The sequence below is a fragment of the Primulina tabacum genome, chromosome 15, assembly GCF_025594145.1.
Source record: "Primulina tabacum isolate GXHZ01 chromosome 15, ASM2559414v2, whole genome shotgun sequence".
NCBI lineage: Eukaryota > Viridiplantae > Streptophyta > Magnoliopsida > Lamiales > Gesneriaceae > Primulina > Primulina tabacum.
In genome coordinates, this window is record NC_134564.1 from 22,056,649 (window position 1) to 22,128,737 (window position 72,089).

The 72,089-nt window shown below is 36.9% G+C and overlaps 2 protein-coding genes and 1 long non-coding RNA gene across 3 annotated transcripts; 1 reads left to right on the plus strand and 2 right to left on the minus strand.

The window, feature by feature from the left end:
• The first annotated feature begins 17,271 nt into the window (after positions 1 to 17,271).
• Positions 17,272 to 18,858, plus strand: LOC142528030 (uncharacterized). The gene is made up of 3 exons (XR_012815588.1): positions 17,272 to 17,589; positions 18,340 to 18,594; positions 18,725 to 18,858. It is a non-coding gene; the product is annotated as an uncharacterized LOC142528030 (long non-coding RNA).
• Positions 18,365 to 22,428, minus strand: LOC142528029 (nuclear poly(A) polymerase 3). Its single transcript, XM_075633064.1, has 10 exons — positions 21,982 to 22,428; positions 21,675 to 21,752; positions 20,894 to 21,001; positions 20,592 to 20,654; positions 20,353 to 20,514; positions 20,137 to 20,250; positions 19,657 to 19,719; positions 19,216 to 19,518; positions 18,943 to 19,107; positions 18,365 to 18,814 (listed from the first exon to the last, which is right to left on the minus strand). The coding sequence occupies exons 1-10, from the start codon at positions 22,012 to 22,014 to the stop codon at positions 18,488 to 18,490; spliced, it is 1,416 nt and encodes a 471-aa protein (XP_075489179.1). The 5' UTR covers positions 22,015 to 22,428; the 3' UTR covers positions 18,365 to 18,487.
• Positions 22,429 to 63,401: 40,973 nt separating this feature from the next.
• On the minus strand, positions 63,402 to 69,919 carry LOC142527575 (uncharacterized). Its single transcript, XM_075632419.1, has 12 exons — positions 69,687 to 69,919; positions 69,132 to 69,275; positions 68,909 to 69,024; positions 68,274 to 68,428; positions 67,770 to 67,858; positions 67,129 to 67,669; positions 66,621 to 66,725; positions 65,665 to 65,813; positions 65,503 to 65,582; positions 65,182 to 65,287; positions 63,878 to 63,952; positions 63,402 to 63,790 (listed from the first exon to the last, which is right to left on the minus strand). The coding sequence occupies exons 1-12, from the start codon at positions 69,774 to 69,776 to the stop codon at positions 63,653 to 63,655; spliced, it is 1,788 nt and encodes a 595-aa protein (XP_075488534.1). The 5' UTR covers positions 69,777 to 69,919; the 3' UTR covers positions 63,402 to 63,652.
• Positions 69,920 to 72,089: the final 2,170 nt, after the last annotated feature.

Here is a 72,089-nt window from a genome sequence, read left to right on the forward strand (position 1 = left end):
GCTGATCCTGCTCTGCGGCTAGGGCTTTGGAGACAGCGACCTTATAAGAACTAGGGTCAGACACCCTAACATCACGGCGCAAGATCGGCCATAGACCCACCAGAAAATGCATCATCTTGGCTCTAGCATCGTTTGCGATCAGGGGTACAAAATGACAACCCCTCTCGAACTTACGGATGAACTCCGTAACAGTCATATCTCCTTGCCTCAAGCTCATAAACTCAGTGGTCAACCTGGTGCGCACTTCCTCAGCAAAGTATTTGGAGTAGAACACCTCCGTGAAACGTGCCCAAGTCAGGGTAGCCAAGTCAAGGGCTACTGAAGCTCCTTCCCACCATAAGCGGGCGTCTCCTCCGAAAAGATAAGAGGCACAACGAACTCGATCCGGATCGCAAAGCTCCATGAAATCAAAAATAACCTCGAGGGACTTGATCCAGCCCTCGGAAATCATGGGGTCAGATGTCCCAGAAAACTCTTTCGGACGCATCTTCATGAATCTTTCATAGACAGCCTCGGGCCCTGTCGGCCTGGTCGCCACAGCATTGTTCCCCGCAAACTGTGCGAAGAACTGAGTCATCCCAGCTAACATCTGGGCATTCATGTCCGGTGGAGGTGGACGTGGTAAGTCTCTCTCTTGCCTCGGCTCCTCTCTGTCCTGTCGGCGAGGCTCCTCCCCAGTAGGGCGCTCAAGGATGCGTCTAGGGGGTATACTATTCCATACATAACCCATACGTAACTAACATGCATAATTTCATAATTTATTTAAATTTAAATACTGAACAAATAAAATGAATCTGGACATACAATGCTTCACGAAATCATGCCGTTAAGAAAATAATTCATGCTTTAAAGAAAATGCGTAAATATAAACTTACAGACCGAAGACGTGACTTCGTCAGCTTCTCTTGGTCAGTAGTAGTACAACCCTATACAGAACCACCGCTCTGATACCATCTGTAAAGGGCCTAGAATCCTTACTTGAAACCGCTCTGATACCATCTGTAAAGGGCCTAGAATCCTTACTTGAAAATTTGCGAAAAATTTAAAATTTTTCTTTTTTAAATAATTAAAATTGTCTCATTCATAAATGAACTTATAAATAAAGTTTGATGTTCAATGTGGCAGCGGAAAAATTAACATTTTTGAAATAACAATAAAAAGTTTTTCCAACAATAATTAAAACGTTTGAGCCATCAATTAAAAATAAATGCTGAACTGAGGTCCTCGGGTCCTACTACTGCCGACTCGAGCCTGCTCACTGGTCCCCGCCCTCAGCCCTGGCATCATCAGAACCTACAACAATCAAGTCTAGTGAGTCTAAAGACTCAACATGCATATATCGTAAATAACGAGTAAATACTATAGTAAAATTTCATGGAATAAAAATGTCGTGTCATGAGGCATAATGAAAAAGTGTCGTGTCATGATTAATTATAATACGTGCATAACTGAACTGAAAATATCATGGTAAAAATGTTTGCTCCTTGGAGCCCTGTACTGAAAATAGCCTGTAATAATTTTCCTGGTGAGATTATGCTATACGCAAGTGGCCCCTGCACTGAAACTGACCGGTAACTGGCGACCGGATAATAATATGCTCCCATGACCGGAAACTGGCGACCGGATAAAATAGTAAACGTTTGATCAGACTGTAGCCACAGTATACTAGGTGAAACAAACTCAACTGACCGGTAACTGACGACCGGATTTAGCAATAATCCTATGATAGTGTAATGGCCACAAGCAATATCGCATAATCTCAAAAATGAACATTTTAAATATTTATGCACGTAATATAATTAAATGGCACAATTAAATATCCTGTAATGATTTACTGCATGGATTGGATCGCTCCCAGGCTCGCTGTAACCTAAATATGTCATGAAAAATATGCAATAGATTTATGGGACCAAACTATGCAATAACATTCTAAAATGTGACAATTACGCCTACCGACTTCGTATTTAATCATGACTCCGAACCAACCCGAACCAACACTGAACCGTCATGTAGTCATGATTAAAATATGCCTAAAAATGATAAAATAATGCTCCTAAAATGGTGAGGGCCGAAATCTAGATGAATGGAGGCCAAAACAAGAAACGCTCTTTCGAGAGTCAATTTGGCACATTGCACCGTAAATTCTCGTACGACCTCAAAAATGAACCGAATGACAAACGGTCAAAAACATGACCTTCCTAACTCAATGAGACACTGTCCAGTCCAAGGCCATAGGCTAAAAGCCGACCGAGAACTCGAACGAGCCACTGAACCGTCACAGCAAGTTGCTGTCCAAAAATACAGCAGCTGTGCTTGGTTTGCTTGCGTCGTTTGCGAGGCTAATGGCCATTGGGGCTTGAACCACCGACCAAAACCTCTTACCAACATCCCAAGGAATGATTTGAACCATGGCTAAGGGCCCTAGGCCAGCCACAATTCGAACCACACCAGCAAACAACCGAACGTTCCAACCGAGAACAAATTCTGCACGTAGGATGCATTGCTTTTGTTTGGATGTCACTAATCGTTCCAATGGCCATTTGATTGACCATGACACGATCTAGACATCTATGGGCATGGTATCAACCGTGGCTACAGGCCATAGGCCAACCAAGATACACACCAACCCACCAAAACCGAACCACACATGCTGCACAAAGGGAGAAGCCGAAGGGGGTGCTGGGCTGTTCTAGTGTTTTAATAAAAAACCGATTCACCATGGACCAAGCCACCAAAAGGGCAACTTAGTCACGTCATAGACATGCTAGGGAAGTGATCTGACCATGGCTATAGGCCCTTAGGGCAGCCAAGATCAGATCCTTTCCCCTTGACAGCAAAACCGAATTTTTGAAGCACAAAATGGCACCGATGGAAAGCTGCTGTCATTTTTCGGATTTCATCATGCATGGGGTTTGTTTGAATGGACCAACGTGGTCCTAATGCCTCCTAATACATGTCTAGATGTCGCCTTTGGAGCCTGGAGTCGAGCCAGCCACCTGAATATACAAAAACAAGCAAAACCGTGAAGGCACAAGAGGGACCGAAAATCTGCATGTTTAATTTTTCTGAAAACTGTTGGTATATTTCGGTTTTAGCATGAAAGTGATGATCATGAAATGTAAAAATAATGATAATAGGACTTGATTGAAGAGTCAAGGAAGAATATATGCATGCCTGGTTTCGTTTTGAAAGAAAACGAAAGAACGAGACGATCCGGCGCGGAGGAGGTGGAGCGCTTTCTATTCTACCTTGCTTCTTACTCGATTTTCTCCTATCTTCCTAGCTATGGAACCCACGGTTTTTCTTCTCAATTTCACTCTGAATTTCGAGATTAGGGAGAGGATAATGATGGTTGGAAAGGTGAGGGGGAAGATCCACTAATAAAGGGATTTAAAATGCAAGACCAAGTCTACCTCTCATTCAAATTTTAAATTTGTTTGAACAAGTCTTCTTGGAGTTGCATGGCCGATTCTCTCATGCAAATCTAGACTAGGATAAAGCTTAATAATTAATTAATTAAGGTTGATTGATAATTAAAAGGTTAGCATGCTAAAATAACAAAGAATGGGTCAAATGGTGAGTTGGCATATCAATGCTTAATCAATTAAGGGTGGCCGAATTTAAAAATGAAGGGAAAATGTTGTTTAGTTGATAAATTATAATACCTTAAGAGCCTTACCTATCCCTTAATTAATTTAGTGAACTAACCCCTTAATTAAGGAACTTAAATAAATTTATTTTCTACTCACCTCAAGTAATTAAATTAAATCCTCAAACCTCCTTTTTAACTTAAATGAACTTATTTGCTAGCTAAAATAAATTCTGGAAATGATTTCTAAATCTTAAATTTTATCTCTAAACTCCAACTCCAGTCCGGCCTCACTGAAATAACTGAAAGAATAAAATTAAAACTATTGAAATGAAATAATTAACTTTAAAGAAAGGCACTTTAAATACTCATGCAACAAAAATCATTTTAAATTTAAAATACTAGAATTATGCATGGTTTATACGTAGTCTAAGTTACGGGTTCTACATGCATGCTCTACCTTAGTTGGATTTAAGAGACGACATTGAGAACTATAGAAATTGGGCACAAAACATAAGCCTTAATAATTCAAATGAATGAATTAAACCAAAATAAAAATTTTAAGTCTTAAAATGGAGAAATTGAGAATTATGGGTCAAATGGTGCATAATGTGAAAGTATAGGGGCAAAAATGCACAACTGAAAGTTTAAGGGCTTATTTTCACTAGGCCGAGAACTTAAGGACCACCCAGCGGAAAATCTTTTGTCTTTGAGGCAGCAAGGAACAAGCAAATGCCGCTCATTATCTCCTGCATCTGTGCGAGGAATCTTATGAAATATGGTTGCCAAGCTTTTCTAGCATGTGTTACTTTAGCACTTGTTCCTGTCAGTTAGAAGCTAGAGGATGTTAAGGTTGTCAGAGACTTTTCTAGTGTCTTTCCTCATGACGTTTCTGGCATTCCACCAAACCAAGAGGTGGAATTCTCTATTGATTTGATGATAGCCAGTCAAGAGGCAATTTACGGGACCTCCGAAAGCCCAAGGGCAACAAAATCCTCAAGGACAATGGAAGAAGTCGGGGCAACAGAAGCCACCACAGCTTGGAGCACCGAAACCGGAAGATAGTCCATTTTGCAAAGAATGCAATCGATTACACTCTGGAAAGTGCATTAGAGGATCATATAGGTGCTTCATATGCAAGGAACAAGGATATAAAGCTACTGGCTGTCCGAGGAAGAGAGGACCAACTATGGGCAGAGCTTATGTGATGCATGCCGAAGAAGCTGAGGAGGATCCAGACACGACTCTAATCACTGGAAAGGTATTCATTCTACGTGTAGCTACCTACGCATTGCTGGATTTGGGAGCTACACACTCTTTCATATCCGAGACATTCGTCATGCGACTAAATATTATACCCTAGGATATGGGATTGTGTTTCAAAGTTTCTATTCATTCAGGTGATCAAATGGTCATTTCGAGCATTGTGAAGAATATGGGGCTTCGTTTGCAAAAAGATGTGGTTTGGGCAGACCTTATCGTACTCCCAATGCTTGAATTCGACATCATACTTTGCATTGGATTGGCTATTTTTGCATGGAGTTTCGATAGATTTTCGGCATAGGTCAGTGTCTATTTGACCACCCAGCGACAAATCATTTATCTTTGTGGCAGCGAGAAACAATAAAATGACGTACATCATCTCCTGCATTTGTGTGAGGAAACTTATGAAGCAAGGCTGCCCAGCTTTTCTAGCATGTGTTGCTTCAACACATGTTCCTGTCAGTCAGAATCTAGAGGATGTTGAGGTCGTCAGAGATTATCCTAGCGTCTTTCCTAAGGATGTTTCTGGCATTCCACCATAACGAGAAGTGGAATTTGCTATTGAGTTGATGCCGCGCACCCGTGCTAATTTCTAAGGCACCTTATCGTCTAGCACCCGCCGAGATGAAAGAGCTAAAGTATCAAATTCAAGAATTGCTAGATAAGGGTTTTACTTCGCCCTAGTTGTTCTCCATGGGGCGCACGGGTATAATTTGTGAATAAAAAAGATGGTAGTATACGACTCTGCATTGATAATCGAGAGCTGAATAGAGTCACCATCAAGAATAAGTATATTGACAAAATCGATTAAGGGATAAATCGTTGAGCTACAATAGCTCGGTTCTTGAATTATTGAACACCGATGAATTAAATCGAGTTTGGTGTTCAAACAAAGCGGAAAATATTCGAAATAATCCTTACGTAGGAACCGATTAAATATTTTGTAAAGCATTTAAAATATATGCAAGTTGAATGAGTAAAAATATTTTAGTTGAAGCATTTTATCAAACATTTGGTATGTAATATTTTTGTATTTGAAGAACACATAAAATGCTTCAACAATGCATCTTTAAAACTATGAAAATGATAAGTAAATGCAATAAACAAATAGACACGAATTTGTTTATAGATGTTCGGAGACTTCAAATGCTCCTATGTCACCTCTTCTTCCCCTTGGAAAGGATTCACTAGAAGACTTTGATTTATACAAACCCACTCAGCTAGGACTTACCCACTGCCTAAACTGAACTCCTAGCACTCAAGATTGTAGGCAGCACCTCAAAATCAGCATATTGTTTAATGTCTCATATGCAAAGACTACAAACACATTGTTTTACGTCTTTGTGTGAAGACTCACTCAACTAAACTTTGAAGTTCAACTCTCTTGTATATATGTGAGTGATTGTGTGTAAGTAAATTTTCTTTTACAATGTACATCTCAAATGTATCCTCACACAAGGGCTTGTGCTCTCAACTAGCTGATTTCTTCATGATAACTGCCCATGCTTTGAATCCTATTCCAAACCTCTTGTTTGATCTTCAAGATGTTGTATTTCCCAACAATGATATAGACATTAGACACAAGAATATGACCGTTTGGAAAGTTTATGTACTGTTTCTGAGGTTGCAACGGTCAAATTTGTCTTGCTGGACTTTTTCCCGACTGGTCAACTATGGTCAACTCAGCTGGTTAGCAGCTGGTTCGGTTCCGTTCAGTTCAGTTCAGTTGGTCAGCTGCTGGTTCGATTCAGTTCAACTGGTTCAGTTGGTCTGGTTCAGTTCAGCTGGTCTGGATCAACTGGTCTTCAGTTGGTCAGCAAGCTAGTTCAGTTCAGTTGGTTGGTCAGCTGGTCAGCAGTTGGTTCAGTTTCAGCTGGTGTGCTGAAATCAGCCTAGATGATTTCATTTTGTGCAGAACCAGTAGCTTCATCGTCTTTTATCAGCACCTTAATCTTCGATTCAGACTTTGACTTCAGTAGATGATTTTTAGATCATCGTCTTATCTTTCCAACGCATAATGAATCGTTTCATTTCGATAATCGAGCTAGGAGATATGACCAAAATATCACAGCTGCTCAAACCCAACTGATTGCTATTTTTGTGTGATCGGTTTGGTAATTCAGCGATCAGTTAAACCATGATAACATCCGATTTTGCCCAACTGACGTGAAATACGACTTGTTCCAAATTGAGTTTTCTGATCGGTTTAGTTGACGGATTGTCATTTGGATCATCCAGCTGAGAGATATCTACAAAAGACCGAAGCTTGCCAGAAAATCAGTTTGTGCAGAATTCAGTTTCGGTTTGCTTCTTGTGTTTGCAACTTCACACATGAGTAAATATGTTAGAAACACAATAACAAGTTTTGTTAACATCAAAATCAAGATTGCAAATATGAAATGCTCCAACATATATGTTGCCTAGAACTGAAGACTTATTTGATCAATTTCAAGGAGAATAGATTTTCTCGAAGATATATCTTCGTTTGGGATACCACTAGTTGAAAGTAAAAGAGTTCGATATAAATGAGACAGCTTTTAGGACTCGATATGGGCACTACGAGTTTATGGTCATGCCATTTGGGTTGACCAATGTGCCGGCGATCTTCATGGATCTCATGAATTGCGTATTTCTGCCGTATCTGGATCAATTCATCATAGTCTTCATTGATGACATTTTGATTTACTCAAAGAGCCGAGAGGATCATAGTCAGCACTTGAGAACGATCCTACAATTGTTACAATATAGAAAGTTATACGCTAAGTTCAGCAAGTGCGAGTTTTGGCTCGAGAGAGTGATGTAATTAGGCCACATTATTTCTAGAGAAGGTAGTTGAAGTTGATTCAAGCAAAGTCGAGGAAGTTAGAGAGGAGCCCGTACGGAATAGCGTAATAGAGATCCGTAGTTTCTTGGGTCTAGCTGGCTACTATCGGAAGCATATTCAAAGATTCTCATCTATTGTGGTACCCTCGACCATTTTTACTAAGAAGAATGCAAAATTTATTTGGGGATCCGAATGCCAAGAGGGTTTCGAGAAGCCTTGAATTTGACACTAGTTCTGTCGATGTCATCTGGGTAAGGAGAATATTTTCTTTATACGGAAGCTTCGAAACTTGGTTTGGGCGTAGTTTTGATGCAAAATGACCGATTTATAGCTTATGCGTCTAGACAATTGAAGTTTCATGAGAAAAATTACCCGACTCATGACCTTGAGCTTGCAGCGGTAGTATTTGTATTGAAGATTTGGAGACATTACTTATATGGGGATAAGTGCAAGATTTTCACCGACCATAAAAGCTTGAAGTACTTCTTCACCCAAAAAGAGTTTAATGTGAGGCAAAGAAGATGCTTAGAGTGGGTAAAGGACTACGACTGCGATATAAGCTACCATCCGGGAAAAGCTAATGTAGTAGCGGACGCATTGAGTCGAAAGACAATAGTCATTACTCATTTATCACTTCAAAGACCACAGTAGTACGAGATTTAGCGATTCAAGCTTGCAGTATATGCTAGGGGCGAGGCCCCCAATCTTGCCATTATGAAAGTTCAGTCGACTCTGAGGGATAAAATTCGAGAATGTCAGTCTTCTGATGAACAATTACAAAAATGAAGACTGAGAGATGAAGATAAGGGTCGGAAGTTGTATTCTGAGGAGGATTACATAGTTCGATATCGAGATCGACTTTGGGTTCCTAATGGCGATTCTTTGAAAGAAATCGTTATGTCAGAAGCTCATAATACTTCATAATCCATTCATCCTGGGACCACGAAGATGTACAAGGATCTGCAGTTATTGTATCGATGGTCGGGCATGAAGCGAGACATCTTACGTTTTGTGTCTGAGTGTTTGACATGCCAACAAGTTAAAGCAGAGCATCAGAGGCCAATCGGAAAGCTTAAGCCACTTCTTTTTCCCGAGTGGAAATGGAAAAATATTACCATGGATTTTGTGGTGGGATAGCCAAAGACTATTAAGGGATTCAATGTCATTTGGGTGATAGTTGATCGTCTTACGAAATCTGCTCACTTTATACCTATCAAGACGACATTCACAATGACATAGTATGCAGGGCTATATATTCGAGAGATAGTCCGACTGCAAGGGATTCCATTGTCTATTGTTTCTGACATAGATCTGAGGTTCACATCATCTTTCTGGAAGAGTCTACATTCAGCGATGGGGATGAAGTGTTATTCAGTACAACATTCCATCCTGAAACCGATGGTCAGTCTGAAATGATGATTCAAATCTTGGATGATCTACTCCGAGCTTATTGATTGACTTCCAAGGAAGTTGGGAACCGAAGTTACATCTAGTGGAGTTCACCTATAACAATAGCTACCAAGTATCTATAGGAATGGTTCCTTACTGAGGCACTTTATGGGAGGAAGGGTAGATCGCATATACATTGGGACGAGGTTTGTGAAAGAGAGGAATTTGGTCCGAACTTGATCAAGAAAACACCAGAGCTAGTAGTCAAAATCCGAGATAGGATGAAGACTGCACAAAGCAGACAAAAGAGCTACGCCGACAAGCGACGAAGTGAGTTAGAGTTTTCCATAGGCGACCACGTATTTGTGAAAATAGCACCGATGAAGGGTGTTATGAGATTTGGTAAGAAAGACAAGCTCAGTCTGAGGCTCATAGGACCATTTGAGTGTTTGGATAAGATTGGAACACTATCCTATAGAGTGGCGTTGGCACCGATGCTAACTGGAGTACAAAATGTGTTTCATATCTCGATGCTGCAAAAGTAAATGTCGAACCCTTCATATGTACTAAATTATGAGCTTCTAAAATTGACTCCAAACATGTCATATGAGGAAAGAGCCTACACAAATTTTGGGTAGGCAAGAAAGAAGACTCCGAAACAAGATTATTCAAATGGTCGAAGTTAAGTGGCTTTCATTTAAGGGAGGGAGGAATTGTGAGGTCCAAAAAATACGATAACGTAACACAACTGCATGCAAATCTATGGAAAATAGAAAATAAATAATTAAATTGTTTTAATGTGTTGAAGCAACACATGCTAGAAAAGCTGGCATTCCACAAGAACGAGAAGTGGAATTTGCTATTGAGTTGATGCCGCTGCACCATGCCAATTTCTAAGGCACCTTATCATCTAGCACCCGCCGAGATGAAAGTGCTAAAGGAATCAAATTCAAGAATTGCTAGTTAAGGATTTTATTCGCCCTAGTTGTTATCCATTGGACGCACATGTATTATTTGTGAAGAAAAATGATGGTAGTATACGACTCTGCATTGATTATCGAGAGCTGAATAGAGTCACCATCAAAAATAAGTATATGTTGCCTAGAATTGAAGACTTATTTGATCAATTTCACGGAGCATCAATTTTCTCGAAGATATATCTTCGTTTAGGATACCACTAGTTGAAAGTGAAAGAGTCTGATGTTCATAAGACAGCTTTTAGGACTCGATATGGACACTACGAGTTTATGGTCATGCCATTTGGTTTGACCAATGTGCCGGCAATCTTCATGGATCTTATGAATCGCGTATTTCTGTTGTATCTGGATCAATTTATCACAGTCTTCATTGATGACATTTTGATTTACTCAAAGAGTCGAGATGAGCATAGTCAGCACTTGAGAACGATCCTACAATTGTTACAATATAGAAAGTTATACGATAAGTTCAGCAAGTGCGAGTTTTGGCTCGAGAGAAGAGGTGTTCTTAGCCCACATTATTTCTAGAGAGGGAGTTGAAGTTGATCCAAGCAAAGTCGAGGCACTTAGAGAGTGGCCAGTACGAAATAGCGTAACCGAGATTCCTAGTTTCTTGGGTCTAGTTGGATACTATCGGAAGCATATTCAAAGATTCTCATCTATTGTGGTAACCTCGACCACTTTGACTAAGAAGAATGCAAAATTTATTTTGGGATCTGAATGCCAAGAGGGTTTCGAGAAGCCTTGAATTTGACGCTAGTTCTGTCGATGTCATCTGGGTAAGGAGAATATTTTCTTTATACGGAAGCTTCAAAACTTGGTTTGGGCGTAGTTTTGATGCAAAATGACCGATTTATAGCTTATGCGTCTAGACAATTGAAGTTTCATGAGAAAAATTACCCGACTCATGACCTTGAGCTTGCAGCGATAGTATTTGTATTGAAGATTTGGAGACAATACTTATATGGGGAGAAGTGCAAGATTTTCACCGACCATAAAAGCTTGAAGTACTTCTTCACCCAAAAAGAGTTTAATATGAGGCAAAGAAGATGCTTAGAGTCGGTAAAGGACTACGAATTCGATATAAGCTACCATCCGGGAAAAGATAATGAAATAGCGGACGCAATGAGTCGAAAGACGACAGTCATTACTCATTTAATCACTTCAAAGACCACTGTAGTACGAGATTTAGTGATTCAAGCTTGCAGTATATGCTAGGGTCGAGGCCCCCAATCTTGCCACTATGAAAGTTCAGTCGACCCCGAGGGATAAAATTCAAGAATGTCAGTCTTCTGATGAACAATTACAAAAATGAAGACTGAGAGATGAAGCTAAGGGTCGGAAGTTATATTCTGAGGAGGATTACATAGTTCAATATCGAGATCGACTTTGGGTTCCTAATGGCGATTCTTTAAGAGAAATCGTTATGTCAGAAGCTCATAATACTTCATACTCCATTCATCCTAGGAGCACGAAGATATACAAGGATCTGCAGTTATTGTATCGATGGTCGGGCATGAAGCGAGACATCTTACGTTTTGTGTCTGAGTGTTTGACATGCCAACAAGTTAAAGCAGAGCATCAGAGGCCAACCGAAAGCTTAAGCCACTTCTTTTTCCCGAGTGGAAATGGGAAAATATTACCATGGATTTTGTGGTGGGATAGCCAAAGACTATTAAGGGATTCAATATCATTTGGGTGATAGATGATCGTCTTACGAAATCTGCTCACTTTATACCTATCAAGACGACATTCACCATGACATAGTATGCAGAGCTATATATTCGAGAGATAGTCCGACTGCATGGGATTCCATTGTCTATTGTTTCTGACATAGATTCTGAGGTTCACATCATCTTTCTAGAAGAGTCTACATGCAGCGATGGGGATGAAGTTGTTAGTCAGTACAACATTCCATCCTGAAACCGATGGTCAGTCTGAAATGATGATTCAAATCTTGGATGATCTACTCCGAGCTTATTGATTGATTTCCAAGGAAGTTGGGAACCGAAGTTACCTCTAGTGGAGTTCACCTATAACAATAGCTACCAAGCATCTATAGGAATGGTTTCTTACGAGGCACTTTATGGGAGGAAGGGTAGATCGCATATACATTGGGACGAGGTTTGTGAAAGAGAAGAATTTGGTCCGAACTTGATCAAGAAAACACCAGAGCTAGTAGTCAAAATCAGAGACAGGATGAAGACTGCGCAAAGCCGACAAAAGAGTTACGCCGACAAGCGACGAAGTGATTTAGATTTTTCCATAGGCGACCACGTATTTGTGAAAATAGCACCGATGAAGGGTGTTATGAGATTTGGTAAGAAAGACAAGCTCAGTCTGAGGCTCATAGGAACATTTGAGATTTTGGATAAGATTATAACACTATCCTATAGAATGGCGTTGGCACCGATGCTAGCTGGAGTACAAAATGTGTTTCATATCTCAATACTGCGAAAGTACATGTCGAACCCTTCATACTGTACTAAATTATGAGCCTCTAAAATTGACTCCAAACATGTCATATGAGGAAGACCTACACAAATTTTTGGTAGGCAAGAAAGAAGACTCCGAAACAAGGTTATTCAAATGGTCGAAGTTAAGTGGCTAAATCACTTGGAGGAAGAGTCTACTTGGGAAACGAAATTTCATTTAAGGGAGGGAGGAATTGTGAGGTCCAAAAATACGATAACGTAACACAACTGCATGCAATTCTATGGAAAATAGAAAATAAATAATTAAATTGTTTTAATGTCATAAATTAATTATGATGTGCATGATTACATGTTTAAAATAGAATTTTCTTTTAGAATGCATAAAACTGTATTTTAAAGGTTACTCGAGACGCGATTGAGAAACGAAGATCGGGGACCATAAAAGGGAAAATATTTTTATTAAATAATTATTTTTAAATTATTTAATGTGTGGTGTATTTTAAATGCAATTTTCGAAAATGAGGTGTTTTTATGCACTGAGTCGTCTTTTTAAACGATATTTGATTTTCGACGAAAATATGAACTTTTCGAGAACTCGATTAATATTTTCACAATCTTTCCTAATCAAAATATTTTAAAAATTAACTAATGAGCCTAATGGGTATATTATACTAGGTTAATGGGCCTAAGAGCTTGTACCATGTAATATATATTAAATTTTGTATTATATATTAAAATTTTAAGCTAATAAACCTACCCATAAACCCCAAAACTCACGTCCCAAACCCTCTAAACACAAGGACTCTCCATCAGCCACACAACATGGCACACACCACATGTTTTCAAGGGAAAATCATGTGAAGTTGAAGAAAATTCAGCACGGTCCTCCCTATGGCGACGTTCTTTGCATCTCAACTAGTTTTTCGTGAATAAAATACGTAAATGCAAGCCTTAATCTTATTTCAAACATCTTTCACACCATATTATGTATAATTAATTATGTTTGCATGAGGAATATGATGCACTACTTTTATTTTCGTTTTATGTCTACACATGCACAAAACTAGAGTTTTCTTTTTTTAAATTCTTCCTAATGATGCACAAAGGGGTTGCCATGGTAGAAGAACTTGAATGGATATTTTTCCACATGTTTAAAGACCCTTAGGAGCATGGTTGAAGGCTGGACAAGGAGGGCAACTAGCTTGAACGAAAATTATATGTTTTGAGGACTAGGGTTTTCGGCTAGGAGTCATTGAGGGCCACGAATTCCAGCAGCTATTAGGGAAAGACTAGGAGACCTAAGGGGGCTATTTGATGGTCCTAGGGTGGCTGCACGAAGGTTGGGACAATGGCTAGGGTGATCACGTGAGCTTGGGTCCGTGTATGGCTTGGAGGGTAACGGGTTTGGGGCTGTGGGTTCTAGGTCTTTTAAGCTCGGTCCAGTAGGTTGCCTAGGGTTCGATTATGGTCCTATGAGGGTCAACTAGGGTCTGGTTGGGCTGGTTGGTTGCTAGGGCCGAAGGGTGCATGGTTAGGGAGTCTAGGGTTTTCAAGTTGGGTAAGAAAAGTTCAGTAGTTGTTCTAGGCTGGATCGAGGTTCTTGATGGGATTGAATTGTGTTGTATATGGTTTGGTTGAGTTTCGAGTCCGTACAAGTCAAAACCGGGATGTACGTGTAACTTTAAATATGAATTGGGAAATTAGTCGAGAAGCTTAAGTTTACGTCTGAGAAATATTTATGGGTGTATTTTATGGTGTCATGTTAAGTTTAGAATGATTTGGGCCGTTGTTTTAAGGTCTAAGGATAGATTGAGAAAGTTCGAGTTTCAGGGGTAAAACGATCATTTTACACCTGAAAAATGTTAGACGTCCTAGTAGTGCCCTGAATGCTATAATATATGTTAAAATGTGTATTTTAAATTTTAATGGAATTTTATGATGAAACGTTAATGCTAAAAGACATGTTGTATGTTTGGTTTAAAAGAAAAATGATTTATACGTGCATTGATTTTTATAAGTGATGAAAATATGAAAAGTTGAAGGAGGTGAATTGATTGTGACTAATCCGATGATATGTAAGGCCAATGCTCAGTTAACGGTTGAGAGTGTCGCTGATGTCTCCGTCGCCCGGTATCGTGGTAATACATAGATGGATCCATCGACTTTTAGCTAATATGAAAGTCACAATTGAGAATATGAATTCAATAAAAAGGGAAACATATACGTATATGATGAAATGAAATATGATATAATACAATGAAAGGAAAATGTTTAAGTTTATGCTCACGAAAAGCTATTTTAAGTAAAAGTATTTTCATTGTTGCTTGAGGATGTATATGTATTATTTGTTATCATGATTAAGGTTTGCTGAGTCAATAGACTTACTGGGTATGATCGATGCAGGTGAACATGAGATTGATGTTAATGGAGGTCTTGATGGTTGATCTTGCTGTACTGAAGGTGCACACAACCCGAGGTCTGTCGCTAGTTTTCAGCAAATAAAATAAGTTTATGATTTTTGATTACTTGAAGATTTTATGATTATGATACTTTTGAGACATTTTTAAGAGGATGTTAGAGTAAATTTTATTTTTGAAATAATGTTAGTTTAGGTTGGTTGATGTTTTACGACTTTGTGCTTTTAATTACTTTCTTTTGGATTTTCAAATAATAGTTAGGTTGTTTATTTTCAATGGTGCAAAAGTACTTTAAACCATAATTATGTATATTTCGGCCAAATGAATTGGAAAAAAATTCTAGTATTTTTTAAGAAAAATGGGTAGTGGACGTTTCTAAAATATCTAACATACTTCTATCTTCCATAGGTATCTAGAGATAAATTTTAGAGCAATTGAGGCCTTTGATCAAACAATACTCCAACAACGAAAAACATATAAGCCTCTTACAATGCACCATCCAAAATTCATCACTCTCACTTTCATAGGTTTATCTACTCATCAAAAACACAAAATCTGATTTTAATTTATATAGTATTTCGCAAATCTAATTAAATTACTGAATTGAGTTTGTTGAACCAACTGCTCCAACTCATTTTCATTAAAAAAAATGAAGTATTTTATCAGACACCTCAGTGTAGTGAAACCCAATGTCACATTGCACTCATAAAACTAATTTCTTTCAAGTTTGATTCGGAAATAAATCTACACAAAACAAGAGGAAATTGTTATTTCACACGAAAAAAAGAAAATTTTGGATCGATTTTCTCAATCTAGGCCGTTTGGGTCGAGCTTGACCCAAACACAAACATGACTCAACTAAAATTGATATTAAAAATTGGGTCGTCTGGGTCGAGTTTATTGTCGAGTTCCACCCAAACACATAAACTCGAACTCGACCCAACTATATTAAAAACTGAGCGTCTGGACATCCAGGCGCTCAGTTTTTAATATAGTTGGGTTGAGTTTGTGTATGGTTCGAGCTCGACCTAGATTCATCAAAACACAACCCAAAATGCTAGGGCTTGATCAATTTTTGATTATCTGAGAGTCTAGTTTTAGAACACGATCGATTTCAAAATATAACTTTACTGTAATAAGATCAACAAGTTAAAAAGTTTTAGGTTGTGCCAATACATGATCTCTCACTGTCTTTTCTTCCAACTCAATCTCGAAAAGTTTTCTCTTCATTTTTCTCGCCATAAATAGTTCTAATTGGGGTTCCCTTCACATTCGACTCGGAAATGGAGCTTCGTGGTAGAGAAGAACAACCACAAATGATGCTTTTTTCTGGAATGTGATGGATTTCAAGAATGGAAAGAAATCTAGAAGACTGAAATACTACCTAAAAAACTAACTATTGATTCATGTAATTTTTTTAATGGTTAAATTGTATTTTTATTAAATTTTATTTTATTCATTTTGTTATCGTAAACTGATTTTTAATATTTACGAACAAAATTAGGGGTGAGCATAAAACCCGAAAAATCGAAAAAACCGACCGAACCGAATAATTCGGTTTAAATGGTTCGTTTTTCGGTTTTTCGGTCGTTTATGGTTTTAAGATTTATGAAATTTGATTTTTCGGTTCGGATTTTTGGTTTTAATACCCCAAAAAATCGAATAACCGAACCTGCCATATTATTGTTAAGTATAAGGTTTTTATGTATAATGGGCCATATTATTGTTAAGTATAAGGTTTTTTATGTATAATGGGCCTATTAAAATTTAGGAACTTAATATCATTAACCCTCAATTTTCAATCCGATCGTTTTCTCTTCTTTCTCACCAATCACCAGTCGAAATTTCTTTTCTTTTTGTATATATTTCTTTAATTTTTTCGTTAGATGATTGATGTTCCATTCGAACTGGTTGACACCTTGTTATCATTCCTATTACTCGATATTCCGTTGTATTCATTCATTTCCCGTGTTTACATGGTTAATTAGTTATATATTGTTATTATATTCGTATGACATGTTTGTACACAAAACAGTTTACACATACACACATATATATAAAAGATTAAGTCTCACAAATTAAATATTTAAAAATACTATGATTTAGATTTTAAATGCATAAAGTGATGTATAATTTTATTTTTTAACAAATTTAGCTAACAGTATATAACCGACCGTATAAACCAAGCCGAATTAAAAAAAAGCCGAACCTAACCGGTAATAAAATGGTTTTATTTTGGACTAGAGATATTCATAACCGAAAAACGAAAAATCGAACCGTTGTAGAGTAAAATCGGACCAAACCGACCGTTGCCCACCCCGTGAACAAAATAGTAAAATATCACGCTTTTTTAAAAAAAAATTAATATGTATAGAGACCCAATTTCCTCATTTCCCCCACAATGAGCCAATCGATAATTCAATCTTCGCATTAGAAATAAACAAAGAAAAAGATATCGATCACGATTTTGTATTATTTAACAGTTAATTTGAAGGATGAACTTAGAATTGAGGCGTTACTGGTCAGCTTTACGGTGGCCGGAGTTCGACTTCTCCTACCTGACCACCGCCTGAACCTCCCTCAGCTTCCAGTGGTTCGATTCATCCCCCGTCGTCGAAAACGTTGTGTGGACGCTGATCACTGTGTGTGAGTCCATATTTCTTCATATTTTCTGGTTGTACTTTGTGAATCAAAGGTAGTTCCTTTAGATGGTTTCACACTTCCACTGTAAAATATATTTGATCTGCCAAATATTGCACAGAAATTTGTATTTGTTCTGTCTTTATAATTTATATGACAATTGATAATGTTATCCAAACTTCTCAGCTTTTTGTTTGGGGTTATTTTATAGTCGCTTTTGGAATTCCAAATCCATTGTTAAAATTTCGTCCTTTGTAAATTTCGTGTAACTATGGATTTGACGATTTTAAATCATTCATTGACATTTTGTATTAATTTTTTTTTATCATTTCTGGTTTCAGAATCTGGATTCTCTCTTTAAATTTGAATCAAAACGAATTTTACACTACGGTAATTTCAAATATGATGGATTTTAGTTTTAAATGTATCTGAGATTCTTGTCCTTCGGGATTCGAACTCCAAATTTCCACACCTAAATCAAATTCTATATTCAAATGCAACTCACGTTGGGATCATTGGTTGTTTAGTTCGAAGCTTCTAAATTTAGATAATTAAGTTAACGTTCAATCTAAAAAAAGGATTACAAATGCTTCCCATTCTTCCAAATTCATTTCTCTAATAAAATAAGCAATTAATTAAGAGGTCGAAACTTGATTTTTTAATGTTTTTATTTAATTGGATAAGGCTGTGTTTTGATTGTTCAACCAACCAATTTGTGTTTTCCTTTTTTTCTTGTATATATTTCCGTTTTCCGAAGAAAATACAATTAGCTGAGTTCCATTACTTGGCCTTTTTCTTCATTCAGGACACAATATATTCGAAGTGTGAAAGAAACCTTTCTTGATTGCTCCTTGTTTTCCAAGAAAACTAGATAAGAAGAATGTAAACATCAGGCTGTCTTTACCAAGACAAATGTAAGTTGTCTCAACGAAACTGCACACTCCCTCGTCTATTCAGCACCTCCACTCTTGAGCCATATAGTTTGAGGCAACTGGAATTCTTTGTCCATTGCCATCTGAAACCCATCGGCATGCTTCGGTTCGCTCGGGGTTCATATCAGGTAATTCTGAAACTTTAACTACCGATAATTCGATCTTTCCCAGAGGGCGTTCACTGCCGGAGTTGATGTTCTTTACGAACTCTTTCTTGATTGCATCAATGTCGATCTTATGACTTCTACTAATCTTCAGTCCCCAGAAAAACACCGTATTTGGAGCGTGTAGCGTAGCATCAACGTATTCTGTAGGGTTGGGATCACAAAATCCCAGCAAGTCCTCCAACTGTCAAGGCATGAAATTTTGTATTTCAAGAGAGAGATAGGACATGCTGGCATTTTCAGATAGTAACCAATACGAGAAGTAGTAGAGTATATCAGAATAGACAAACTGAAGAGCAATCAGTATCATACCTTTACTAGAAGGCAGCGCAATCGACACTTGACCCAACCAACCCAGTCTCGTAACTCATCTCTATCAGACGATGAAAGACGGATTTTAAAATATCGGGCATAGTGGTATGCATAAGAAAATGGCTCGAATAAAATTTTCCAATCGAAGTTTGGGCTCAGGACATCCTGTATCACCAAAAAAATTGTAAAAACAGTAGCAAAGATAGAACACAAAAGGGCTGATGTTCAACTTAATAGCATGTTGCATGTATCAGCCAAGAAGTTATTTCGAACCTTTGTCATGTAGTGTCCGCGTAGAAACTCTTCTCTGATTCGGCCGAATGTACTCGTAGTTATGTAAGAACGACAATATTCGTTTAGGCTACATGGTAGCTGAATTGGCATTAGAGACTTTTCCGTATGAAGGTAACGTGTCGGCACTATATCATGAAACAAGATAACTGGTGTTGGCCAGGGCCAGAAGGCAAATGTCTTGAAGAAAATTGAAACCAGAGCACTTAGCCAGGTATACGGATGTCTTTGACAGATTACAGCAACAAGGACTGCCAAGTGAACGCCTCCGAAAAATCCAAATAACTGTGTTAAATTATCAGATCATAAAATTAACATGATCATAAGTGATGAAACAAAGTTAATTCCCTAAAAAAGAAAGAAACATGGAAAGGGAAAAGTATGGGAATTGTTATTATCCATAAATTGGAATGAAATCCTTACATTGCAATAAATGCCTCGTCTCCTTGCCCAAAATTTGATACAGCGCAGGAGTGACTTGTATGTCTACGTAGAATCGATTAAAGAATATAAGAGATTAATCAAGAACTTTTAGCAAATACAGTAAGAAATATCAAGAATTTTCGATGACAAAAATTGTCCTTTCCAAATAAGTGAAATGGCTTCTTCAAAGACAACAAAAACCTGGCTGATGTAATGGGATTCGAAAAACATCGTGCTGCATTTAATTGGATTGATTTGTTTTGGGTGGAAGAATTTGAATTTCATTATAATGCTTGATATAAATGCATAAAATGGCCGGGAAGAATTTGAAATCAATGGTTTAAACTACCTAAACAAGCACAACAGATTTGGAGCATAAATTTCAAATGCTTCGATCTAAACCCCACCCTTGACAAAATTGACATATATGAATATGAACTTCTCCTTACCTAATTGTTATTCTAAAAGGGCAGAATGTACCTCTATGCGTGGCACAAGTTGAAAAATGCTTCTATTAGCTCGTACACCAGACAAACTTCTCCAACTTATCTCATCCATATTTGCTAAAATGAATGGGTTGAATACATCCACATCCTATAGATAAACATTCAGCAAATAAACAGCCATAATTTCGAGAGGAATATGCTGTAAACCTTCAACACATTCTAAAATCAAATGAATGCGACAAAATCCCACCTCAGGAACAGATATTCCATGGATCTTGGCATAGGGAAGATCAACTGAGACCCCATCAAATTTGAATCGGATGAGAGGAACTTTGGCATCCTTGACGCAGTAGATCTCAGAAACCTCAGGTCTAGTTTCGAGCATGTTACGTAGAACGATAAAGAAATCTTCCTACAAGTGTGACAAAGAAAAGACGAATAAAGAACATGTAATGCAATAGTTTACATGCGAGGATGAGAATTGCTGACCGCCCTAGTAGCAAAGCCTGGTCCAACACACAGAGCATCAACATCAGACTCATGATTATGAACCTGTGGATCAACGATATTTAATACAACTATTTTAGAATAGGCAGAAGGCGAAAGGCAAGATAACATTAAAGCTATGTCTATCTGTAATTTAAAATCAGAAGAATGTGTTCAGTAATTTCTTACTGGTATAAATTACATGGGTAAGTGCCCGTATACCAATTGAGGATTTGAAATGGAAAAAAAATCAGTCTTCACTAAGAATTGCCACTATAAAAGTAGTAGAATGGTGTTTTTCTTACTCCAAGGCCATATGATCCATAGGTTATAATTGTGGCGGAAGCAGCCCTGATGCAACTCTTTGGGAGTCGGTGCTCGTAAGCTATCTTCTTAGCCCACACAAACACAATCTGTAAGAAACAAAAACATTACACGTTTGGCAACATCGCACGAGGCTTCAAAGTCAGGGACTTCCTTTTAGTAGGCAGTTTAAACTCTTTCAATTCGTAATCACTTTGAGAGAATTCTCGTTCTGTCCAAGTTGCATAAAACTTGTAGAACACAGCTTTGGAAAGACCTGAAAGATTTACTATAACCAAAAACGAAAAGAGTGACTATGAAGAAAGAGTAACAGAAAATGAGGACTAGAGATAACAAAGAATTTACGGCCTTAAAACATTTCTTTCGACTAACACCAACCCTGTTAGTTTGACAATATAATATCTGACTGAATTTTTACATTAAAAACTTGATTTTTATGTGGCTCTGCTCCATGAGTTACAGCTAAATATTTCTCCTAGTGTGATCCTCGAAATTTTATGCATCACAACTTGAACACATTTCGTTAATGGAAACTTAAATCCCACATCCTGATTAATGCAGCACTTCCTTCAAATACTCTGAACCCGCGTGTCTACATCACTATGAGGCAACAAATGCTTCAAGCTCAGAAATCATTCTACCATCGAAATTGCTATATAAAGTATGAAAAGAATACACATAAAAAAACCATTAATTAGTACAAGGAACATCATATTTTTCTTGATTAAAATTTATTGTTAAGAACGAGTTAAGAAAGAACACCTGTTTGAGCTTGACAATAACGTTTCTTCTCCTAATTTCTTCCTTGTCAGATGGCACCAAACCCTCATCCTCCATATACTACATTTAAAATTCTCGATAAAAGAAATGCTCATCAACTAAAATGAAACAATATTAATAAAAAACAACATAAATTTGTATAAAAATTTATATTCAATAAGTAAAAATAATAATCATCAACCATTAGAAAGAGAAGGAAAAACCCACAAGAAAAATGTCCAGAAAAAACGATCCCAAGAACCAAATCATTTTATTTCGCGAAAAGAAACCGAGACACCAGCATTTATACCTGAAGAAGAGAAACTGATCTTTCAATCTCCATTCTTGCAGTGAAGGTAATAGGCTCAATCTACAAGCAACGCTGCCTACAGTATCACCGAAATTCGGTTTTCAGTACCGCAAAAGGAGGACTGAAAATGGGATGTCAATATCCATCTAACAAACCCAGTAAACTAAGGGTTGAATAGGCCAGAAAAATGGCTTTCTTGATCGTTGATGGGCGCAAATACAACACACAACAGTCAGTAATCGTCCCGGGTAATCTTTCACCAGAAACGAATCAAGAACTTGGCGATGGAAATGGCATTCCTCAAAATTTGGCTGTGGGCAGAGAGGGTATAAGGTTCAGGGTCTGGGGATAATTTCGTAGAGATGCGAATGTCCCCAAGACTTCGTATGAGGTCTCTTGATATTGAATGGCAACGGTGAACGAAGGAGAAGCGGGAGTGGCAATATTGTAATTTGGTTGACCTTTGTGGTAAGACGTGGGCAGATTTGATTGGTTGTTGCTCGTGTCATAGCCTAGCCGTTAACGGGGCTGGAGTTGTACATATTTTTCTACAAGAAAATTTTAGGTATCTCTACCAAATGATTATAACAAAATAATATATCGACGCACACGTTTCATGTTTTTATAATATTTTTTATAATTCATTTGATTTATATTTAAATAAAGATCAAAATATAATTATAAAAAACAGCGAGAGACTATAATTAATTTTGATATATAAATTAAAAAATAAATTGAAAAATTAAAGAATAAAAAAATGACATCAGTGAGATTGAACATATACCTAAACCCCAAGAAACAATAATTATATCCGCTGAACTACATATAGCTTACATTAAAACTTTAACATTTTATTAATATATATAATTATTAAACCATACCATGACACCAAAATTAGTTACTCTAAGTGTCTCAAACTTAATAAAAAGTATATATAAGAGAAATAACCGTTGAAATGCAAAATATGCAGTAAATAAGTATCGTATTTTGTTGAAATGCAAAATATGTAGTAGCAATCACTGATATTTCAACAGATTACGATTAAATTAAAAAAACAGATTATAATATATGACAAATAACTACCATCGAATAATCAATTATAATCAACTATTAATATTGTAGGCATAAATCCAAACAAAGACAGTCAAACCAAAAATCTCAATAAAAGTATGGCTTCCTCACAATTTGATTGGTCATTGGCAAGCACTTTTTAAGAGATTAGAATGTTACATTTTTCTTCTCCTTTATCTTCAAAGGAGTCTCCACTCACTAAAATAATCGGAAGGTTTTATTAGAATCGGTATCCTGTGAGTCAGCGATTTGCTAATTAATTTATTGACGCAGCTGTAATAAGCATATTTTATTTAATATAATTTATATTTCATGATTTTGTTTTACTTTAAATTTATAATCATGTAATCGAAATAGATAAAGACCTTGATTATACTTTAATACAAATGAATTGTACTTAGATCTTGAAGCTCATTTGTAAACAATGTATGTAATGTACCGTACTTTTAAACTATTTTAAAATTTGAGAAAAATTAAAAATTTTCTTAAATAAATAGTAATCATTCAAATTGCGATAAAATAATATGTTCGTCTAAAATTATGTGAAATAGAAACAATTATAAACAAAGTTTGCCAAAAGTAAACATTTAAACAACGTAAACGATCTCGTAGAAAATTAGAGTATTTGAAACAACATGCATAAAGTTCTTAAAACATAGGCGGTCCTCGGGTTAAGCCTCCTGCGCTGACCGAGCCGGCTCATTGGTCCCCACCCCTCATCTCCTCAAACTCGTCCTCACCTGCATCGACCAAGTATAGTGAATGTAAAGACTCAACATGTAGAAACTGGAGATAACAAGTAATATATAATAAAACCACATGCATCTTTAAAGTAGAACGTACATACTAAAATTTGAACGTGATAACATAAAATTAGATGTGCCATCATCATAAAACTTTTCATAAACATGCTTGCATCATACATACTTGAACATACATAAACTTCATCATTTTTTGCGTAGAGATATGTTTCAAAGCAAGTGACTCATACATAAGTGCGTTTGATCAGACTAAACCACAGTACTGGGCTGGCAGAGAAAATCCACTACCACATACATGAGATCCACGGTCATGTTTTACCGGGTGGATTGGTCCCTGGTCATGCTTTATCGCTTTCCAATCCTGATCTAAAACCGGTCATGCTTTACCGAGGTGGAGAGGCCCTCGACCACGTTCACCGACTTCCAAACCCATTCATAATTGGTGTTGCGTGTTTTCTTGTTTGCTCGCAAGCGCACGACGTCAAGTTATAGTAAAATGTATTTTTGAGTACAAGTGTCGATCCCAAAAGGAATGTGTATATAAATGTATATTAGTACTTGTGATTAAAATAGTCTCGACTTTATTTAGAATAATCAATTAAAAGATTTGTTTGCAAGAATAACTAAATTGAAAATGGATTGAAATGTAACACCAATTTATAGCAATTAACAATGGAATAAAAGATCTAGAGGTCCGATTTCACGCAACTGTCCACCATGTGTAATTTCTTGTAGCTATGTTATAAAAATCCTTCTTATTCATTAGCCAAGAATCCTATAATTATCTACTCCCTCTCCCGAGTGTTAAGTAAACTGTAATTATCTAAAAATGGATTGCAACGTTCCCATCAACAATCTACAAATAATAACACATCAAGTACTAGATTCTCTATGGACTTCGATAGCATTATAGGCCCTCCCGAACTCTATAAATACCATTGATGTATTTTTCTCATTTCTTGTTTATAATTTACTCTTCCGAGTGATAAATTGTAAACATATAAATCATTCAAATTATGGCCAATAAATTGAAAGCATTAAGATTAGAACAATACAAATGAACAATATGAAGAACTTAAATAGCTTAGTTCATAGATTCTAACACATGGTTTCTCTTTTGTTCCATCTTTCCTCTAGAAATAAAAATTAGTTCATAATAACACAAGCAAAACAACAAAACATGTTTTTAAAACAAGACATATCAACTGAAAAATAAAAGAAAAAAGAACTTAGAACAAGAGTTTGAAGTGCTGATTCCGTCCCCGGAGTTGTGCAAATGGTTTCCCAAGAACTTGATGAACTTGAGTCTTCAATCTTCTAGCAGCAGCCTCCACTCTTCCCTTGGCTCCCCAATACCCTAGATGGTAAATAAATAATTTCTTTTTATAGTCCCAGACAAGCCTCAATTCGCAGCACACCAAAATCTTGGACTTCCATGCGCAGCACACCAAAATACAGATTTTCCGGATTCTATCTTGCAAGGAGCGCCGGTGTGGTCAAGAAGTCATCACGGGTGCGGTGTTGGTTCTGGTGTACGCGCGCAGGTGCGGTATGAATTTTAGCGCGGGTGCGGTGTAAATATGAGCGCGGGTGCGATATAGCCTCTGTATTTTTTTTTTATCTTTTGCACTTTCCAATTCAACATTTTAATACTCCAAACTCTCATTATAAGCTTCCAAACTACAACAACAAAAACAACAACAAATCACATAAAACCTGCTCAAGAATCACAAAATTCCAAGTTAAAAAACTAATTAATAAAAGTGAAATAAATTGCACTTATCAAACTCCCCCAAACTTAGGATTTTGCTAGTCCCGAGCAAAATAAAACAACACAAACAAACAAGTCATGAAATATTTTTAAAGAACTTGGCCTCAAGATAATTTAACTAACTCTTCATACATTCACAAGTCACATCAATCCAACCAATTTTTCATTCGGATATAATCATGCAATCGGTTAATTTTCTTAACTTCTAATCTCTTCAACTCATGTTTCAAAACATTCTCCATCGATTTCAATTTTTACACACAATCAAGAGGTCTTTTTCGGTAAAAATTGGGTTCAAAGAAATATTCATTCAAGAAAGGAGTACCCAATAAACATTGATGCAATGAGGTGTGTGTAAAGTTGATCAAGATTCTACTCAATGTAAGTGTTTATCGATTGTCCATAGGCTTGATCCTCCCAATCCCTCTCCACTAGTATATTGGACAACTATGACTTGGTCAATAGGATTTGCAATGCTTGTAATGTTAGGCCTTGGCTCATGGCTACAAATGAAGATTTGGAATTCAAATAAAGAAGTAAGTTGAATTTTTATCTCTTTTGCAAACTCCACTTTTTTCTTTTATCTCCATTTTTTATTCATTTCATTTCTCTCTTTTTTTTCCCTTTTTTTTTCCAACTTCTTCAATCAAACATCATTCATTTTTTTCTTTTCTTTTGTAGAAAAATTTCAATTTCTTTAATCCTTCGAATTCTTACTCCCTTGAGAAAGTAGGAAATTAATGTATAAGATATTCAAAGGGGTGATAAATGTGGGATATTTGAAACGATATCGAATGGGGTCTTTTACACATATTTACGTGTGCCATTCGAATTCATATAAGCTACAAAGAGGTGACAAATGATAAATTATTTTTATTTGGTAGCTTGAAAGGCTCAATCGATAAAAAAAAATCACCTAAATCATTTCTAAATCATACGTTTTCCGTATTTCGCCTCGAGTGTTGTTTGGATAGTTTTAGACAAAATCTCAATTCACCAACACAGAGTAGAATCTAATCATCGTGAAAAATGGTGTCTCAATGCATCAACCAAATATATATATATTCAAAAGAAAAGTGCTTGGCTTCCAAGAAATTTCAAGAACACAATTCTTTTCTCATATAGGCTCAAGAGAGCTTCAAATGAATATTTATGAACAATATATATAGGCCCAAATAAAATCAAAGATTACCTCAATCATTTATGTGTTTGCAAAAATTTATTTCAATATCAAATGAAAATCGCAGAGTTGTTTAGAAATTATAAGTCTCAAACTTACCAAATCTCATGATTGTTCTCTAAATTTTTCAAATTGATTGATGAACATGAATGAAATACATGACTTTTCTTCTCAATACACAAATTTGGTTCATCATTGGCCATTTCAAAAATTTTCATGACTATAACACTACAAACACACAAGCAAATAACTCAAAAGTAAATAAAACACTCAAATAAAACTAAATGACACTACAAACTCACAAGTTAAAATAAATAACATCTCCCCCAAACTTAAATTTGTGCATCGCCCTCGATGTAAATGATCGTGAAAGTTAGGGGAATACACATACCTCGGGCAATGACAGTCAGTGGTCATTGCCATCCTCATCATCTGCTCCTTCTTGTGGTGGGTGGTACTCCGACGGATCATATGCGGGCGGCCATTGCGGAGGTTGTGGAAATGGATTACCAGATATGGAAGCTGATGGAAATTGTTGAGCCAAGACGGACGTGAAATCCATCATATAATCCATGAATGTATCAGTCCTAAACCGAAACTCATCCATGTCTTGGCGTTTTTGGCGCATCTCTTCTTCCAAATGAGTTAATCGATCTCGTATATTTCTTGGTTGCGGTTGTGTTTGTTTTTGTTGGGCCTGAGCATGGGCACTTCTTTCAGCAGCTCTTCTGTTGAATTCTCTCTGAGCTTGACGTGTATCTTGTTGATCAGATGTCAGTGACCTATGTGGTTGAATTACCACAATGGCATTTTTTGGTTTCAACAATTCTTCATTTACTGCCCAAGTCACTCCCGCATAATGGCATATGTCTGTGATAAGAGAAGGTTGGAGGAGTCCACTAGGAGAGTTATCTTTTGCATAATCTAACATTTAGTTCTGAAGCAATTGACCTAAATCAATCGTCTTTCCCGTTAAGATGCAAAAAGTCAGGATTGCCCTCTCCTTGATGACGGTAGTAGTATGGTCAGTAGGCTTAATCCTAGCCGAAATGAAGGAATACCAATCTTTGGCAACATTTTTCATATCAGATTTGGCTAGGCTTAAATGCACATCGTCTCTCATTCGCCACTCCGATCCCTCAATGCAAATAGTCTAAAGAATATTATTATAATCATCTTCCTCGGTCCGATATTCTTCATATTCATCATGCATGACTGGAGAGATACCATACATCGTGTTGATGGTATGAGCATCAAAAGCTACCATCTTTCCTTGCACCAAAACTTTCAAGTGATCATGCTTAACCTTAAGGTTAGCATAAAATTCTCGTACCAACGAAATGACTGCATCCTGTGGTGGCTTGCCAAACTCCTCCCAATGTCTAGCAGTAAGCATTAATCCGATCTCGGTTCGTGGGAAGCTTAGGTCAAATTCCCTCTCTTTCACAATGCTCTTGTTGAGAATTTTAGTATAATTTTCCTCCACCTTCTCGTCCCAGAACTTGTGTGCATCATAATTCGTAGACGAGAATGCACCCTTTGATTGTTTTTTTCTTAGGAGGCATTTTGTCAAACACTTTCAAAGAACCAACTTCCCCTTCAATCCAATTCACTAAAATTGACGATTTTTTCACTCTCCCAAACTTATTAATCACAATAACTACAACTCAATAATATACACACCAATCCAATCAACTCCAATCAACAATGTCAAGAATTCACTCCAGTAAAATTTAATTTTTTTTCATGGCCAATAGCACCAATAATTTTGAATTTCAAAGCAAATGTAGTATGGATTTGCTCACCTTGAGTGTTGAAATTTGTCTTGGAAGAACAAAATCAAAGCTCCAATCAATCCTAGGTGTACAATTTTCGAGCCCCCTTTTCACACCCTAGGTTTGGTGTTGAATTTGTGGAATGAAGATGGATATTGGATGAAATGAATTGAAGGTATGTATGTGTGGAGTGGGAAATGTGTACTTGGAAGAAAAAAATCGAGTGTGGAATGTGTTCTTGAGAGAGTATTTTGAAGTGAAGGAGAAATGTTCTTCGGTTATGTCCAATGTTTGCCTGTTTCAGAATTTAAAACCATCGACCGGCGGTCTAGAACATACCGCGGGTGCGGTGCTTATCTTACCGCGGGTGCGGTGTTGGTTCTGAAAACTTATCGCGGGTGCACTACAAAATAGACCGCGGGTGTGCTTTGCCTACTGGAAATTTTCATTCTTCATTCAGTAAACACCGCAGGTGCGCTGTAAAAATAACGCGGGTGCGGTTTGGTCTCTGTCAAACCAACGCCGGTGCGCTCAATAACAGACCGCTGGTGCACTCTTCGAAATTGTTTTCTCCTCTAATTGTTAGTCCTGAAAAACACAATAGGTATTCATAAGATTTGGGGGAATACAAGAACACACTAAACCAAAAATACACAATCAAAAAAAATAAAAATACAAGAATAAAAGTAAAACCGAAAACGAAATGCAATAAAGAAACAAAAATTTGGGTTGCCTCCCAAAAAGCGCTTGGTTTAACGTCGTCGGCCCGAGTGCCACCAGTCTACATCAAGTTGATCCACCCAAAGGAATGTTCTCAAGATGCCGTACTTCAGTCCCATAATAATGTTTGATTCGTTGTCCATTAACTTTAAACGTTCTTCCGTCAATGCACTTTAGCTCAATGGCTCCATATGATTGGACTGATTCTATTATAAATGGCCCCGACCATCTTGATTTTAGCTTACCAGGAAATACTTTGAGGCGTTAATTGAACAACAGTACTTGTTGTCCGGGCTCGAAATTTCTATGCAAGATATGGTTGTCGTGCCACTTCTTGGTCTTCTCCTTGTAGATCTTTGCGTTCTCATAAGCCTCATTTCTGAATTCCTCCATCTCATTCAATTGCAATAGCCGCTGCTCACCAGATGCTTACATGTCAAAGTTGAGCTTTTTCACGGCCCAAAAAGCTCTATGTTCCAACTCCAGTGGTAAGTGACAGGCCTTACCAAAGACCAACCTATAGGGTGACATCCCAATAGGTGTCTTGTATGCCGTTCTGTACGCCCATAAGGCATCATCCAGCTTTAGTGCCAAATCCTTCCGGTTAGTCTTCACCGTTTTCTCCAATATCTGCTTAATCTCCCGGTTGGATACTTCGGCTTGTCCATTTGCTTGTGGGTGGTATGCCAGGGTCACCTTATGCTTCACATCATATTTAGCCAAAAGTGAGTTAAAGACTTTGTTACAAAAATGTGTACCTTCATCACTAATTATGGCTCTTGGTGTCCCAAATCTTGTGAAGATGTTCCTGTGAACAAACTTAGCAACCACTCGAGCATCATTAGTATTGGTGGCGATTGCTTCCACCCATTTTGACACATAATCCACAACAAGCAAAATATAAGATTGACCAAAAGAAGATGGGAATGGTCCCATGAAGTCAATACCTCAAACATCAAAAAGTTCAACTTCCAAAATATTGGTCAATGGGAACTCATGGCGTCTAGAAATATTGCCAACCCTTTGGCATCTGTCACATGACTTGGCTAAGGTATAACTATTTTTGAACAAAGTAGGCCAATAAAACCAGACTATAATACCTTTGCTGCTGTTCTTGATGCTCCAAAGTGGCCGCCATATGGTGAAGAATGGCATTGTTCAAGAATAACTTTCGTTTCTTCCTCCGCTACGCATCTTCTAATCATCTGATCAGCACATCTCTTGAAGACATATGGATCATCCCATAGGTAAAACTTTCATCGTGAAAGAACTTCTTCTTTTGGTGATAACTCAAATCTGGAGGGAGAGTACCACAAGACAAGAAATTAGCTATATCAGCAAACCAAGGGAGTATAGCATTTACCTCAAACAACTGTTCATCTGGGAATGCTTCTTTTATGGTTCCTTCATCTATTTTATCTTCAAGTTCAAGCCGTGACAAGTGGTCAGCCACTTGATTTTCACACCCTTTCTTATCCTTTACTTCAAAATCAAACTTTTGGAGCAATAAAATCCACCTTATCAAGCGTGGTTTTGCATCCTTCTTGGCAAATAAGTATCGAATAGCTGCATGGTCAGTGAAAACAATTACCTTTGTGCCGACCAAGTGGGGTCTAAACTTGTCAAATGCAAACACTACTGCAAGCATCTCCTTTTCAGTAGTTGTGTAATTTTGCTGTGCAGCATCCATGGTTCGACTTGCATAGTAGATTGATCTAAAAAAATTATCACGTCTTTGGCCCAACACCACACCTACTGCATAATCACTAGCATCGCACATCAACTCGAAGGGCTCCTTCCAATCTGGTACTATCATGATTGGTGCTGTCACCAATGTCTTCTTGATCTTCTCAAATGCTTGCAGACAATCATTATCAAAAATAAAAGTGGATTTTTTTTCAAGAAAATTACACAAAGGATTAGTAATCTTAGAAAATTTTTTGATAAATCTACGATAAAATCCGGCGTGTCCTAAGAAACTCCTTATCCCTTTGATGTTCTTCAGTGGTGGAAGCTTTTCAATTGCAATTACTTTGGCTCTGTCTACCTCTAATCCTTTTGAAGACACTTTATGTCCAAGAACAATACCCTCTTGGACCATAAAATGACACTTCTCCCAATTAAGAACTAAGTTCTTTTCTTGACATCTCTGCAAAACGAGGGAAAGTTTATGTAAACAGTGATCAAATGAAGAGCCAAATACCGAGAAATCATCCATGAAGACTTCCATGATGTCTTCCACCATGTCTGAAAATATGGCCATCATACATCTCTGAAAAGTAGCAGGTGCATTGCATAGCCCAAAAGGCATCCTCCTAAAAGCAAATGTTCCATAGGGGCACGTGAATGTTGTCTTCTCTTGATCCTCTGGTTCTATAGCAATCTGGTTATAACCTGAATAACCATCTAAAAAACAGTAGTGACAATAACCAGCAAGTCTATCAAGCATTTGATCAATAAAAGGTAATGGAAAATGATCTTTACGTGTGGCATTGTTCAACTTCCTATAATCAATACATACTCGCCATCCAGTCACAGTACGAGTAGATATTAGTTCATCATTTTTATTCTTTACCACAGTCATTCCACCCTTTTTAGGCACTACTTGCACAGGAGACACCCAACTGCTGTCAGAAATAGCATATATAACTCTAATATTTAACAATTCAACACTTCATTTTTCACTACCTCTTTCATGGCTGGATTTAACCTTCTCTGATGATCCACATAAGGAGCGTATGACTCTTCCATTAAAATCCTATGCATGCATATGGTGGGACTAATCCCCTTGATATCAGAAATAGACCACCCAAATGCAGTTTTAAATTTCCTCAACACTCTCTACAATTTCTCTTTTTTATCTAAAGTAAGAGAGGAAGAGATAATTACAGGATATGTCGACTTCTCAACCAAGAAAGCATAGCAAAGATGGCTTGGCAATTCCTTCAAAACAGGGGATGAAGGTATTATCTCTGAACATTTTTCTTCTTCCAACTTCTCCTGTGCGGCTTCTTTCACCTTTGGCAACTCTTCAAGAGCTAAAAGTTGCTCTCTCAATTCCCAATCATCATCATCAACTTTACTGACATTACTAGAAAGGCATCTTTCTAATGGATCTTCTACTGTATGACCTATACCAATCTCAGCAACACAAGAGTCAATTATATCAATACTTTTACAAGTACTTACCTCGTCGTTACCTTTAATAGCCTTATATATGTTGAATATCACAGCTTCCCCACCAACTCTCAAGGTGAGTTCTCCTTTGTGTACATCTATCAATGATTTTCCAGTGGCTAAGAAGGGTCGCCCAAAAATCAATGTAGCATCTTGATCTTCCTCCATATCAAGTATTACAAAATTAGCAGGGAAGATAAACTTGTCAACTTTTACCAAAACATCTTCAACAATTCCACGAGGATAGGTGAGTGACCTATCTGCAAGTTGCAAAGTTATAGTGGTTGGTTTTACCTCCCCAAGCTCCAAGTCCCTATAAACATAAAATGGCATAAGATTAATACTCGCTCCAAGATCATATAAAGCTTTATTAACATGAGTACTACCAATAATACAAGAAATAGTAAAACTCCCTGGATCTTTTAGTTTTTTTGGTAACTTCTTTTGAAGAATAGTGCTGCACTCTTCGGTCAACTTCACTGTCTCGAACTCTTGCAACTTCCTCTTCTTTGACATCACATCTTTGATGAACTTTGCATAGTTTGGCATTTGCTCTAAAGCATCAGCAAATGGAATGTTGATGTGAATCTTCTTGAAAATCTCCAAAAATTTTGCAAATTGATCATCAATAATCTTCTTCCTAAATCTCTGTGGGTATGGAAGAGTCGATTTCAGTATAGGAATCCGTTCAACTTCAGTTTCAATCCGAGACTCCTCAACCTTGTTCTTCTTTCCATTTTCACATTCATCTTCTTCAACTCTCTTCTCATTTTCCATATTCTCTTTGGATTTTTTAACCTCAAGTTCTCTTCCACTTCTCAAAGTTACAACTTTGCATTGCTCCTTTGGATTCACTTCGGTATTACTTGGAAATTGACCTCTATTTTGATCTCTCAATGCATTAGCCAACTGTCCAATCTGTGTCTCCAATGATTTCATTGTGGCACCCATATTTCTCATGTGAATTTCCATGCCATCAAGACGAGATTCGGTCCTAGCTATCCTTTTACTAGATTCAGCAACAAATGTCCCAACTAGATCCTCAAGTGAAGGCTTTCCTTCCCCCTTCGATGTATTGAACCCTGGTGGAGGATTCAAAACATTCTTATTATTAGCATATGAAAAATTCTCATGATTTCTCAAACCAGGATGATAAGTGTTAGGGGGAGGGTTACCTCGATATCCTCCGTATCCACCAAAATTCCTATTGTTGATATAATGAGCCTCATCAGGAATATGTGGTTCTTCAATAACAACCGATGCATTTTCAACCTCTGGTGTACTAGCTTTATTCATAGCTGCAATTTGAGTTGTTAAAGCTGAAACTTGTGCGGTCAGTGATGTAATAGGATCTACGGCATAAATTCCAGCTGGTTTCTTTACTCCTGACCTCGCAGACGGCCACTGATAACTGTTAATGGTCATCTGTTCAAGCAAATCATATGCTTGATCAGGTGATTTGACAAATATCGTGTCACCAGCTGCTGCATCCACAGTGCCTCTTTTTTGTCCATTCAAGCCATTGTAAAACAATTCAATCTGTAACCAATGTTCAAAACCATTGTTTGGACACCTCCTCAACAACTCCTTATACCGTTCACATGCCTCATATAATTGCTCAAAGTCAGTCTGCCTAAAAGTACTTATCTCAATCTTCAATTGTGAAGACTTCGCAGGTGGAAAATATTTAGCAAGGAACTTGGTTGCTAACTCCTGCCATGTAGTGATATTCCCCAAAGGAAGCGACTAGAGCCATCCTCTTGCTTGGTCCCTAAGAGAAAAAGAAAACAAGCGCAATCGTATTATATCATCAGGAACACCATTTATCTTTACCGTGTCAGTGATTTCAAGGAATGTTCTGAGATGTAGATGAGGATATGCGGTAGCGGCTCCCCCAAATTGGTTTTGTTGAACCATGTTTATCAATGCAGGCTTGAGCTCAAAGTTGTTTGCATTAATAGTCCCTCGTGCTATTCCGAAATAATGAGCATTTATTACCGGCCTAAAATGATCTCTGATGGGTACTGCAGGAGGTGGATTTTCGTTATCTCTGTTGTCAACCATTGTTTGAATCGCTTCTCTTCTTGCCTTTCTTAATCTTCTTGTGGTTCTTTCGATCTCAGGATCAAAGATAAGCAAGTCAAGATATTGCGATCTTCGCATGCACTGTCAAACAAAGATAAGAAACAAATCAATGTTTAATGTAATACAATAAAAGCATGCTCTAAATTAAAATCTAGACTAATTGGTAACAATATAAATTTAAAATAAAAATTCCCCGGCAATGGCGCCAAAAACTTGTTGCGTGTTTTCTTGATTGCTCGCAAGCGCACGACGTCAAGTTATAGTAAAATGTATTTTTGAGTACAAGTGTCGATCCCAAAAAGAATGTGTATATAAATGTATATTAGTACTTGTGATTAAAATAGTCTCGACTTTATTTAGAATAATCAATTAAAAGATTTGTTTGCAAGAATAACTAAATTGAAAATGGATTTAAATGTAACACCAATTTATAGCAATTCACAATGGAATAAAAGATCTAGAGGTCCGATTTCACGCAACTGTCCACCATGTGTAATTTCTTGTAGCTATGTTATAAAAATCCTTCTTATTCATTAGCCAAGAATCCTATAATTATCTACTCCCTCTCCCGAGTGTTAAGTAAACTGTAATTATCTAAAAATGGATTGCAACGTTCTCATCAACAATCTACAAATAAATAACACATCAAGTACTAGATTCTCTATGGACTTCGATAGCATTATAGGCCCTCCCGAACTCTATAAATACCATTGATGTATTTTTCTCATTTCTTGTTTATAATTTACTCTTCCGAGTGATAAATTGTAAACATATAAATCATTCAAATTATGGCCAATAAATTGAAAGCATTAAGATTAGAACAATACAAATGAACAATATGAAGAACTTAAATAGCTTAGTTCATAGATTCTAACACATGGTTTCTAGTTTTGTTCCATCTTTCCTCTAGAAAATAAAAATTAGTTCATAATAACACAAGCAAAACAACAAAACATGGTTTTAAAACAAGACATATCAACTGAAAAATAAAAGAAAGAAGAACTTCGAACAAGAGTTTGAAGTGCTGATTCCGTCTCCGGAGTTGTGCAAAATGTTTCCCAAGAACTTGATGAACTTGAGTCTTCAATCTTCTAGCAGCAGCCTCTATTCTTCACTTGGCTCCCCAATACCCTAGATGGTAAGTAAATGATGTCTTTTTATAGTCCCAGACAAGCCTCAATTCGCAGCACACCAAAATCTTGGACTTCCATGCGCAGCACACCAAAATACAGATTTTCCGGATTCTGTCTTGCAAGGAGCGCGGGTGCGGTCAAGAAGTCATCGCGAGTGCGTTGTTGGTTCTGGTGTGCGCGCGCAGGTGCGGTATGAATTTTAGCGCGGGTGCGGTGTAAATATGAGCGCGGGGGCGATATAGCCTCTGTATTTTTTTTATCTTTTGCACTTTCCAATTCAACACTTTAATACTCAAAACTCTCATTCTAAGCTTCCAAACTATAACAACAAAAACAACAACAAATCACATAAAACCTGCTCAAGAATCACAAAATTCCAAGTTAAAAAACAAGTAATAAAAGTGCAATAAATTTCACTTATCAATTGCTCACAAGACATTTAGTATACCTCAAAAACATGAAATATTTTTTTTTGCACGTCCAACATACTTACATGGCGTTGAGGGATTCATTGGGTCTCGCTTGGGGCCACTGCTGTATATACTAAAACAATTTTCATGCACTTAATTTTCATAATTTAAATATAATAATCATGCTCGTCACCCGAAACGACACTTTACTTATGACATTCTAAATCACTCGTGACTTGACCTCGTCTAATAAACGTACTAAACCATGACATCAACCCCGAAACAAATCCTAAAATGATTTGTGAACATTTACCCCGAACATGGAAGACATGAGCCTAAATAGTAATTTAAAAATTCATGGACAAGCGCCTAGGCGCTAGCCAGGCCGCAGGTTTAGCGTTTCGGTGCAAGAAGGGCAGCGCCGCGGCACTAGACTTATGCAGAACGGGCGATGCGGCGCTCCCTGGTGAGCGCTTGCGGCACTAACTCTGCACAAACTCGACCCCAAAGAACAAAATTTGATGCAAACACTATGTCACACTCAATCGACTCGAACCAACACTTCAAGACTCATCCTAGGACACTATGGTAATGATCCAACTCACACAAACACCCCGAAACAACAAAGCACGACCTTCAATGCAACACGACTCATACACAACATTTTGACACCAAAACGTTTCCTATGACTTCTAATACAATCTAGTGCCTATCGACACGAAACGAAGCACCAAAAAACATCCCAACCTCATACACAATATATCTAATCGGCAGCAGTGATCACTCAACGTTCCCCAAAAAATCCTGCAACAAATAAACTTCAAGAACACGTCAAGAACACATTTTCAGAAAATCACAGTTTGAGCAGTCACACAAAAACGATCATAACTCACTCATTTATTTTCCAAAAATTATGAATTCACTGTCAAATCGAAGGTATCAAAAAGTACTACGTTTTATATGTTGTACTTTTCCAGAAAATCAACAGATTTTTCACAGAAATCGAAATGACAGCACACAAGTTTTGAGATCTAAATTTTTTTATCTAAAAATCATTTCAAACGTTTTTGCTCAAACATTTCACAACAGACATGGATTTCCACGCATAATAAACATCACAACACATAATATAACGAGATCGATGCAGAAACGTAGAATATACATGCCTTTGATTTTTAAAAATTCTGAAACGACGATCCCAAAGCGGTGAAGGTGCAAGGGTTGATCCGGGACGAACGTGGCACGATTTCTTGCAACAAAATCAACGTGGATTGCTGGAAAGATTTTAGAGGAAGGGGCGGCTGCTACTAGTGCAAAGAACCCTACTTTTTCTTTGAAAAAATGAAATGAGAAGGTGATTAAATGTGTGTGTGTATCGTGAATCGTGTGTTTGTGTATATGGTTGTGTGCGTGTGTTATAATATAATTAGGGGAGAAAATTGCTTAATTAGTAATTAAAAGTGTTAATTAAAAAGTTAATCCTCATTACTTTCACAAAATCCCCTAATTAACAAAATAAAATACACACAAGTGTTAAACTTTTAAAGTTCAAAAATCCTAAAAATCACCTAATAATTAAATTAGGCTATTAAAATGCTAAAAACTTAATAAATCATTTAAAATACCCCAATTCTGACTTAAAGTAAAATACCACATTTTAAAATTGCCAAAATCGTCGCTAGTCTATTTTCCTCAATCCCGCATCGAATAATCGCCTGAAACATGAAACTCAAGAAAACATTTTAACGTGCATCACATAAACATTATTAATTTAAAATAATTTCATTTAACAAAACATGCATCGCTAAAATCATTTTAAAATTAAATAAAAAGTTCGATATTTTAATAAATGCATGGGTTTTATGTGTACTGATTTTGGGCTTTACAATTCCTCCCCCACTTAAATAAATTTCGTCCTCGAAATTAAATCTTACCAAATAGTTTCGGGTAGCGATTCCTCATATCTGCCTCGGCCTCCCAAGTGGCCTCCTCCACTGATTGATTCAGCCAACGGAAATTGACCAACTTGGTCACCTTGTTTCGAAGCTTCCGCTCTTGCCTGTCTAGGATTTGGACAGGTCTTTTCTTATACGACATATTTGGAACAAGCTGCAACGGCTCATAACTCAAAACATGCGAAGGATTTGCTAGGTACTTCCTCAGCATCGAGACGTAGAACACATTGTGTACACCGGCCAGATTCGACAGTAGGGCTACACGATAAGCTAGCGTCCCAACCCTGTCAAGTATCTCGAACGGTCCAATAAATCTCGGACTGAGCTTGCCTCTCTTCCCAAACCTCATAACTCTCTTCATAGGTGCTATCTTTAAAAAATGTGATCTCCTACGGTGAACTCAGGATCCTTTCTCCTCTTGTCAGCATAACTCTTTTGACAACTCTGGGCGGTCTTCATCCTTTCTCGAATCTTGACCAACACATCTGCAGTCTGCTGAACAATCTCTGGACCAATTTCTGCTCTCTCACCGACTTCATCCCAATGAATCGGCGATCTGCACTTCCTTCCATACAGTGCTTCATAGGGAGCCATACCTATCGATGATTGAAAACTATTGTTGTAGGTAAACTCCACTAGAGATAACTTCGATTCCCAACTCCCATGGAAATCGTTCACACAAGCTCGCAGCAAGTCCTCCAAAATCTGAATTACACGCTCAGACTGGCCATCTGTCTGAGGTTGGAATGCCGTACTGAAAAACAACTTTGTCCCCATGTCTGCATGAAAACTCTTCCAAAAGGACGATGTGAATCTCGGGTTCCTATCGGACACTATAAAAACTGGGATCCCGTGCAATTGGACTATCTCCCTGATATAGAGCTCTCTGCATATTGAGTCATGGAGAAAGTCGTCTTCATCGGTAAGAAATGCGCTGACTTAGTAAGTCGATCCACTATAACCCAAATGGCATTGGATCCTCCGACTTACCTCAGAAAACCAACAATGAAATCCATGGTGATGCTCTGCTTTCACTTGCTGACAAGTGAGGTACTCAGACACAAATCGACGGATGTCCCGCTTTATACCTGGCCACCAATACAGAATCTGCAAATCCTTGTACATCTTGGTTCTTCCTGGATGGATGGAATACGGAGATATATTTGCCTCTGACAGAATATCCTCTCTAATCGAATCAACACTAGGCACCCACATCATCCCTCTGTATCTCACAATACCATCAAACACTGTGTAGAGTACACTGCCCTTGGCTTCATCCTTCAGTCTCCATTTTTGTAACTGCTCATCTGAAGGCTGACCTCTACGGATTCGGTCTAGTAATGAAGACTGGACTATCAAATTATACATTTTAGGAGCCTATCCTTAGGATAAACCTCCTAAACCAAACCTCTGAATCTCTGTCTGAAGAGATCTCTGCACTGATAGCTGTGCTACTACTGCAACTTTTTTGCTCAAGGCATCTGCAACAACATTAGCTTTCCCCGGATGGTAGCTAATTTCACAATCGTAGTCTTTCACTTGAGACTCTTGTGATCAATAAATATCTGGCATTTCTCGCCGTACAAATAATGTCTCCATATCTTCAACACAAAGACAACGACAGCTAACTCAAGATCATGAGTCGGATAATTCTTCTCATGTATTTTCAACTGTTTGGAGGCATAAACAAAAAGCCGAATATGCTGCATCAAAACTGTGCCTAAACCGAGCTTAGAAGCATCGGTGTATAGCACGAAATTGCCTTGCCCTGCTGGCATGGCTAGCATTGGCACTGAAATAAGAGATTGCTTCAAAGTATCGAAGTTCTTCTTACACTCTCCACTCCATATGAATTGAACATTCTTCTTAGTCAATGAAGTGAGTGGCACTGCAATCGAAGAAAATCCCTGAATAAATTTCCTGTAGTAGCCTGCTAAGCCTAGAAACTACGGATCTCTGAAGCATTCTTCGGCTCAACTCCATTCCTCAACTGCTGCTACCTTAGCTGGATCCACCTCAATGTCACTGCTAGAAATTATATGACCCAAAAACGCTACTTTCTCCAACAAGAATTCACACTTACTAAATTTTTCAAACAACTAGCGACTCTGCAAGCCTTGCAAAACTGTACCCAAATGCTGATTGTGCTCCTCATGGTTCTTTGAGTAGATAAGAATGTCGTCAATGAACACTATAACGAACTGATCTAGGTAGGGCTAAAATACTCGATTAACAAGGTCCATAAAAATTGTTGGAGCATTCGTAAGTCCAAACAGGTATCACTAAGAACTCGTAATGCCCATATCTGGTTCTGAAGGCTGTCTTATGAACATCTGAATCTTTTACTTTCAGCTGATGATACCCTGATCGCAGATCTATCTTCGAGAACACTGTAGCTCCTGCAACTGATAAAATATATCTTCGATTCCTTGGAGGTGGGTATTTATTCTTGATCGTTACCTTGTTCAGTTCTCGATAATCGATACACAGCCTCATGCTCCCATATTTCTTCTTTACAAAGAGCACTTATGCGCCCCATGGTTAGAAACTAGGGAGGATGAATTCTTTATCTAGGAGCTCTTGAATCTGCTGCATTAGCTCTAACATCTCAGCTTGAGCTAAACGGTATGGTGCCTTAGAGATTGGCACTGGTGTCTGGCATAAGATCAATGGTGAATTCCACTTCTCTCTCTGGTGGAAAGCATGTGACATCGTCTGGGAAGACGTCAAGAAAATCTCTGAAAATCGGTACATTAGATATCGACGGAGTGGGTGCGTCAGGCGCTGAAACAATGCTGGATAAGAAAGCCTGACAACCCTTATGAATAAGTCTTCGGGCCTGCATGCAAGAGATCATGCGAGGGAAACTCCTCCATCTATCCGGCTCAAAGAGAAACTGCTACATGCCCAACAGTCTTACTGACACTAACATTTTCTGAAATTCAATAAGAACTCCGTTCTTCGTCAGTCAATCTATTCCCAAGATGATGTCAAATTCTGGCATCGGCAACACAATCAGATCGGCATACACTAGGTGGCTCTGCAGTTCAAGATCAATGTCTCTGACCACGCTAGTAGCTGATAACTCTTCCCCGGATGGGACTGTCACTGAATAGCTCATGTCGAGTACAATAGACTTGATGTCCAGATGACTAGCGAACGTCTCCGAAATAAAAGAGTGAGTGGTCCCAGAATCTATCAAGGCCTTCGTGGAGACTCTCTTTATGGAAGTATTTCCTGAGAGATGTTAGCACAACACACAAAACTTATATCCCAAAATTCTAATCTTAACCTCATGCATAGTAGAAAACATCTACACAAGTGACCAAAAATACTAACTAGCACACTAAGAATCCCAAATAAAATTCAAAACATGCATAGGAAAGGTAATAAAGTGCTGAATTAAATAAGTTACCAGTCAACATGGTCGTTTCTGGGTTCACCTCCTCTTCCTGCATGGCAAACACTCTCACGTGAGTCGGCTGCCTCCTCTGTGGGCAGTCCTTCAGCACATGATCGCTGGCTCCACATTTGAAGCATTTGTCTGATCCCCATAAACACTGTCCAGGATGCTGGCGGTGGCACTTCGAGCACACCGGGTGCTCACCCTACGTCTAAGGAGCCTTCTGCCGAGGGATAGGACTCTTGCATTTCGGCGGTCCCTGAAATGGCCTCTTCCACGGCTGTCCCTGGAAAGGCCTCTTAAATTGATGTCGCTGCTGTTGCTGCTGCTGAGGTACCTGATAGGGCCTCTTGCCCTGCCTATCACTCTCGATGTCCCTTTGGTCTTATTGTGCCGCCAGGCCTCTAGACACGCAACGGCATAAGTTGTAGGACCAGCAACTCTCACATCACGACGCAAGATTGACCGGAACCCATCAATAAAATGCCTCAACTTCTCTCGGGCATCATTTGCGATCAGGGACACAAAGTGAGACCCCCTCTCAAACTTCCTGACGAACTCTGCCACATTGCTGTCTCCCTGTCGCAACGTCATGATCTCCCTGGTCAGGCGGGAGCGTACTTGTAATGTGCCGAAAAATTTGAAGGTCCACGTGAACCACATGCATGCAAGTTATTAAATTTCTTTGGTATTTTATTAATTTGTTTTAAAGCATTAAATGCATGTTTATTTCATAAATTATGTGTTTAATTATTTTTATGTATTTTATGCATAATTCATGTATGATAGAATTTATTTCACGAAATTTTAAAGGTTTATGCATTAAAGATTTTTTTAAGTTTCATTTCGTGCTCAAACGAGGATCGGAGACCGGAGAATTTTCAGGAAAATTATTTAAATTACAGGAAAATTATTAATTACATGATTTATTTTATTAATTATTATAAGGTGTTTTTAAGTGTATTTTTTAAAAATAGGATTTTTGGGATATTTTACCCGCATAATTTTATTTTTTAACTCAACGCAAATTTTATCGAATCGGAGGACTTTTTGAGGGTTCTGCTAATATTTTCCAAAACTTCCCAACATGAAATATTTTTCGGCAGTGTTTTTGATTTAATGACCTACTTTTAATTTTATTGAGCTTACAACTCTTTTAAACTTTTAATTAATTAATTTAGGGCCCATTAGTATTTGTTTCCTATTTACATCATTTAGACTAAACCTACCCTACATTAATAAATTGAAGCAACCGACACCCCTTCTCCAACCACTCCATTCTCTCATTTTTTTCAGCATCCCTCAGCTCCTTTTCCTCTCGGTTCTCTCATCAGCAACCTCAAGGTGCTCGGTTTTCACTTGTTCTTGCATCAAACAATTCCCCGGCTACGTTCGATCTTCGTTATTCTTGCGTGAAGCATCATAAGGCACGCATGTATTTTTATTTATGCATCATACATGCTAGTTATTTGCGGATTTGGGTGTTTGTTTGCATAGAAGTCTCGATCCAGCCATGCACAGGAAAGCTTTTCAGTTTTACTTACGTTCTTGCATCTTTTGATCATTACTCACGTTTTCCTTGTGTGATGTGCCAAGGGCTGCCACGTTCAAGTGTTAAAGGGGCTGTGCGAAAGGGGTTTAGGTGCTGTCATGGTTGCTGAGGCCGCGATCTGTCCTTGTTGATGAGAAGGGTCGGCGGCTTTGAGGTTTAGGTGGTGTCCTTGGTAGCCGAGAGTGAGGGGTGATGGGTTCAAGAGATTGGCAGAGATCCAGCTGTGTGAGAACCCTTCCTAACCTTGGATCAGACCCTGGTGGGACTGATCTATGGTCTGGAATGGTGAGAGTACAGCTGGACGCAGTTGTGTGCTTGTTCGAGTGAAGGGAAAAGCGTGGTGTGCATGATGCTTGTGTCCCGAGTTCGTGCGTGCTAGGGTGTGTATGGGTTGGGGCCGTTATTTTTATGGGTCTAGGAAGATGTCAAGGTGGGCTTAGGAGGGGTTGAGGAGTGACCGGTCCTGTTAGGTGCAAGCCTAGGAGTGCTTGAGTGCAAGTGGTGCCATTTGGGTTTTGGGAAGGGAAGTTGCCGAGTTTTCCAGCAACTGTAAGGGACTGATCTTTGTGAGTTAGAGGCCTTATTTGTTGGGTTTTAGGACTTTTAGATGTTTTTAAGGTATGATAAAAAGTTGAAAAAATTTCGGTTAAGTTTTGAGTTGATTCGGGTTAAAACCGATCTAAGTTTTAAAACGAATCGGTTAAGTTTTGAATTTGGCTCGAGTTTACGACTAGGGATGCTTTTAAATATGTTTTGGGACATTTTTAAGTGTTTGGTAAGTTTCGGATCAAATATTGAGTTTTGGATTTATCCAGGATTTAATCGCCGCACGAAACGTTACTTAAAGAATTAATTGAAACGTCTAGATTTAAGCTTATTAAAATTATTAAAAAATTATATTTAAGATCAAATAATTATTAGGAAGTCTAAGTTTTTAATTTGGGAATTTTATGCTAAGGTTTGGTTTAATTCTTGATTAAAACGCATTAATATGTTATATTTAAATATTAATTTAAAATTCATTGATTTAGACCAAATAAAAATATGAGAAAATTCTTGTAGGCTTAAATAATTATTTGGGACATATTAGAGTCAATGGAATTAAGAAAATTTCAAAAACGTGGAATTTTATGTCTAGGAAAAAAACGGTAATTTTTGGGTTTCCACGGGCAAAATGGTCATTTTGCACCCGGGGTGAGATTTTGGTCCTGACAGTGTCCTGAGCACAAATTTATGATATTTTAAATGTATATGCATCACGTTCATGAAATTTATGGAATTACGATAAATACGTTGCATGCTTAGTTTAAAGGAAAAAGTTACGTATATGCATGTTTTTATTAAGTGATGAATATGATGATGTTTTTGAAGGATGAGAATTGGTTGTGACTGAAGATGTATATGTATACGATGACATGAGATATGATGAGCTGAGGCCAAGGCTAAGTGGACGGGTAATGCTGTCGCTGATGTCCCCGCCGCCGGGTACCACGGTTTTATAGATGGATCCATCGAATAGAGCTGATACAATAGAGCTTATACGAAAGTCACAACTAATAAACTGAATTCAATTAAAAAGAAAATATATACGTATATGATTAAATGAGATGACATGCTTAAATACGATATAATTTTACACGACACGTTTACGTATATGATGACATGAGATGACATGCTTTGACACGATATGATTTTACACAACACGTTTACGTTATGCTTTTAAGTTCATGAAAGATATGTTGAGTATGATACTTTTCACTATTGTTTGCTATGTATATGTACTTGTTATTCCTGGTACAGGTGTATTGAGTCTTTAGACTCACTAGGCGTGTGTGATGCAGGTGAGTTTGATGCTGAGGAGACTGGAGGTGTCGAACTCTGAGTAGACTGACCTGGTGCAGTGATACAACCCGAGTACCACATTTTTTTCGCATTACGATTTATTAGATTGAGATGAGATGAATACTTTCATACGTTTGATGATTTTAAGATTTTTATTAGTTTATGTTGTCGTGTGATTATGGATGAGTTTGGTTATTTTTACTTTCAAATGTTTAAGGTCAGTCTAAAATGTTATATTTTCTTTATGTAAATGCGAGTTTTATAAAAAATCCGCACTTTTAACAATGAACGAGACATTATCGTTGGTCTCAGAGCCAGGGTCCTTTATATGGTTGTGCCACCGCCAGCTTCTGCCGCTCAGTCTTCAAGCCTCAAGTCTGTAAGCTTTATGATTTAATGTTTTAAATGATTTACTCTTATCACCTGCATGTTAACATTACGCTTTATGACAATCTACGGTATATGTTTAACTGCTTTTATGATTTAAGGATTTACTATTTAAAAAAACCAGATTAAATTGCATGTCGGTTACGTATGGAATTGGACGTGTCTAAGAATTCGAATATTGGGCTTTAGGAGATGTTGATAATGATTTGACTATATTGATTTTTAGGTCAATAGTATTGATGTCCTCCTTATGAGTCATAAGTTAATCTTGAAAATTATGAATGCTTTTGGGACTTGTAGAATTTCTAAGAAATTATTGATGGTTCGTGGCTGCTAGTTGAATTAATTTTTGAGGATTCATGTAAAGATTAATGATTCGAGAACTACGACGATCTTTGGAAGTATAAAAACGTAGAATGTATTTAGGATGCATGCTCTACCTAGTTGTATTTAAGGATTTAATTGCATGAATTGAGAATTTTAAAGGCCTAATTGTAATAACTAATAATTTGAGGACCTAAGTGCAACAATAAAATTCTAAGGGACTATTTCGAATTTACCAAACTTTGGGATTAAATTTTTAGTTTCGAGAATTTTATGTTTAATGAGGCCAAGTCAAAAATTTTATGGGGACAAAAATACAAATTTCGAAGAGTTATAGGGCCAAAATTGTAATATTCGAGAATTTTAAGGACCAAATGCAAAATTTTAAATTTTGAGGATTAAATTCGAACTTTTGAGGAACACTTAGGGTTAAATTAGTAATTTTTGGAGGTTATGGGAATTGATTTTGGGTTTAATAAGCTTAAAATTATTGATCTTTATGTTACGAGAAACATATAAAATGGAATTAGGAAAGCCAACAACTTATGAGTAATCGTGGAATTTCGAGATTTAGGGCAAATTGGATAGTATTTGAGGAAAGTAAGAGTTAATTTTGCAATTTTTAAGAAAATCGGGGACTAGTTTAGCAATAAGTGAGAATCGAATAGTTTAAGTGATAGTAATTTTCGGTGATTTAGGCTTGAATGAATATTTAGAACCTTGAAATATATGGGTAATAATGTTATAAGAAATGGTAATTAAGAGCATCGTAGGATGAATCATTATTGGGCTTGAAAATTTAAGCGTTAGTGAAACAATGTTGCTACAAATTAATAATTTAAAGTCATGACAATTTGAGGTAAATTCGCTCAGTTAGTTAAGTTATAAGAATAGATATAGAGCTAACAAAATTTTGGGAACTTAAGTTTGATGTATCATAATTTTTAAGCGTGATCTTAAGAGTTAAAATTATACCTTTGTTGGAATTTAATTTTTCTAGAAAGTTGGGTGTGATTGATGGTTAGGATATTTGATAGACGCATGTAAGAGGTGAGGTAGACATTTTGTTTTGAGGAATTTTGAAAGTCATTAAGAAACTTGGGCTAAGCGGATATGTGTATTGAAATTATCTTATCCAAAGCTATTTGGATTAGGTAAGTTTGAATTTCAAATTTATGGGATATTTGTTCATACGGAAATTTTGGGTGAAATAAAAACAAAAGGGAATTAGTAGTGTTCAACATAGGTTATCGATGAACGAATATTAAGATTTTTATCGAGTAAGAAATCTAAATCTTTGATATGGGGATTCTGGAACTCTATGGGGTATAAACGAAGTTGATTTATTAGAGTTAGTCTAAGGCTCCCATGGGATGACTTAATAAGTTTTATACGCTATTATGTATTAAGCATTGAGGATACGTAAAAATGCAACATTCGTTTCAATGAGGAAAGTCAAAGGGCCTTAGGCCTCAACTTTATTGGAATTGGGAAGAGAATAGTTTAAGCATGTAATCGTTGCTAGAAGGGTTTTATTATTTAGGTAGAAGACCAATATGGTATGTCTTAGGGTTTAACGGAGTAACACTACTCGAATTTGAGATTTGCGATAATTATATATTTGGGATGTACTTGTAAATAGTTAAGTTACGTAAGTTTGGTGCCGTAAAATAAAGATTCGATTCAAGGATCTTAGGCTAATATTATTATGGGGCTGAGATAAGGCTTGAATTTTAAGTGTATTATCAGGGATAGGAGCGATCAGTGAATTTTTGTGCTAAGCTTTCTTAAGTCGAACTGCATAAATGATAATATAATAGGTCGACTGAACATTACGGGTTTAGTATAAGAAAAGTAAGGTGCGATAAGTTTGGGCATCCATCTCCAGTATAAGGAATTGCGAGATAAGTCTAAATTTGAGGTCTTAATAGAATATAACTAAGTCGCCATAAGTTGTTTTAAGTTGCGACTCGCAATCGAGGATTTTGACATGCATTTTGATTAGGATTGAGAGACGTAAGGACAAGTTTAACACTTATTTTACCAGAGTAGCGAAGCGAAAGCATGAATTATTGGGGTACTAGAATTAAGAGTCTAAACTTTTTGATTATCAAAGATAAGTGAATTTTGGGGACGAAAATCAATTTAAGGTGGATAGATTGTAATGTCCTGAAAAATTTGAAGGTTCACGTGAACCACATGCATGCAAGTTATTAAATTTCTTTGGTATTTTATTAATTTGTTTTAAAGCATTAAATGCATGTTTATTTCATAAATTATGTGTTTAATTATTTTATACATTTTATGCATAATTCATGCTTGACAGAATTTATTTCACGAAATTTTAAAGGTTTATGCATTTAAGATTTTTTTTAATTTTCATTTCGTGCTCAAACGAGGATCGGAGACCGGAGAAATTTCAGGAAAATTATTTTAATTACATGATTTATTTTATTAATTAATATAAGGTGTGTTTAAGTGTATTTTTCAAAAATAGGATTTTTGGGGTATTTTACCCGTATAATTTTATTTTTTAACTGTACGCAAATTTTATCGAATCGGAGAACTTTCTGAGGGTTCGGCTAATATTTTCAAAAACTTCCCAACACGAAATATTTTTCGTGAGTGTGTTTGGATTTAATGGGCCTACTTTTGAGCTTATTGGGCTTAAAACTCTTTTAAACTTTTAATTAATTAATTTAGGGCCCATTAGGTATTTGTTTACTATTTAATTAAGCACATAAACATCATTTAAACTAAACCTACCCTACACTATTAAATTGAAGCAGCCGACACCACTTCTCCAACGACTCCATTCTCTCTCTTTTTTTTAGCATCCCTCAGTTCCCTTTTCTTCTCGGTTCTCTCATCAGCAACCTCAAGGTGCTCGGTCTTCACTTGTTCTTGCATCAAACAATTCCCCGGCACGTTCGATCTTCGTTATTCTTGCGTGAAGCATCATAAGGCACGCATGTATTTTTATTTATGCATCATACATGCTAGTTATTTGCGGATTTGGGTGTTTGTTTGCATAGAAGTCTCGATCCAGCCATGCACAGGAAAGCTTTTCAGTTTTACTTACGTTCTTGCATCTTTTGATCATTACTCACGTTTTCCTTGTGTGATGTGCCAAGGGCTGCCACGTTCAAGTGTTAAAGGGGCTGTGGGAACGGGGTTTAGGTGCTGTCATGGTTGTTGAGGCCACGATCTGTCCTTGTTGATGAGAAGGGTCGACGGCTTTGAGGTTTAGGTGGTGTCCTTGGTAGCCGAGAGTGAGGGGTGATGGGTTCAGGAGATTGGCAGAGATCCAGCTAAGCGAGAACCCTTCCTAACCTTGGATCAGACCCTGGTGGGACTGAGCTATGGTCTGGAATGGTGAGAGTACAGCTGGACGCGGTTGTGTGCTTGTTCGAGTGAAGGGAAAAGCGTGGTGTGCGTGATGCTTGTGTCCCGAGTTCGTGCATGATAGGGTGTGTATGGGGTTGGGGTCGTTAGTTTTATGGGTCCAGGAAGATGTCAAGGTGGGCTTGGAGGGGTTGAGGAGTGACCGGTCCTGTTAGGTGCAAGCCTAGGATTGCTTGAGTGCAAGTGGTGCCATTCGGGTTTTGGGAGGGGAAGTTGCCGAGTTTTCCAGCAACTGTAGGGGACTGATCTTCGTGAGTTATGGGCCTTAATTGTTGGGTTTTAGGACTTTAGGTGTTTTTAAGGTATGATAAAAAGTTGAGAAAATTTCGGTTAAGTTTTGAGTCGATTCGGGTTAAAATCGGTCCAAGTTTTAAAACGAATCGGTTAAGTTTTGAATTTGGCTCGACTTTACGACTAAGGATGTTTTTAAATATGTTTTGGGACATTTTTAAGAGTTTGGTAAGTTTCGGATCAAATATTGAGTTTTGGATTTATCCGGGATTTAATCGCCGCACGAAACTGTTAATTAAAGAATTAATTGAAACGTCTAGATTTAAGCTTATTAAAATTATTAAAAAATTATATTTAAGATCAAATAATTATTAGAAGTCTAAGTTTTTAATTTGGAATTTTATGCTAAGGTTTGGTTTAATTCTTGATTAAAACGCATTAATATGTTATATTTAAATATTAATTTAAAATTCATTGATTTAGGCCAAATAAAAATATGAGAAAATTCTTGTAGGCTTAAATAATTATTTGGGACATGTTAGAGTCAATGGAATTAAGAAAATTTCAAAAACAGTGGAATTTTACGTCTAGGGAAAAAACGGTAATTTTTGGGTTTCAGGGGCAAAATTGTCATTTTACACCCGGGGTGAGATTTTGGTCCTGGCAGCGCCCTGAGCACGAATTTATGATATTTTAAATGTATATGCATCACGTTCATGAATTTTATTGAATTACGATAAATACATTGCATGCCTTGGTTTACGTATATGCATGTTTTTATGAAGTGATGAATATGATGATATTTTTGAAGGATGAGAATTGTTTGTGACTGATGATGTATATGTATATGATGACAATGAGATATGATGAGCTAAGGCCAAGGCTCAGTGGACGTGTAATGCTTTCGCTAATGTCCCTGCCACCGAGTACCACGGTTTTATAGATGGATCAATCGAATATAGCTGATACGATAAAGCTGATACGAAAGTCACAACTAATGAACTTAATTCAATTAAAAAGAAAATATATACGTATATGATGACATGAGATGACATGCTTTAATACGATATGATTTTACACGACACGTTTACGTATATGATGACATTAGATGACATGCTTTGACACGATATGATTTTACACAACACGTTTACGTTATGCTTTTAAGTTCATGAAAGATATGTTGAGTATGGTATTTTTCACTGTTGTGTGCTATGTATATGTATTTGTTATTCCTGGTACATGTGTGTTGAGTCTTTAGACTCAGTAGGCGTGTGTGATGCTGGTGAGTTTGATGCTGAGGAGACTGGAGGTGCCGAACTCTGAGTAGGCAGACCTGGTGCAGTGACACAACCCGAGGACAACATGTTTTCCGCATTATGATTTATGAGATTGAGAGTAGATGAATATTTTCATACGTTGATGATTTTAAGATTTTTATTAGTTTATGTTTTCATATGATTATGGATGAGTTTAGGTTATTTTTACTGTCAAATATTTAAGGTCAGTCTAAAATGTTATATTTTCTGTAGGTAAATGCGAGTCTAAAAAAAATTTCCGCACTTTTAAAAATGAGCGAGACGTTACAGTACTTCCTCAGTGAAGTACTTGGAGTAGAAAACCTCCTTGAAGCCATTCCATGTCAGTGTTTGCAAGTTCATTGACACTGATGCGCTCTCCCACCACAGTCTGGCGTCTCCTGTCAGAAGGAATGTGGCACACCTGACCCTGTCTCCATCCTGCAGCTTCATAAATGCTAAAATTACCTCGATGGACTTAATTCATCCTTCAGCTATCATTGGGTCAGTAGTCCCCAAGAACTCCTTCGGGTACATTCTCCTAAACCTCTCATAGACTGCCTCAGTTCTGGGCCTCGTCCCTGTGTCTACTGCAGTCTAGTTCCACGCAAACTGTACGAAGAACTGAGTCATCCCTGCAAGCATCTGAGCCTGCATATCGGGGGGTGGACGAGGAGGAGTGGCCCTCTCCCCATCCCGAGCTTCTCTATTCTCATCGCCTGCTTCACGCACAATCTTACGTCTGGGAGGCATACTGTTTCAAAATTTACCCAACACGTAAACCCAACATGCATGAACATAATATCAATGTCATAAGATGCACGTAATTTGGACTTAAACATGTACATGCTGAAATCATGATTTGATGCTTATTACATAAAAGAATTTAAAACATTAAAACTTACAGACTTGAGTTGTGACTTCATGAGCTTCTCGCAACTGATAATAGGCATAACCATTTACAAGAACACCGCTCTGATACCAACTGTAAAGTACCGTACATTTAAACTACTTTAAAATTGGCGGAAAAATAAAAATTTTCTTCATAAATAGTAATCATTAGAATTGCGATAAAATAATATGTTCGTCTAAAATTATGTGAAATAGAAACAGTTATAAACAATGTTTGCCAAAAGGTAAACATTTAAACAACGTAAACGATCTCGTAGAAAATCAGAGTATTTGAAACAACATGCATAAAGTTCTTAAAACATAGGCGGTCCTCGGGTTTAGCCTCCTGCGCAGACCGAGCTTGCTCATTTGTCCCCACCCCTCGTCTCCTCATACTCGTCCTCATCTGCATCGATCAAGTCTAGTGAGTCTAAAGACTCAACATGTATAAACCGGAGATAACAAGTAATATATAATAAAACCACATGCATCTTTAAAATAGAACGTACATACTAAAACTTGAATGTGATAACATAAACTCAGATGTGTCATCATCATAAAACTTTTTGTGGGGACCCGAACTTAATTCAATTCTTAATCACTTTCTAGGAATAATTATTCAATTAAGATAAACAGGGTCTAAATTTTTTTTAAAAATACGAGAGTACGCAGCATATGGAATAAGCCATATCTCATTTACAAGATCACTATTCAGATCTAAGTACAAGTCCTGTACAATCATAAATCATAATAACTACTGTTTCTTCACTACATCTCATGTGATATAACAGATATACTTCTAAGTCCGGATCTCCAGGCTAACTGTCTTCTCTCATCCTCTTCTTGACCCTGATCCAGCCCCACCTGTTGTCAAACACACATACAAAACAAGACAACAGCCGGATAACTCCGGTGAGAATAAATCCCAGTATAAACAATGTAAACATGCAATTATATAAAAACATATATAAACGCATAAATAAGATATCATTAACATGTAGCAACTCAACAAACATGAATGATATAAACACTGTAAATCAACATGTCGTACCAGACTCAACTCAACCGACGCGTCGTCTCAGACTCGACTCAACTGACGCGTCGTCTCAGACTCGACTCAATTCTAACCTAGGGATCCCGGTGTCTGAATAATGATAAATATACCGAATCTCAGTCGATAGGAATGAATCAATCCCTAAACGGCATCGATATAATTCAAATATCCAGTGTCTGGGCGAATCAACCGCAGAATTGTCGAATCAGTCAGAGAATAGGCGAATCAGCCAATGACTAGACGAATCAGCCAGTAACTAGGCGAATCAGCCGATAACCAGACGAATCAGCCGGTAACTAGGCGAATCAGCCAATGACTAAACGAATCAGTAGTCAATACATGCAGTGGCTATAAATCAATAGACTACAAACATCAATCTCATCAATTACAAATATCAATGCAATAAACTAAAGTATGTGATTTAGGGAGACTCGAGTCAAACCTCACTCGAGTTGTGCAATCCCAACTCAACATTAATTTATACCTTTCTTTCTGATACTCTGACTCTGTCGAAGTCTCGAACTCAAAGCCTGTCAATACTCAATCTGACAATAATAATATTGAGGGTACAACATCAATACATCACTCAATCAATACTGGATATAATCAGAATTCAATCAAATTCTGTTTCAACAATATAATGTCATAATTCAATATATCCAGCACTACCATATCAGTCAGATATCAATTCCAACACCTCATAATCGATAACAATTCAATTCTGATATCAAATCGACTCCAAAACTACTCCGAAAATCATAACAATTTCATATGGTATTTGTTCTCCAGTCCGGTTTCGATTATACGATGTCTAACATGACAAGAACATCATATATGAATCATATCAGATTCTGACAATACCAAATTTCAAATCATATCAAAACGTAGCAAAACTTACGTTCAGTTGTAGCCTACGTCGATAGGAACTCAATACCGAAGTCGGATTCAAAATCGAACGGGCGGATTTCTCACAAAAGGCGTAAGGATTTTCGGAGCTTCTCTGAATCTTCCTTTTCTTCGTTTCCTTCTTTTTGGAAGAATTGCAAGGTATATATATATATATATCTCGTGCATGCAATAAGCCAAGTGGCTCGGTGTGCCTACTGCACGTCTCGCGCATATGCGCGACTAATATCGGCGCATATGCGCGAGACCTACGGGTCTCGTGGATAAACTTCTCGGCAGCTCGCGCATATGCGCGACTCATCTCCGCGCATATGCGCGAGGTCCTCTGAACTTCGCTTGTACAGGCTCGCGCATATGCGCGACTCACTTCACGCATATGCGCGAGGTCCTCTGCCCACGTCGCGCATATGCGCGCATCTGTGCCGCGCATATGCGCGAGGGCTACTGTTCCTCGCACATTTTCATGCATTCTCTCGTCTTTCCCGGTCCGATCCTTTCCGTCTATAATCATATCAATTATCCTCAAATCATTTCAGATTAATAGGATAAAATTCTCGGGCCTTACACTTTTCATAAATATGCTTGCATCATACATACTTGAACATGCATAAACTTCACCATTTTGTATAGAGATATGTTTCAAAGCAAGTGACTCATACATAAGTGCGCCTGATCAGACTAAGCCACAGTACTGGGCTAACAGAAAAATCCACTACCACATACATGAAATCCATGGTCATGCTTTACCGGGTGGATCTAAACCCAGTCATGCTTTACCGGGGTGGAGAGGTCCTCGGCCACGTTCACCGACTTCCAAACCCATTCATAATTGGTCACAAGACATTTAGCATACCTCAAAAACATGAAATATTTTTTTTTGCATGTCGAACATACTTACATGGTATTGAGGGATTCATTGGGTCTCGCTTGGAGCCACTGTTGCACATACTAACACATTTTTCATGCACTTAATTTTCATAACTTAAACGTAATAGTCATGCTCGTCACCTGAAACGACACTTTACATATGACGTTCTGAATCACTCGAGACTTGACCTCGTTTAATCAACATACTAAACCATGACATCAATCCTCGAAACAAATCCTAAAATGATGTGTAAACATTTCCCCGAACATGGTAGACAAGGGCCTAAATAGTGATTAAAAAAGTCATGGACAAGCGCCTAGGCGCTAGCCACGCTGCGCTGCGGTACTGCCTAGCGCCTAGCGCCGCGGCACTAGCCAGGCCGCAGGCCTAGTGCTGCGGTGCCACAAGGGCAGCGCCGCAGCGCTAGACTTGCGTAGAAAGGGCGTTGCGGCGCTCCCTGGTGAGCGCTGGGAAGCTAACTCTGCGCAAACTCGACCATAAAGAACAAAATTTGATGCAAACACTATGCCACACCCAATCGACTCAAACCTAGCACTTCAAGACTCATCCTAGGACACTATGGCAATGATTCAACTCACACAAACGCCCCGAAACAACGAAGCATGACCTGCAATGCAACACGACTCATGAACACAAAATTTTGACAACAAAACGTTTCCTACGACTTCTAATGCAACCAAGGTGCCTATCGACATGAAACGAAGCACCAAAAATCATCCCAACCTCATACACAATATACCTAATTGCAGCAATGATCGCCCAACGCTTCCCAACGAAGACTGCAACAAATAAAATTCAAGAACACGTCAAGAACACATTTTCAGAAAATCACAGTTTGAGCGGTCCTATGAAAACGATCATAACTCACGCGTTTCTTGTCCAAACATTACGAATTTACTGTCGAATCGAAGGTATCAAAAAGTAATACGTTTTATATGTTGAAAACTTTTACAGAAAATCAATCGAGTTTTCACAGAAATCGAAATGCAGAAGACACGTTTTGAGATCTAAAATTTTTTGATCTAAAAATCATTTCAAACGTTTTTGCTCAAACTTTTCACAACATACATGGATTTTCACGCATAATAAACATCACAACACATAATATAACGAGATCGATGCAGAAACAGATATACATGCCTTTGATCTTTAAAAATTCTGAAACGACGATACCAAGTCGGGGAAGGTGCGAGGGTTGATCCGGGACGAACGTGGCACGATTTCTTGCAACAAAATCAACGTGGATTGCTGGAAATATTTCAGAGGAAGGGGCGGCTGCTATTAGTGCCAAGAACCCTACTTTTTCTTAAAAAAAATTAAATGAGAAGGTGATGAAATGTGTGTGTGTGTGTATCGTGAATTGTGTGTGTGTGAATATGGGTGTATCCTCATGTTATAATATAATTAGGGGAGGAAATTGCTTAATTAGTAATTAAAAGTGTTAATTAAAACGTTAATCCCCATTACATTCACAAATCCCCTAATTAATAAAAATAAAATACACACAAGTGTTAAACTTTTAAAGTATAAAAATCCTAAAAATTCTTAGTCGATTCAGCCACCTAAAAAAGGATAAATGTCGCTTGAGACTAGCATATATGATGTTGTGTACTGTGTTTCATAATAATAACATACAGATGTCCAATAATGCAGATGTGTAATCATATGATGATTGTACCGAACAACCCTCCCTTGGACTTTCCAATTGGTTATCATTCATCGAGACGAATAATCTGTGGTTATAATTGTACATCATTAGTTCTTACGACCCAGGAGAACACTGAGGCTCTGCGTACTAGGATTGTTCTTTGACTTGTTTATCGACTCCGCAAGGGTAACAAGGTAGCGAAGTTTGGTGCAATTGCGACATGTATTGTAAGGTCCAAAATTAAGACGACGTAATCCAACTACATGCAAATCTAGGGAAATTGAATAAATAACAAATTAAATTGTTTTAATTACTTTAATTGATTATGTTGATATGTTTATATGATTTTACAGTAGTTGTTTACTTAAATGCATTAAAATGTATTTTTAAAGGTTATTCGAGTTGCAATCGATGAACGGAGACCAATGACTGAAAAATAGAAAATGTTTTTATTAAATAATTATTTTTAATTATTTAAAATAAGGTGGATGCTTTTTCTCATTTTTGAAATAAGGAGCTTTGCGGTGATTTTATATGCCAGGACGTAATTTTTTTCGGTATTCGATTTTCAACAAAAATACGAAAGTTTTGACAATCCGGCTTATAATTTCACAAACTTTATTAAACAAAATAATTTTTAAAAACACTAATGGGCTTATTGGGCCTAACTAATCTTGTTAATGGGCCTAAGTTACCATTAGCATTTTAATTACTATTTAAAGTGCAAATCACCCTACAATTGAAACACATAAAACACTGCCTCACTCCCCAAATCCTCTCAAACTCTTTCCCCTCATCAAGACACGGACACCCACACAATATCTCAAGGAGAAAGCTTCGGTTTTTGTCAAGTAATTTCAAGCCAAGGTCGTTTGTCACCGTTCTTCGATTCATCAACGATAATTCATGTGTTATACACGGAAAAGACACGTCATATTCTTCCTTTACTCATCATCACACCATAATATGTATTTATTTATGAATTGTATGAAAAACAAGTGACACTTTTTATTTATTTTCGTTTTTGCACAACAAATGAATTTTTGAAGCATGTTTTGATCCAAAAACTTGATGTATATGTGCAAGAAGGGGCTGCCATGATTAGGGAAGATTTAAGAGTTGTTTTTACACGAGTTTAAAGGTCCTAGATTACACGAGACAAGCTGCACATGAGAATTTATAGAAGCTGAAACCAACCACACGTTTTTGTTGGCAAGGTTCGGGTTTAAGGGGATAGTCCTTGCATGGCTCGGCTTGGGTCATGGTTGGGTCATGGTCTGAGTCAGGGAAGGAGTCCTAGCGAGACAAGTGGTCGGGAAGGAGTCCTAGCAAGATAGGACTCCACCCGAGGTCGCAGCTGCTGAGCAAGTGGAGTGTGGCTCTGTCAGGGGGCTTAAGTCTGGGATAGGTATTTAGGATCCTAAGAGGGTGCCCAACGGTCTGGGTCAGGGGCTGGTTCTGTTGGTTATGGTCCTAGCATCAAAACGTAGAGTCATAGTGCTTGTGGAGTTCTCGACCGCTGCTGTATCCTGGTTAAGTGGATGCGGCTTGAGCTTGGGCTCGAGTCCTAGGAGTTCTAAGGGTCCAGTAGGGTCCATAGAGGGTCTGGTTCAAAGATGGCTCATGGTGGTTCGGGTGTGGCTTGGTGAAAACGTAAGCTGGCTCAAGGGTTTTAGGGCTTGGTTCGAACTAGGGCTATGATGGTTTAAAGTTTGAACATGGCTCAACGGGGGTTGAGTCATGATTCACGAGGGCTAATTTAAAATTAAAAAGTCTAAGTTTTTAATTTGGGAACTCTATATTAAAGTTTGAATTAATTCAGGATTTAAACGTCCCTTGAATTAATAATTAAAGAATAATTCAAAAGCCTAGAATTTAAGTTAAGTAAAATTGTGGTAAATTTAATTTAAGCTTAAATAATTATTTGGGATGGTCTAGAGTCAATGAAATTAGGAAAATGTCAAAATCGTGAAATTTTATGCCTAGGGATAAAACAATAATTTTACACCCGAAAATTAGTAAACGTCATGGCAGTGTCCTGAATGGTGTTTTATATGTTAATATGATTATTTTGCATGTTTATGGAATTTTATGAAATTAACTGACATGTCATTTTTATGCTTACATCTTTTTAAGATCATGAAATATATTTTTATTACAGCACTTTTCACTGTTCCATGTTATGTATATGTACTTGTTATAAAGATTTAGGTGTGTTGAGTCTTTAGACTCACTATGTGTGAATGATGCAGGTGAGCATATTAATGAGGAGATTGGAGGCGCCGAAGACTGAGTAGGCGGAGTTGGATGTGCGCATGCTAACCGAGGACCATACTTTTTCCGCACATTTTGTTTTGAGTTAGGAGTCAGCATGGATATTTTCGTACACTTTCTTTTATATGTTGATGGTTGTCAGGATTTTCACAGGTTTCAATTGTGAATTATTTTAAACGTCAGTTTCGGGTTTGAAGGTTGTCTCAATTTTTTTAACTGCATTTTTTTTACTGTTAGTTGAATACTTTTATTTTAAAATGTATAATTTTTAGTTGTTATTACATGCATGCATAAAAATGTAATTTCAAAAATTTTCTTGCAAAAAAAAAATTCTAGTAGACGTTTCACTGGAACTTGCTGCGTTTTTGTTCTTCCAAAATAACTTGAATGCCTTGAAAACGTGAAGTGTGTGGCCGTGTGATGGTGGAGAGAAACTAGGACTCTTGGTGCTTGTGTGCGTGAGTTATGATGTGTAGGTTAGGGTTTTGCAACTCAAGTTGTAATATAAAATATCATGATAAAGGTTTGGGCCCAATAGCCTACGTATAATATGCCCATTATAATATATTTAAAATATTTTGTTTAGGAAAATTTTTTAAAATATTAATCGAATTTCCAAAAAGTCCTTATTTTCGTCAAAACTCGATTGCTGGTTTAAAATACGACTCGACGTGTAAAAACATATAAAACAAGCACCATTTTCGAAAATATAATATAAAATATATCATATATTAAATAATTAAAATAATCATTTAATAAAAATATTTTTCCTTTACGGTCCCCGGTCTCCGTTCCTCTATCGGGTCTCGAATAACATTTAAAACATAATTTTATGCATTTCCATATAAAAATCTATTTTAAACATGTCTGCCACATTTAATAAATGCAATTAAAATAATTTAATTAGTCAATTTTCATTTTCCCTAGATTTGCATGCAGTTGGATTACGTAATCATATTTTGGATCTTATAGGAATAATTAGGCTCATTAATCATATGTAAATTAGGTCCGTTAAAGCCCCTTTAATAGTAAAATAAAAGTTTATTAAAGAAAATTTTAAAAATAAAACTTTTGGGCCCTTAAAAATCGTTCGTTTGACTAAAATCAGTTTCTCGGATAAAATAAGGCTCCTCTCGTAAAATAATTTGGACTCCAGCATTTTCAAGAAATCTTCATCATATTTAATCATATTATCGAGCATTAAAAACATTTATCGAAAAATATTTTCATCTTGCCCGTCCCCGATCTCTTTTCCCCGGCCTTATATCGAATATCCAGACAAAATCCTTAATTTCATGAAATCATGCAATTTGAATATTTAATCATATAAAATATATCATTTAAGCATTTAAAATTAATTGAATAAAATAAATAAGAGATTTAAATAATTTTCATGCATGTGGTTTACGTGGGCTGATTTCCGGACGTTACAATGACCAATATCCATTGAATCGTCATTTAGTCCAAGTAGATGACTTTGTCTGACAGTAGTTCGAAGTATCAGCCTGTTCTGCTCTGTTCCATCTGTTCAACTTTGGTACGAACTGTCAGTCTGTCGGCTGATACTACAGCTAATGACATAGCCAACTGATCAGGAGTCAATTGTTTGACAGATCAGTTCGGCAGGACAACATCAGTTCTAACTTATGTCATTTCAATTTTGAATACTTCAGTTGATAAAGGTTTTTCAGTTTATTTAAGCGAAGTCTTCGGTTCTAATTACAAATTCGTTTACTGAACTTTTTGTCATCTGTTTCAAATCTTCTTTCAGTTACAATCTCTTGATTACGTCAGATTAGTTTGGTTGTACAGTTCTCTTACGGATTTATTTATCAAACTTTGAAACTCTTGATATTCCGACATAAGCCTTATCTTCTTGAGAATCCTCCTGCTTATGCTTACTTAGTATTTATTGTCTGTATCACACACCCAATATATATTTGATTATATATACCCCTCCTCTTTCTTTTCTTGGTTTTTAAAATTTATGGAGTTGGATTTTATAGCGTGATCTGCAAAATTTTGTGTGAAATAGATTATAAAGAAAATTGTGGATAAAGTTGTAATCGTATCCGCAAGCTCTCAGATTTTTGAACTATGAAAAATGATTATAAAATGAAAGATGTTCTTACGTTTAAATTTATAATTGATAATTATTATATTTTGTGAGAACTACATTAACATTAGAATAGATTAAACTAATTTAGGTATATGAATTTGATTCAACGCTTGGATTTGATATGACACATATATAATATGTGTTTAAAATTCATCATAATTACCAATATAAATATTAAGTTGATACCAAAAGAATTTGAAATATTCAAATAAAATTGAAGATTAAACTATTAAAGATTTGAGTTTGTTGTAAAAGAATTAGGGACAATATCGTACTCATACGGTAGTGAGTTCCGTATTCACTGCTTCGGACACCTAATTCCACACAATACGGGATCAATTAAACAAAGATAAGTTGAACCGAATTGAATATATTAATATAAAAATATATATCATTTAGCTAGTTTAATATTATTTTTTCAATGATTTTTAGTTTATCTTCTATTGTTAATGGCTTTATGGATGGTCCAATTATATCTAATATTTATTTGTTATTTTGATACCTTGCTTATATACTATAACATATGGTACTTAAACTTGTAATCATTCAAGACAATGAAAAGTGAAAATATCTAACGTCAGTTGCTGCTTTTTACAAATAATAACTACATTTTATTCAAATCAAAGCAAACCAAACCACACTGCACTTGAAATCCTACATCGTACCATACCACCACCTTCAGGATTATCACATTTACTCTTAGAGTAGATGTCCTGCAAGCCAACGATTGGCTAGTGATTTTATTGACTTAGTTGTAAAAAACAATCTTTATTTTAATATAATTTAACTTTTAATAGTTTCGTTATACTTTATCTGTATACTAATACAATCAGCATAGATAAAGTCCTTGATTATGCTTTAATACAAATGAATCGTAATTCGATATTGAAACTTATTTGTAAACACTGCATATTATAAATTCGTTCCTAGTCTATTCAGCCGCCTAAAACATGGATATAGGTCGCTTGAGCTCGAGACTAGCATCTGTGATGTTGTGTACTGCGTTTTTTGGTAAGGGCATGGAGATGTCCAAACATGCAGATGGGTAGTCATATGATGATTATACCAAACAACCCTCCCTCGGACTTTCCAAGTGGTTATCATTCATCGAGAGGATAGTCTGTGGTTATGATTGTACACCATTAGTCCTTACGATCCGGGACAACACTAAGGCTCTATATGCTAGAGTTGTGCTTTGACTCGTTTACCGGCTCCAGGTGAGTCATCAGGTGGCGAGGTTGGGTACAGTTGCGACACATATAGGAGCTAGTGCATTGTAGTCGGGGATTAACCGCTCACCTGCGGGTGTGGATATCTTATGTGATCTGATGAAATAATAGTGCATGGAATCTCTGGCCTAGAGTATGAGATGTACATTGGAGAAGGAGTTCTCCAATAGTACAATCGATGTCACTATTATAGTTATCACATAGTTATCGAATTAATATGCAACCCTCGATGAACCAATGGTTGCAGATTCGATCGGGATATATGAGATGAAGGGACCGTACTGTACGTTAATCATAATCGACTGGTTCTTGCAGGCACTATCAGTGATGTCTAGGGATCATGGGGCGATGCTACTAGACGCTCTTACCATGATCCGATGGGTGCAATCAGAAATGAGTTCTGACATTCTTGATCAAGGTGTTGATGAAAAGAATGAGGCTAACTAGGGTAAGCCCGAATAAAGGATTATGTCCTGAATCACAAAGAGTTGTGAACCCACGGCTAGCTGTATCCCTGAACCATTGAGGGTCACACAAGCACTGGATTATTTGTTCCCGTTGAGAGAATAAATTCAAGGAGTTGGATTTATATTATGATATAGTAAATTCAAATGAGTTGAATTTATGATAACTAAATTTTGAGAAAATAAATTCAATGAGTTGAATTTATGAGATATTAAATTCAAAAGTTGAATTTATGAAATTTGGAGAGAATAAATTCAAGGAGTTGAATTTATAAAATTGATAATTTAATTTATTAAACTCAAAAGTTGAGTTTATTAAATATTAAATTTTGAAGGTGATAAATTCAAGGAGTTGAATTTATAATTTAATTATGAAATTCAAATATTGAATTTATAATCGATTTAATTTATTAAACTCAAAAGTTGAGTTTATTAAAAATTAAATTAAATATAGTGGGAAGTATGTTTAATGGACTTGTAGGAGTACAAGTCCAATATACTAAATAATTAAAGTTCTTAATGAACTTTGATTAATTAATTAAACTAGTTGGACTAGCCCAATTAATTAATCAAACCCATTAATGTTAATTATGGTAATTAAGTCTTGGATTTTTTTTTAAATTTTGACCTAAAATCATAGCCTCCACTAATTTGAATTGTGAGATTTTTGAAAATCAAATAGATTTGTTGAAATCTAATTACTTAATTAATGTGTTTAATTAATGGTAACAACCATTAGTTAAAATAATAAAATATTTTATTACTTTGGTTTGGATTTTGAGGATCACCGAATCTTTAAAACAAAGAAAAGTAGATTGGAGAAACTCTCCAACATCAGCGGTTCTTTTTGCTCTCAAAAAGAAAAAAATTCTCTCGACCATTAAAATTGCTCTCAAATGGGTTTTGAACAATTTTTGAGTTTTTAATCTCAAACGCAAATATCTTCTATGCTTTCTAGTGCAAGTTAGAAGAAGAACAAGTATTCTAGTCGTTGACCGGATTAGGAGATCGAAAAACGTTCGTAAGGATTTACAACAAAAGCTACTTCCCGCTAATACCGGAGTAGTTGTATTCATGTGATTTATTCACCAAAGGTATAACGATTCTATCGCCCTATGAATGTTTATGATAAAATCATAAGAACGCCCAAAGCAAAACATATTTTTATTGTCAAAATAAAATAAAAATTTAAACTTCCGCTGCATTTGGGTGCGTAGAAACCGAGATCCAACATTTGCAACTGGAAACATCACGTGCATGCAGAATAGTTGGACGGTGCACACAAGGAAACAAAAGATGTCCTGGAAAAAGCAAGAATCCAGTACTACACTCAAGAAGCAAGATTAGAGGGACAACAAGAATTTAGGACCAAATATAATTCTTGAATGAGGTTTTCGAAGACCAGTAATCAAATCGATTTACTGCAAGCTAAAATCTATTATAGGGCGAAATTTTGAGATACAGACAAATGTGTCGAATTATTGCGATATGAAAGCTAGCATTGATATCTCACATCTGAAGAATGACTCGTGCCCACAAGCACACTGGTTATGCACAGCAAGTAAAGATTAAATTCTTCACTTGTGTGTGTGTGTGTGTGTTTATATATATATATAAAGCATTCAAGAAATGTTGGGTAACAAAACTGCTCCGTGGACCGTGAGCAAAGGAAATAATACAACAAAAGCAAAAATATCTTAATTCTCGTTAGGAGACAGGTCTACTCGTCATTTTCACTGCTCGTATGAAAATCGTCTACTACATCGTAAAGCACTTCATCAATACTCTCATCGTCATTTCCATCATCTTGTTCATTGTGTTCTATCAAAAGACTTTTGTTACTCGTAGCCTTGTCAATCTGTTGTCAATGCAAAACTATTTGCATCAGGTTTTACGCAAACAATCAATGATTAACTCGAATCTGACACACCATAAGGAAAATAACCTGAGCAGACACCAGCAGCAGCCGACCAGATAACTGAAATAAGGCGTTCATGGCAGCCCCTTTAGATCTGGTGAGCTGAATAAGAAGCAAAGGATTAACAAAGAACAATGTGCATCATATATTACCGCATGAAATCATCAAAACCTAAGGAAAACAGAAAAAAACCTATATCAAGTCTTGGTATTTTAATTGGTGTGACACCAGAAATTTTCAAGTAATCGCTACCTCCAGGTATAGACGCTATGAGATTATTCCATCAATTCTTACATTAATGGCGATGGTAAAAAATCAGCTGACACTTGATGTCCAGGGATTCAAAGAAGCTTTTTATCGTAAGGAAACATTTAACCAAAGCACAGCAAGATTGATCGGGGTCATTATAATGCTTCGCCATAGGTACAAGAGTAAAATAACACCCTTTCATAAATTATGGAAATACCAATTGTCCGATATCAGGTTAAAAAACCTAAAGCTGCGTATAAATGAATGCATTGTGATGTATTTGTCCCACATTGACTAAAACTAAAAGTTTAAAATGATTGTTATAGGAAATCATTGTGCGATTGTGATTGCACATACACAGGCCTGTGCCCAAGACGTGACATAATGGCTATCAGAAACAGTCACTAACAAGAACACAGAGAAGTAAGTGCTACGCAGGTCAAAGTAACACATCCAAGAGAGCCACCTTTTGAACCTGAAAGAACCAAATCTAGATTCTCGATGCTCGCGGATGGAGGAGTTAGGCTGCGACGAGAACGTCACATTCTCAAGTAGAGAGGGTGATTGTTATATCTTTCTCCCACGTTGGTTGAAAATGAAAATTTAAAATGGTTTATTAGTGGTTGTAGTAGACTTCTATAGCAACGTGGATTGATCATTTTTGTAAACTAAGGACGGATAACAAGTAGTTTAGCTCACATATACCACGAAGTTGAGGAGTGGATTTAAAAATCCACTACTTCCAAATCTCATCCCACCAAACAGCTGCCAAAGAGTGCATTCAGATGGAAAATTTTCTAATCAATTATTTAAATTTATTGTAATTGTTTGGCAATCTACAAATTTGGCGAAATTCAAACCTTTCCATAGACTTTGGTTTCATCCAATGTAATAGATTTAAAATTGTTCCAAATCTATGGTCATTTTAAACTTAAATACTTGTATTCATACGCAACCTCAAGAGTTGATATTACAACGGGAAAAAGCCAAGATTTATAGGTATTTCCCTCAAATTAGTAATGATAGAAATCTAGAGCACCACATACAAAGGAGAAATGAAGCTAAATTTCACCACATTCTACCTTGTTCAAGGCATCAAGAAGTTTAGGTTCCTGAGATTTAACATAATCTCCATGATATACCAATATACAGTGTATCCATGGAAGAACATGCGTCCCACTCTTGTATCTGAGAAAATAAACATGGTAAGAGTACGAACTAACCATAAAAAAACATGTGCCGTGAACAATTTCAAAACTGAGATGATTTAAGAGAAGCACAATTTTTATCATATTTTCAAAATTTCAAATAGAGGGCCACTTTTATTGTTCTTCGTGCGGAAAGAGGTTGTCTCAGCTTCTCTGGTAGTTAAAACAAGTTGCTAAAAATGCTTTAGAGCATACCTGGACTGCCGAATATCTATCAAGCCCTTTAAAAGGTTGATTGCATCATTCGGTTCCATTGACAAGGTAGTCGCCTTCACCTGTATAGTTGGTAAAAAAGATTGTTTTTGAGGGAGCAAGACGGGTATAGAAAAACACAATTGTTGAATCAAGAAGGCGAACCTTCTTATACGGTGTGTTTTCTTCAAGATCAATGGCCTTCAACATTTTGGATTTCAATGTTGAGCTAAGTGTATCATAGTTGTTGCCAAGTATTCCCAAAGTTCTCAGCTGGTCTTCCATACAAAGGGACACTTTGTCGAAATCTTTATCTGCAAATGAGAAGCGCTTAATAATGAATTAATCCTCCAATCATCTTAAATTTTTGACAAGAAATGAATATCATGTATTAATTTTAAATCTTCAAGTATAAGATCCTTGCATTGAGAACCGCTAGACAATCAAGTTATCGTATTTCAAGACATTATAGAGATTACTATAGAAACAACTGTGCTAGTGGAAAACAACTAGAAGAAAAAAAAGCCTTTTTGCAGCTTGTTATATGACATTTCAACAAAAAAATAGTAGAAAATCAATATGAATGGAATGAGGTGGTTGGGTTCATAAGGGCAAGTGGAGCACCAAAACCTAATACTAGCCTTTTAGATTAAAGAGTCCCTGTCTCGAAATCTTATAGTCAAAAAATTTCCATAAATCCAACATGGATGGCAACAGTTTTGATACCGATGACTTGAGATGTCTGGGCAGCATTCATGCTTACATTGCATATGCCACAAAACACAATGAATAACTTTTTCAAGGAGGTTTGGGGTATCGAAAGAGGACTGGATACTGTCACATATGCAAATGTCCTACAGTATTGATAAATAACAGCTGATAATTTATTCTATTACTTCCATTTCATATTTTAAACACATTGTATGGGAAAGTGATCTCTTGGGAATTTTTTTCATAAAGGGCACCAAAGAAACTAAATGACGGATACAACAATGAGGTTAAGATGGATTGGCTTGACTTGAAGCAAAATAGAAACTGGCAAAAATTAAAATCCTTCCCATAAAAACCAGAACGGTTGTAAGTTCACGAGGAGAAGCTTGGTTATTAACTTTTAAGCCCACCTTTCTGTTCCACAAGCTCAGCTCCAAATTTCCCATCAACCAGATCAGATACCTTAGGCACAGGATGCAAAGCACCCTCAGCATTTGATCCATCCAGAGCAGTAACTGTTCATCGTCATAAAAAGTTTAGATTAATATAATTCCGATAACAATATGAACTTTAGAACAGAGTCAAGTTTATCTAAGTGAATAAGCACTTGCCAAAAGTTCCATGTACTCCATGCTCAGAATTGAACGGAATTCAAGGGGCAGTCTTACAGAAGTTTTAATTAAGAGAAACACATCACAATATACATATAGCACTAGGCCATGTTTCTAGTCAAATATGTAAACGCTAAACAGCAACTGTCCGAGAAAATATATATCATGGGCAAGACTGGGTGAGCCATGTAGTTGGGTAAGAAAACTTAAGGGCATAAATACACGGACAACAATTTCTCTTTTCTGTTGAGAGAAATAACATCTTTCAAACCCAAAAACCAATACTTTTAGGAGAAGATTGACTTGCCTCGATTGCGCATGTCCGATGCTTTCATTGGTTTCTGAGTTTGATTGATGGGAAGAAGGATCCCATCATGTGAAATATTCAAATTTATGTCGGTCCCTGACTGCACCACAATTTTGTTGAATGATGGTTTAATTAGTAGACCATAAGCAAGAAACACATGACCACATGCAGGCTTGGAAATGGTTTGTAGTTTTGCAGCAAAAACAGAAGTAAATGCCCCCTTGTGTTTCTGTCCCTCATCGCAAGGTACGCAAATTTTGGTGGGTTTGGAATTGCGTAATTCATCCATGGTATTTGCATGCCAAAAATAGCATATACCCATTTCCGATATAGCCAAAACAGAGAGACCCGTATCATCTTCATTTCTTCCATTGAAGCACCTGCAATCCAAGAAAACTGCAGGATGGTCCATAGCAAGAAACAAGTAGGCTGATTTCTCTTTGCTACCATCAATTCTCCAAATTGCAACATATCTTTCGCCCATAGCGGAAGAAAGCACATATTTACCATCTTCTGAGAAAATCACACATCTCACTGGCCCCTATTTAAAATTACAAATAATCAATGAATCTTGCTAGCATGCATCACGCTCGTAAAATTCACAAATTAAATGTAGCCAAAGAAAAGTGTTAGAATCTCACGGGATGACCATAAAACTTCTGCAGTTTTTTGCGATCTGAGCTATTGAAAATCTTCAATTGAGCAGCAGCAGTGGCTAGCATTGTTCCATCTGATATGTAGCCAACCCGAGACATGATGTAAGCAGAAAAACAAGATTTTTCAACTATAAGTTCTCAAATAGGACATTGAAAGACTATGAGAAAAAGATACAATGAGATGTGCAGGGTCATAGATTTGGCATACTTGTCGATGGTTCTTCCTTTCAAATGCAAATGCAGAACATCAAAACAACACAGTGGCACTCTGGGTGAGCAGAGGCTATACTTCTTCTATGATCTAGAGAAGATATTTATTATCGACTGTGTCTATACTCAACAGCCCATACCAAATGATGCATCTATATCCTTTTCACTCACTTGGCAGTCATATCATCAAGTTCTACTAGAAATGTGATGATAATGATCTAACTCCAAATGGAAAAGGAATATCTGTACTCCGCTGCAACAAGGAATTTAAAAATGTACCTGGCGAAACAGATAGAGAAGAAATTGATCTTGACATAGCACTAAACCTTCCTAACAAATCTCCTGACATAGAGTTTATTTCACAAACCAAGCCATCCACCCCAGCAGTGTAAATGCTTGAACCTTTAGCAGGAACGGAGATGGCATTTACACCCCTGCACTTATCACATGAAAAAAAAAAAAGAAACGGTTAGACTGACCTTCTAGTACTCTATTTGTAAAAACTTTGAGTTTAGCTAATGACCCCGACACAAATGGTAAAAGCAGACAACGCAGAATTAAGATCCATTGAAACTTTTTCCCAATGAACTGTGGAGTAACAGAAGTACCAGTTTTGTTTCATTAATTTGAGATCATCTGGGGCAAACAGCCATAAAGATTCACACTTTCCAGAACATTTTAAACAAAAATTTAGTATGAAATATTCCACTACGGAGCTACTAAAAAATCAATGATTTAAAGTCTCTTCTCCTCAGGTATATGCAAAGCGCACAATAAAACTAGGCTAAAAAATAAATGAATAATTTTTATAGGCCATGGAAACATTTTCATATTGAATATACAACAGAATAAAGCTAACGAAAGCAAATTGCACCTGCAACTTCTACAATTCTTTCATAAATAAAAAAACTCACCCAGGATGACAATTGTTAATACTCCACTTCACCTCACCAGCAGACACGTCCAAGGCCAGTACATCGCCACTGCCTGTTCCCAAGACCAACAAAGAAGTTCCAAGCTTCCTTTTTTTCTAGACACATTAGAGACAACGGAAATATTGGGACACCCAAGAACCAACATCAACAAAACAATAGAGAAAACCGCTTGTAAAATTTCAGTTGTCTTGAAAAATAAAACCTTTTTGTCCAAAGACAACCACTTCATACATGTATAATCCATTGAAAGGTGCCCTCTTTCATGTTTTCCGAATATACCAGTAGATTCGGCTGAAGCAATATCTGCAAATTCAGTCTGCACCTGACCCTTTCCTGTGTCCCATATCTGACAAATTCCCACATGAAACGCAATGAATCAACCTCGCGGTAAGAATTAAAGCCCATTACCTAGACCAGAAACCATCTCAAGAATTCATTCTTAAACTCTCAGTTTCCTGTCACTTTATCTCTCACTCACAGCATATTAGCTCATAAACATTAAAATCATCATCATAAAACAAAACACCGCGCTCATACATATTCACACTGTCAAACAGGGGCCCAAAATTCCAGTAGAAAAACGAAAATTTTACATAAAATGAAGTCAAAACCGAGCCAAAGCTAAGAGTATGTAACTCAAATGGTAGAAGTAAATGCATGAGGTTAACAAAGCTATAGACAAACAAGAGCGATTTTCTGACTACTTATTTCTCCCTTATAACATTCCATAGGATCCAACGGCAGTGAAAGACCGTACCTTTATTCTACCATCACCGAGACTTAATGCAAACAAGTCTAGAGTTGGACTGAACGCAGTTAATATGTCTCTTATGTGGGAAGAACCCATTGTGCCTTACTGAGAGCTGAGTATTCAGAAAAACAAACGAAGAATGGTAACAGGAAAGGTGGCCCTAAGAATTTGCGTTTTCCGAGTCTTGGCTTCAGAAGTTCTATGCATAAATGGAAGGTCTTGCGGAGTGGCGGCGGCGGGCCTTGAGCTAACGTCCAGTTTATATATATAACAATTGGGCTTTTAACATATCAGTACACACGATATTTGTTTGTATCAATACGATTTGTTTGTATAAATATTATCGTTAAAAAATTAGAAATTAAGTTTGTAAAATGAAAACTTTCGTCATCATTATTAAGTTTTTTTTTTAAGTTTGTAAAATGAAAACTTTCGTCATTATTATTAAGTTTTTTTTTAAAAAAAATTGCCTTGCCGAGAAACGGATTTTTTGGGATTGAAAAATTCACATTAAGACCTTAGCTTGGGAGTTGTGATTTGGAAGGAAAAGAACGGAAATGAAATAAAATGTTAAAAATTTTGTTGTTTGGGAGATTTTAATAGAAGAAAATTTTTTGTTATAGATAGAGAAGACAAATTCCTTCCAAATGGGGGTGAAAATGGAAGGAAAACTAATTTTTATTTTATTTTCTCTCTTTTTTAATTTTCTCTTCTTTTTTCCCTCTCCCAACTTCTAGCTAAGCCTAGATGATGGTTTAATACATGCAAACGATATTTACCACATAACAGGTAGAGTCGTCAAAACGAACTAAAGAAGCAGGTCGACAGATGGTCAAACATGTTAGTTTTTAGTTATATTAAACAGACAAGCATGCAACTAGCCCAACCCACTTATTTTGAGGGGCGGACCTTACTCATTTTGATAGCTCTATACATAGTAATTAGTTCCGATAAATGTGGAGAAAAAATATTCAGATGTGTTAAAAGTATTAATAAGTATTTAAAATAAAATTTATATTTATATAGAATTTTGGTTTAAAATTTGAAATAATTTTAGTACGATAGATCATATCAAAGTAGTTAATCTAATTGTCTCAAGCATTATAATATAGTAATTATAATATATAACGATACTCACTAGAAATATAGGGTTCGGTTCCAGTAGGTGATACTAGCACGAACGCAGACCTCGAATTTACTTTAGGCCTGAAATAAAAAAGGAGACCGTTAGAAGGAGGCCGGGAGAGTGTCCCAGCATAGCCCCTCCGATGCTCAAGTCATGTATTGAGAATAAAATGAGAGAGCAGCTGTAACATCCAAAAATCAATCCACGTAAATCGTATGCATGCAAATTATTTAATTTGACTAATTTCTTTATTTAATTGATTTTAATGCTTTTATGATACATAGTATATAATTGAATATTTAATTGCATAATTTCATAAAAATTAAAGATTTTATACGGACATTCGATCATAGGTTGGGGAAAGGAGACTGCGGACAACCAAGATAAAAATATTTTTCGATAAATGTTTTTAAGGCTCGATAATATGATCAAATATGATTAAAATTTTCTTAAAACGCTGGAGTCCAAATTATTCTACGAGACGAGCTCAATTTTATCCGGAAAGTCGATTTTATTTAAACAAATGACTTTTAAAGGCCCAAAAATTATTATTTTTGAGAACAAATCTTTGAAAACTTTTATTTTATAATTAAATAGGTCTTAATGGACCTAATTTACCTAAGATTAGTGTAAGGTCCGGAAAATTTAAATTTACGGAACTGAATGCATGCAATCTAGGGTTTTATTTAAATCATGTATTTATTTATTTTTATGCATTTAATGCATAATTATTGCATGGTTAGGATTTATTTCATGATATTTTTAAAAGTTCACGCATTAGGGTCTCTATATGCAATTCGCACTCGAACGAGGAACGGAGATCGGAGATTTATCAGGAAAAATATTTTTATTACATGATTAATTTTAATTGACTAATATGAGGTGTTTTTTAGGTTGTTTTCGAAAAATGGATCTTGGTTGGTAATTTTACTAGCCGAGTTGTATTTTTAATCGTTACGCAAATTTATCGAAATGGGGAACTTTTTGAGGGCTCAGACAATATTTTCAAAAATGTACCTAAATGAAATATTTTTTAGGAATATTTTTGGGCTTGATGATTTTTTTTAGGTATTAATGGGCTCAAAAACCCTTTTAAACATTTAATTATAATTAAGGATCCATTTAAGCTTAAGCCTTTTATTTAATTACATCACTATGTAACCCTAAACCTACCTAAATACCTAGCAGCCGTCCACTCCACATTTCAGCAGCCTCCCTCACGCCATTTTCAGCAGCAACTCTCGGCCAAGCTTTGTTCTTTCAAGAAAACCCTTCTACACTCC

What these genes read in the sequence shown, in the direction of transcription:
- LOC142527575 (XM_075632419.1), bottom strand. Translation starts at nt 69,776, where the DNA reads ATGGGTTCTTCCCACATAAGAGACATATTAACTGCGTTCAGTCCAACT. An exon ending in TGAGCTTGTGGAACAGAAAG is followed by an intron (nt 65,814 to 66,620) that starts GTGGGCTTAAAA and finishes TCTCATTTGCAG; the next exon opens with ATAAAGATTTCGACAAAGTG. An exon ending in ATAGATATTCGGCAGTCCAG is followed by an intron (nt 65,288 to 65,502) that starts GTATGCTCTAAA and finishes TTATTTTCTCAG; the next exon opens with ATACAAGAGTGGGACGCATG.
- LOC142528029 (XM_075633064.1), bottom strand. Translation starts at nt 22,014, where the DNA reads ATGGAGATTGAAAGATCAGTTTCTCTTCTTCAG. An exon ending in ATGGATCATATGGCCTTGGA is followed by an intron (nt 20,655 to 20,893) that starts GTAAGAAAAACA and finishes GTTGATCCACAG; the next exon opens with GTTCATAATCATGAGTCTGA. An exon ending in GCGGACACTACATGACAAAG is followed by an intron (nt 19,108 to 19,215) that starts GTTCGAAATAAC and finishes TTGGTGATACAG; the next exon opens with GATGTCCTGAGCCCAAACTT.